Source organism: Brachypodium distachyon, chromosome 4 (genome assembly GCF_000005505.3).
Source record: "Brachypodium distachyon strain Bd21 chromosome 4, Brachypodium_distachyon_v3.0, whole genome shotgun sequence".
In the NCBI taxonomy this organism is placed as follows: domain Eukaryota; kingdom Viridiplantae; phylum Streptophyta; class Magnoliopsida; order Poales; family Poaceae; genus Brachypodium; species Brachypodium distachyon.
Window position 1 is genome coordinate 41,050,712 of NC_016134.3, and position 67,576 is coordinate 41,118,287.

General features: G+C 45.0%; 11 protein-coding genes across 16 annotated transcripts; 7 read left to right on the forward strand and 4 right to left on the reverse strand.

The window, feature by feature from the left end:
• Positions 1–1,963: 1,963 nt before the first annotated feature.
• LOC100844419 lies at positions 1,964–4,773 on the reverse strand. Its single transcript, XM_003578432.4, has 2 exons — positions 4,463–4,773; positions 1,964–3,049 (listed from the first exon to the last, which is right to left on the reverse strand). The coding sequence occupies exons 1-2, from the start codon at positions 4,554–4,556 to the stop codon at positions 2,337–2,339; spliced, it is 807 nt and encodes a 268-aa protein (XP_003578480.1). The 5' UTR covers positions 4,557–4,773; the 3' UTR covers positions 1,964–2,336.
• Positions 4,774–6,120: 1,347 nt separating this feature from the next.
• On the reverse strand, positions 6,121–9,931 carry LOC104584709 (rhodanese-like domain-containing protein 14, chloroplastic). The gene is made up of 6 exons (XM_010240105.3): positions 9,611–9,931; positions 9,465–9,511; positions 9,139–9,231; positions 8,192–8,330; positions 8,014–8,116; positions 6,121–6,442 (listed from the first exon to the last, which is right to left on the reverse strand). The coding sequence occupies exons 1-6, from the start codon at positions 9,798–9,800 to the stop codon at positions 6,325–6,327; spliced, it is 690 nt and encodes a 229-aa protein (XP_010238407.1). The 5' UTR covers positions 9,801–9,931; the 3' UTR covers positions 6,121–6,324.
• A 256-nt stretch (positions 9,932–10,187) lies between these two features.
• On the reverse strand, positions 10,188–11,583 carry LOC100844725 (2-keto-3-deoxy-L-rhamnonate aldolase). Its single transcript, XM_003578433.4, has one exon. The coding sequence runs from the start codon at positions 11,440–11,442 to the stop codon at positions 10,414–10,416; it is 1,029 nt and encodes a 342-aa protein (XP_003578481.1). The 5' UTR covers positions 11,443–11,583; the 3' UTR covers positions 10,188–10,413.
• A 1,236-nt stretch (positions 11,584–12,819) lies between these two features.
• LOC100834536 (vacuolar protein sorting-associated protein 22 homolog 1) lies at positions 12,820–16,882 on the forward strand. Its single transcript, XM_010240106.3, has 7 exons — positions 12,820–13,212; positions 13,303–13,413; positions 15,196–15,331; positions 15,419–15,573; positions 15,744–15,851; positions 16,068–16,157; positions 16,503–16,882. The coding sequence occupies exons 1-7, from the start codon at positions 13,162–13,164 to the stop codon at positions 16,608–16,610; spliced, it is 759 nt and encodes a 252-aa protein (XP_010238408.1). The 5' UTR covers positions 12,820–13,161; the 3' UTR covers positions 16,611–16,882.
• A 629-nt stretch (positions 16,883–17,511) lies between these two features.
• On the forward strand, positions 17,512–23,223 carry LOC104584710. Of its 2 annotated transcripts, none has more exons than XM_024463224.1 (2): positions 17,512–18,746; positions 23,089–23,223. In XM_024463224.1, the coding sequence occupies exon 1, from the start codon at positions 17,582–17,584 to the stop codon at positions 18,689–18,691; it is 1,110 nt and encodes a 369-aa protein (XP_024318992.1). In that variant the 5' UTR covers positions 17,512–17,581; the 3' UTR covers positions 18,692–18,746; positions 23,089–23,223. The 2 variants fall into 2 exon arrangements, with proteins under 2 accessions (XP_024318992.1, XP_010238409.1); XM_010240107.3 differs by lacking the exon at positions 23,089–23,223 and adding an exon at positions 21,216–21,573.
• Positions 21,723–23,830, forward strand: LOC100846153. Its single transcript, XM_003578438.4, has 3 exons — positions 21,723–22,172; positions 23,089–23,449; positions 23,534–23,830. Exons 1-3 carry the CDS (start codon positions 21,819–21,821, stop codon positions 23,713–23,715), a joined length of 897 nt encoding a protein of 298 aa, XP_003578486.1. The 5' UTR covers positions 21,723–21,818; the 3' UTR covers positions 23,716–23,830.
• A 150-nt stretch (positions 23,831–23,980) lies between these two features.
• Positions 23,981–29,197, forward strand: LOC100845851. Of its 5 annotated transcripts, none has more exons than XM_014903049.2 (6): positions 23,981–24,226; positions 24,377–24,675; positions 26,329–26,395; positions 26,492–27,123; positions 27,559–27,679; positions 28,855–29,130. In XM_014903049.2, exons 2-5 carry the CDS (start codon positions 24,499–24,501, stop codon positions 27,640–27,642), a joined length of 960 nt encoding a protein of 319 aa, XP_014758535.1. In that variant the 5' UTR covers positions 23,981–24,226; positions 24,377–24,498; the 3' UTR covers positions 27,643–27,679; positions 28,855–29,130. The 5 variants fall into 5 exon arrangements, with proteins under 5 accessions (XP_014758535.1, XP_014758536.1, XP_010238410.1 ...); XM_014903050.2 differs by having other exon boundaries at positions 24,465–24,675; XM_010240108.3 differs by having other exon boundaries at positions 23,981–24,675.
• A 2,065-nt stretch (positions 29,198–31,262) lies between these two features.
• LOC100845033 (probable 6-phosphogluconolactonase 4, chloroplastic) lies at positions 31,263–35,116 on the forward strand. The gene is made up of 3 exons (XM_003578434.4): positions 31,263–31,658; positions 31,749–31,884; positions 34,438–35,116. Exons 1-3 carry the CDS (start codon positions 31,288–31,290, stop codon positions 34,915–34,917), a joined length of 987 nt encoding a protein of 328 aa, XP_003578482.1. The 5' UTR covers positions 31,263–31,287; the 3' UTR covers positions 34,918–35,116.
• Positions 35,117–37,586: 2,470 nt separating this feature from the next.
• Positions 37,587–45,010, forward strand: LOC100845343. The gene is made up of 5 exons (XM_003578435.4): positions 37,587–38,081; positions 40,879–41,014; positions 41,172–41,221; positions 43,060–43,113; positions 43,420–45,010. Exons 1-5 carry the CDS (start codon positions 37,834–37,836, stop codon positions 44,663–44,665), a joined length of 1,734 nt encoding a protein of 577 aa, XP_003578483.1. The 5' UTR covers positions 37,587–37,833; the 3' UTR covers positions 44,666–45,010.
• An 8,777-nt stretch (positions 45,011–53,787) lies between these two features.
• Positions 53,788–56,196, reverse strand: LOC100846654 (cytochrome P450 78A9). Its single transcript, XM_003578439.4, has 2 exons — positions 54,905–56,196; positions 53,788–54,786 (listed from the first exon to the last, which is right to left on the reverse strand). Exons 1-2 carry the CDS (start codon positions 55,883–55,885, stop codon positions 54,157–54,159), a joined length of 1,611 nt encoding a protein of 536 aa, XP_003578487.1. The 5' UTR covers positions 55,886–56,196; the 3' UTR covers positions 53,788–54,156.
• Positions 56,197–64,057: 7,861 nt separating this feature from the next.
• On the forward strand, positions 64,058–66,840 carry LOC100820848 (mediator of RNA polymerase II transcription subunit 10b). Its single transcript, XM_010240112.3, is given in 6 exon segments — positions 64,058–64,374; positions 64,502–64,582; positions 64,676–64,778; positions 66,033–66,122; positions 66,561–66,590; positions 66,592–66,840. Coding segments are annotated over 6 exon segments (564 nt in total). The 5' UTR covers positions 64,058–64,141; the 3' UTR covers positions 66,619–66,840.
• The last annotated feature ends 736 nt before the right edge of the window (positions 66,841–67,576 follow it).

Sequence of the window (67,576 nt, forward strand, 5' to 3'; positions counted from 1 at the left end):
GTTATACTCCCTCCGGCCAACAAAGGATGTCGCATATTTGACAAATTTGAATGCATCTATGCATTAAGTTATTTCTAGATACATTCAAATTTTGACAAAATTAAGACATTTTTCGTTGGACGGAGGAAGTATATGATTCATGATATACCATACAGTATTTTCTTAGCCTACCGAGTTGTCTTTTCTTGATAGCAAAAGCAATCTTTTGTTTAAAGGAATATTCCCTCTTTTTTCAACATCTATATATTTGGGATTGTTCTAGGTCAATGTCAACTTTGACCACAACACTACACAAATGTAATATGAGAACATAGTACTCCCTGTGATCCTAAATTCTTGTTTCAAATTTGCTCAAATATGAATGTATCTACTCTTAAAAGACGTCTAGATACATGTAGTATTTCGACAACAATTTAGAATTGGAGAGAGTATTTGATAGTAGTCATAATAATACTGCGCTGGTGTTGGCGTGCTGCATATGTTGGTCTATCTATAAACCTGGTCAAAATGAAAACAATAATCATTATATCAGCAAATGATCGGCAGTTTAGGTAACTCATCGGCCACACAATTGGTGTCCCTGCAAGGCTGCAACAATATTTTTTACATATATAAATTCAAGTCATTTATTTCTGGACAGAGGAAATATGTAAGTCGCATCCTCGTTCATCTAATATAATTTTAAATATGTAAGTCGCATCCTCGTTCATTTATTTCCGGACGGAGGGACCATAAAATTGAATGGCCCCGTGGACTAGCAGTTGTGAAATTGGTCCGAACCTCCGATGTTCAACAGGCCTCGGTGACCCTCCAGGTATTTGCAGGGCCTTAAGCAGAAAACTGGCACGAACACGGCCCAACACGCTGGAAGATATGTGGCATGACAGCAGAGGATCGTGTTCGCAAGAAAGGAAAAGATGATTAGATGGCCTAAAAAAAGATGATTAGAAGGCCACGGAGCATCACTGTCCTTTGCTATCGCCTCCATGTTTCGAAACATCAAAAGAAATGGACCGTCTTGTACTATGGAGCCAGTAACAGATCGTCTAATCTGGCGAGTTTCCCATGTCTCGAATCAAAGTTTACAAGTTCCTACTGGTTCGCAGCTCGTACATTTCAGTCTGAAATTCTATCAAAGTTCAAAACTATCTTATCCAAAAGAAAAGTTCGAAACTGATGTCTGAATCGGATGCGCAGGAAAAGAAAAAATAGTGGCAGCATCAATTTACCTGCAATTTTTTTTTGCCGATCACGTGCATGCTCCACCATAAAATATCCTCCTCACCTGCTCATCACATGCGATAAGGTACAAGTCAACCAGATCCACTACTGACAGAGGCAGGGAAAATACTCTAAATGCCTTGTGCTGTACAAGTACATCAACACTGGACATGGAAGCTGAGCGATAACATTTCCTCAGATCAAACAGTCCGTGACAGACTGACAGTGGTCCAAGCCCAGATCTGAACGACTCAACGCACAACCTGGCATCCAGCCTTTAGATCCAGGCCACGACAGAATCGGATCACAGCCGAGGACAGAAGAGAAAATGGCTCGAGGGGTCAGCTGCAGCTGCCAGATCAATGATTAAAGGTAGAACACAAAGAGAAAGGTGAAGAAGGCAGGGGGTATGCTACGCAATTAGAGTAGCTTCTCCTTTTTCTTCGAGACGATGAAGCAGAGTAATTTCCAAGGAAACAAAGCAGCGGCAACTTTGCCCCGGATCTTCTTCCACGTGTAGAAAGACAGTGAAGTTTCCTCTCTGGCTGCATCCGGTGGAATCCGTCGATGTTGTCATTGTACTAATCATCTAGCCTGTACGAAATATGCACTGATACAGCGATGAAAAGTTGAAATACGCACTGTCGACAGTTTGCCATCTTGAGGGACTCATAAATGGGGGTTTCTGACCGACAACACTGGGCTTCAGCCTCCATTAGTGCACGAACTGAAGTTCATCATAGAAAGAATCCAATGCAACTTACTCCTGAAAACCTCCCGAGAATATTAACTGTTGATTCGTAGAGAATGAAAAGAACAGACAGTGGAACACCTAAACTGCGAGCTATCGTACTAATAGACCAAACAGTAAGAGTATTGCTGGCTTCAGTGACCAAACTGCAGAATTTCCATCATATATCCAGTTTTGGAGAGTTGTTCAATGGATCATGTGCAGTGTGCACTCAACCAAATCAGCGCACACTTCACAGTTACATATCTATATATATATTAATCGAGCTTATTGTAGTGAAGCATAGATTTGGTATTATCCACAGTTCTGCACCAGTTATCGACGAAAGGCAGAGAAGGTTATACTCCCAACTGTGCCACCGAAGTCACCTCTCACGTTTTCTCTTCATCGGGAGCAAGTTCTTCACTTTATCCGAGCTCTTGTTCACCGACTCTGCATCTTCAATGCGGCGGAAACCAAGGTGCGACGATAAGTTCTCCACTTCAACTTTTGTGACATCCTTTCTTACTCCTATGTCAGTGATGTATCTACCAGCACAGTACATCCCAGCCGTGACAGTGGCCATTCCAAGTGGACCGGCAGCGAAAAGCTTGAACGGAGTGGACAGAAGAGCTGCTAATGGCACGCCAATAGCGGAAGATGCTTGCCCACTCGCCCCAATGCCAGGTTCATCCATGGGTAGAAGCCCAGTCTTGCAGTAGAGTGCAAAGTCTTCGCAATTCTTCTCGAACATGTCATAGTTACCAAACCCATTTTGGAGCAAGTGCATGGCTCTCCGGACCACAACCTCCGATGGGTCTGATTGGGCAATGGTGCAGGTCCCTCCACGGAGTTTGGCAAGGAAAATTGCAGATGGCACTCCGTACTCGAAGCAGTACAGTGAGCCATTGCGAAGGAAGCAATCCAAGCAGGTGAGGACAACACCACTATCTGGCAGCTGAAAACCACAGTCTGGGAATGTTGGGCACTCTGATGAAGCCTCTGATATCAGGCTTGAGATGGAGTTGGATGAATCTGAAGATTCAACTTCCTTCTTTCGTGTAAAATGGACCACTTTGCTTCCTCCAACATAAATACCTGAACATTCAATTAGTGGTAACTGCATAAGAAGATGACCAACAACTGGAACAATTTTTCAAGAGACAACATCCACAAAAAGTGAAAAGATACATGAAAATGAAGACAGATTGGTGAGTGAGTAGGTGGATGCAGCCTGCGGGGTGATGTGATATGACAATTTTGACAAATAATGCAGCTTTTCCATGCAGGTAGCCATGGCATCATGTGCAAAACCTAGAGGATGTCCTCCCTACATATGGCCCAGTGCACAAAAAGGACCACCACAATATAAAGAACACTGCATCGGCCAATAAAAAGCACTGATCATTTTGACACCCCGCCCATGCAGCACAGTGAATTGCCGTACATAAGGATGAAGGTGAGGATCAATGATAGAAGGAGGTAACTCTGATAAAAAGGTATCAACAAAACAAAGTAAAACTAGATGGTAACTTTGGTGATATTAGTTTACATTTTTGCTACGAAACAGATTATTAATTTACATCAATCATAATATGGGCCAACCTTGTGTCGTCAAAAACAAAAATAAAAATGGGACAACCTTCTAGTGCTTCTCTCTTGAGAGTTGAGAGCGACCTGGAGTTAAATAATGAGAAGGCTACTCCACAAAGACAACAAAGAACAGATAAGGACAGAAAAGTTGGTTAGCAGTAGGTGAGCAGCAACAAGTGTCATTTGTTCTACATGTAAACCACGAGACACATCATGTGGCGTCACAGGCTCACAGCCATCTGGAAGGATTTTGGGTAAGAGTTCGGGAGCTTCAGTTGAACTTGAACCCACTCCAATTCAACGCCTAACTGACTGAGATTATGTGAGTAGAAACATGTATGGCATGCCCTTTAACATGTATGCCCCCAATTTTTTTGGGGTTTTGCAGTGATGTTTCAGCCAAAACTAGTGCTGTAACAATAAAGAGAGTACAGATTGTACAGTAATCGGGGTGCTACAGCTGAGCAGTTCTGAGTTTCTTATCAGGTGAGGTAACTTAGACTTGCAGGCTAAACAACCAAGAAGGAGACTTGATGGTCGTCGCACATTTCTTACCAATCAAGCGATCGCTGCTTCAAGTCTCTACAAAGAAATCCCAAATTACCCCAGCTGAGACGAAACATGCAGACGCACCCTAACCACCAGCAAAAACGACGCAAAAGTGGCTGAACTCCCGCGGCGCCAAATGCCCCAGTGTCACTAGGCATGGGCCAGAATTCCCGGCCAAGTAAGCAGTTTTCAACCCCATACACTCGCAAGCAACAATTCGCAGCCGCCGGCAGAAGCAATCGGGTAACAACAACATTCCTAAGCGTGCCACAATTGGCGAAAATTCAGAGATGAGGACGCCGAGGAACGGCGCACCTACAATCGGAGGAAGGGGGTAAGAGGTGGCCGGAGACCCGGGTCGTGACGTACCGTGGTGGGAGTAGGCGTAGACGGCCCTCCAGGTGTAGATGTGGTCGCCGGGCCTGATCTCCGACCGCTCCACCCGGTTCGACAGCAGCCCCATCGCCGCCGCCCAGCCCCAGCAAGGTGTCGGTGCTTCGCAGTTCGCGCCGTCGCTGCTGCCCGGTCCGCGTGAATGGAGTGAGCTCTGCTCTATATAAGGAGGGGGCGGGGCGAGGTAATAATGCGAGGGCGGGGAACGGGGGCGGAGGCGAGGTATATTCGCGGCGACGAGGCCGTGGGGTTTGGGGCCTGGGGCACGGACGGGTAGGGGGCGAGGCGAAGAATGTCGCTGTCACCCGGCGCCACCAACCAACCATGTTGCGCTTGCCCGCCCCCGACCCGAGTCCCCGAGTCGGTCTCCCTCGGTCGCTGGGCTTCTTCCGATTCCGGCCTCGAGGAAACGGACCGGGGAAAGAAAATACTCGGTCACATGCCAGCGTCGCGTACACTACCCCGGTGGGGTGGGGATCGGGATCGGGATCGGGATCGGCACGTCGCTGTGGTTCGTGGTGTTAAAAAGTGAGCCTCCCCTGGGATCGGATCGTGTGCCTGGGTTTCGACCGCGCCGCTTCTGATTCTTCGCATCGCCGCTTCGTGCCGCGGCAGGAATTTTGTAGCGAGGGCATAGGACTATAGGAGAGTACTGGGGTCTGGGGAGGTAGGTTACCGAGTACCGACGAGGTGAGGGGCAGAGGCACCAACTCCGGCCGCGCACCTACGCAACCCTCCCGTGCCAGGTGCCACCGTAGGCGAGCAAGCCCCGCTCTGCGAGAACAGAATATCTAATGTTTGAAAATACACGTCTCGGTTCTAAAACTTTGATCAATTGCTTCATGTCTAATCGGGTGAGGTGGTTATTTGACCAACGTCACGTCTGGCCCATTCGTCGGGCACGCATTTGAATTGTAAACTTGTAATGTATCCTCTACTTTTTTTTTCTTCCTCACCCACGATCCCTACCTCCCTCCCTCTCCCTCCCTCTGCTAGTTAGAGTTTAGATGATAGAAACGCATATGGAGCACATACATGTGCACATCTTATTTTTGTTATGTTTCATCTTCACTAAACTTACATCTCTTTTTATGTATCACGCATTTTTGCTTACACCAGTTCGTTATGTTATATCTCACATTTTTTTTGTACAAAGATATTTCACGGGCTATTTTTCTCACATAAAACTAGTCCTTACAAATAAGGACAACAGTTACTACACGCGAGATTTACTAGCAAAATCATTTGATCTGTACTCATACGCATTGGACTACAGCCGTCGGGTAATTAATCCTAATAAACATAGACGTGTTTGTATCCAGCCCAAAAAAATAATACAAACATGCCGATTTAGACTATACCAAAAGTAACTTAAAATCATTTGGCATATGTATGTCTCTTACATAAGAGTATTTAAGTTTACTTGTTTGTCTTTTGACTTATTCCATTGTTTGTTTGGACTTTTTCATGTTCTTGCTGAGTTAGATTTTAGATGATAGAAACACATATGGAACACATCCATGTGCACATCTTATTTGTGTTATGTTTCATCCCCACTAAACTTAATTGTCTTTTTATGCATCACACATTTTTGCTTACACTAGTTTGTTTAACATCTGTCGGATAGATCTAAGTATCTAACCCAAGTGTATTGCACATTTGAAAGCTCACAAGAAGTCTGGCACCCATTCATATCGGCAAGATAAGGAAAGGAGATTAAGATTCTCAAAGCTAGTGCACGCAAAGCGCATAATTATAACTCGTCCGAAACTCCAATGCACGAACAAAAAACAACAACAGTGTCGTAGAAGCTATAACAAGTCACGGGCCATTCCTGCTTACTCTTCCCCTTCAACAGCTGGTAAATCTGCCTTGAACCATTCGTAGAGTCCTCCATCCAGATGGAACACATTCTTGTAACCGTTCAGGACCAACAGGTATGCTGCTATCAGAGACCTGCCAAAGTCAAAGCATGACCATTGAACTAAACTCTGTGATGAGAAGTGGATAGTTTCCTACATAGAATAATTTTGAATTCTTAAGGAATCAACTCAAAGATTTTGCAGGAGTTCATATACTGTAATTGCAGAACTAGAAACTGATCTGAGGATGTCTTTTCAAGAACTTTTTTTTCCCCAGACGATCCATAGGATCAGATTCCACTATCAGAAGATAACGGAACAACAGCAAACCCCAGTTCACGCCCCACACGTAGTTTTTAGAGACCTTCAGCGGCTAACTCCGCAAAGGAACACACTCCAGTCTCCAGGTCTAGGCCTCATCGACAGCAAAACAAAACAGAGTGCAGGAGGTGCAAGTTAAACGAAACTTTAGTTACAGATAGCTCACAGGGCTACCAAAAGACGTCAGGCTCAAAAGACACTATTCAGCAGCAAAACGAAGCATCCACATTAGATCTTCCCTTCACCCAGCTCCCAGCAACCATATCTTAGTAATCGATTAGTTAACATGGTGGTTAACCGTATTATGAAAGACGTTAAAAAATCATTGGCTTATCAAATTCTCTATCTAGCCGTGAAAAAGATTCAACAAAAGACAGAAACAAATCCACTATTGGTTTTACGTCAAGCAATACGTAGAGTAACTCCCAATACAGAAGTAAAAACAAGACGTAATAAAAAATGATCGACGCGGAAAGTTCCGATTGAAATAGGATCTAAACAAGGAAGAGCACTTGCCATTCGTTGGTTATTAGAAGCATCCCAAAAGCAGACACTTTTCAAGAACTCGAAGCCGCATGTCAACTCTCAAGCATGGTTGCTCCAAAAAAACTCACCGAGCGCCACAATGAATTTAAATGAACCATTCTAAGTTTCTAGCTCATACCTTTGCAGACGCAAGAAATGGGGAAAGAGAGATGCACTAGCAACTTAGATTCACTACCATTCCAAAAGTACTAGCCTCTTCAACTTTGCTGCATATGGATGTGCAATATGGTAGGGATTAGAATTGTGTCTGGTCTTCAGCTGACTGAGTATGCTCACCGTAAGCACACTGGCAGTATTGAGCTTGATCCACTTATACTATAGTCTATACACATACACAAAGAATTTATAGAAGTAGAGTGAGAAAGACTGCTGTTAACATCCACCAATAAATAGTATTTTTCTCCAACTGTTGATCTCTTAAAGGACCATCTAATGTTGTTGAAGGATAATATTCTACTATTGAAAATCATTTATGACAACCACATGATAGCACTAGGACATGTCAAGCCTACAAACCTGACACTCAAGAAGAAGTTTGAGACAAAACTCACAATAGAAGAAAATTTCAAATTGTGAAATAAATTCTCACCAATACAGACAGGATCCTGAAACAAGTTAGAATATCAAAGTAGTAGCAAAATAGGCCCATTTCTTATTTCAGGAAAATTGAAAGAAGGTTCTCTTAAGCCAACAATATTGATAAACTGTATCAGCGGTTCCATGTCAACTAGAACAGGACCAATCTGTACAAAAAGAACCAAGTATAGGGATAAATAATACATGGCCAGTGTATCATACCTAGATTGCTTCCCATCAGGTAGATTCTGTGTTGGCTTCATTGTTCCTCCGGCTGAACATGCCACAATTATCTTTTCATCCTTACCGAGTTTTTCTTCAACACCTGCACAGAGATAATATAGTTCATATACAAGTAACGAGCAATCAGGAAACAGAAGTGTCGAACTTTCTGTCAGACTTTTTATGAAGTCAGGATTCTCTTCTGTTCCAGCAAATATCCCAAAGAATGCAAATGCTGCCCTTCTTGTAATATCCCATGCTGTCCATTCCTTTATTAATCGGTATATTTGTACATTAACAGCACCAGGTGGATGAGCCTGCATAAGAATAATAACCATAATTTATGAAGCGTATATCAAATGAAACCTTGAGAGCTTTTAGATGTTGGAAAGGATTTGATTAGCCTTTTAGGCACTCCCAGACTGAAAGAATTAACTTATGTTTATTCATTACAAACTTTGTTCTACCTTCTGTTACTATAGAACAATTTTTAACTGCATTCAATTCGTACTGTTGATTCAGTATAGGACTGATGAATTGAATGCATAGTTTTAAATAGCAGGCTAAGCCATTTAGCGGCAGCCTATTCCAGAAGCTATATGTGCTATAGCGATGCTATACCGGCGCTAAGACATTTAGCGGATTTTGAAAAAATCATACAAAAGTATCAATAAACGAGGCATCATATGATAAAAAAAATCTTCCCCTTGACCCTAGTAATGCCAACAGTGCATATATTGGGACAATATATGCATTTAATATGATGTTTTTGCTCAAATCTAAAAAACTACAATGAGCTGAGGCAATGCTTGAGATGCGATGGAATTTTAGGACGCACTTATACCAAAAGCCCCAAAATTAATTATCATAGGGTTAGCTTAGCGCGCTAACAATCCCAAAATATAGCGCTATAGCGTGATTAGCGGAGCTAATAGCGTTTTTCTCAGGTTAGCGCTAAAACTGCATAGCTTTAGCGGGAGCCCTCTCCAAACGCTATAGCGATGCTATATCGCGCTATTTAAATCTATGATTGAATGGCACAAAAATATTATAAACAGGTGGCACTGTAAACATAAGTTTTTCCCTTAAACACAAGAGCTTGAGACAGCAACTACCCTCATATACCTCTTTAAAGTCTGCTTCTGGTCTAACATCAAGAATCACAAAGTTATTTTCCTTTTGAAGGCGCAGTGCTTCCTTCACGTCAACACTGCGTACCTGCAAAAAAAAACTGATGTAAATGACAATTGTTAAGCATAGAATGCTTGCCCTGAGTCAAAAGTGAACAGGAGTAACATAGGGATCAACAGAAGTAGGGCATATGTTAAAACATGGCATATTTCACACAAAATCTATAATTTAAGGTCATAAAACTTAAGGCTAAGAATTGCACAGCAAACTTCATAATATTTGATGGAAAAATAGTTAACAGTCAGCCTGATGGTTATTACCCGCTTCTCTAGTAGGACTTGCCGCTTGGTCTTCCATTCTTCTTCAGCTGCAAAGGAAAAAAGCAATATACCAAAATGATATCATGGACAACAGAATAACTAACGGCTCCATAGCAAGAAGAAAGAAGCAGCATATTTTACAGTACCTGGAGATTTTGCAGGCTTAGTAGCAGCACAAGCTATCCGCAGCGAGCGCACACCATTCATCCGATGGTGTTTTGCAGCCTCTAATGGACGCCAAGAATGACCAGATGTGAAGTCTGAGCAGGAGGATATCCTTGACGAGCAAGGAAGGTTGGTGTTCACTATGGAGCTAGCTGCGATCATTGTGGTCATGAGATAAAGAGCAGCACAATCTTTGGAGAGAATTAGAAGAGGGCTTAGGTCCTAGTAACTCCTAACGCTGCATCCTGTTACTGGGAGGAGAATTTTTTTATTTTTTTGCATATGGAAGTGTCCAAAGGACCTAAATGGTTTTGGATGGGATATGCCAGAATATCTGAACTAGTGGCTGAGATTGAGCAAGTGTTGAGATTGACAATCCGGATTCTGGAGTCTGGCTATTCAGCTTGCCCTGACCCCACAACACCGAGGCACCAACAGACTCTTATTTAAAAGAAATAGCACTGCATTCTCTCCAATGAAGTAATTTCTGTTTGACTTATATATATTTCTAACTTTTCTGAATTTGCAAATAGAACAAAAGAAAAGGACGCAAGAGAATTTCAGTAATCCAACACTTTATTCGTACTCACCAGTAACCTACAAACGGGAATACTAAGGTGCCCAAACAGATTGCTTCCTGAAAACCAGATCGAATAACTAAACAAGAGTACACCAAAAGGCAGAACTGGAGCCCATATGACGCTGGAAGTTTCAATTCAGAACACAAACAAGAAAGTACCCCCAGTTCACCGATCAGCTTCAGCTGAGCCCAGCTCAGTGCTGCTCACTCACTCCAATACCCATCGTCCTTCTCATCCTCCTCCTCGCCCTCCTCTTCCCCGATTTCCATTACCGCCTCCTTGAACCACTTGACATCCTCCAATGCTGCCTTCCGGAACAACCCAATGTCCACAGCACCGGCCACCATATGGTACCCCCTCATCTTGAGCTGCTCAGGTGGGTCATTCGGCATGGCAAATCCACCCAAGTAAGCTGCATTACCCGCCGAAGCTGTAACCTTCTTCTTCCTGGCCTCCAACACCTTCCTCTCGGCTTCCCTCAGCGCTGCTCGCACCTTCCTGTTACCGGGATCCCATAGGTACCCCATGCTCGCCGACAGGTCGAGCGGGCCCATCTGGACGACGTCGACACCGTCGACAGCGGCGATGGCGTCGACCTCTGCAACACCTGCGGCGGTCTCGACCTGGCAGATGATGAGGGTGTCGTCCTCACAGCGGGAGACGTAGGAGTCGTCGAGGCCATAAGCGGATGCGCGGACGATCGGGTAGGCGGCGCCACGGACGCCCCGGGGCGGGTACCGGCAGTGCGATACGGCCTCGGCGGCGGCGGCCGGGGACTCGATGGCTGGGAGCATGAGGCCTGCAGGACCGAGGTCGAGCGCCTTCTTCGCCCAGACGGGGCAGGCCTCTGGGAGGCGGAGAACGGCGGGGGTGCGGGCGGCGTCGAGGGCGCGGAGGCAGGCAAGGGCCTCCGTGATGCTACCGGGCCCGTGCTCCATGTCGACGACCACGTAGTCGTAGCCAGCGAGCGCGGCGATCTCGGCGAGGGTGGGGGAGAAGGAGAGGAGGAAGAGGCCGTAGAGGGTGTCGCCGGCTGCCAGGCGGGACTTGAGGGAGGGGACCGGGGAGAGGAAGTCGGAGGCCGCGGCCGCGGCGGCAAATATGGCACTGGTGGCGGCGCGGGAGGGCTTGCGGTTGCTGGGCAGGAGGGAGAGGCGAGGCGGGGTTCTGGGTTTGGGTTTCGGCGCGGGGAGGAGGTGGGAGAGGGAAGTGGCGGTGGCGGAGACTGCCATGTGGGAGGAGCCGAAGCTGGGGAGCGAGGCCGATCGGCGGCGGTGGCTCGCTGATAGGATCCGCGCCTGACGGGGCTGCGGACGGGGCGGCGGCGAGAGTGTGCAAGTGAGGAGTGCGGTGTGACGAACCCAGGACTCACGTGTCGCGTGGATCTGACTGACTATGGCCAACGGGTCGGCGTAGGCCCTAGGCTGGGCACGGCCCGGCCCATTATTTCGCGGAGTTAGCCCGAGGTCTTTGTGCCCGTTTATAAACAGACAGGGCCACCACAGCGGAATCCAAGCCCAGGAGAGACAAGCATGGCACACCAGCCGTCTCCAACTAAACACAGATATTATATTATCTTATAGCCTGCTTTCTCTTCACTCCCCTCCAACTAAGTACAAATATTATATTTAAATTTTTATAGCCAGCTTACAGTCCATTGTTAATCTTGCTCTCAGGTCCATTTAGCCCGGCGGGTCCATGAAAAATACAAAGCAAAGTGTAAAAAGGAATATACTAAACAGGCCGGAACGGCTCACGAGGCCGAGGCCCATGCTAGGTCGCGGGACGACGTGGCCCATTTAGCCGCATGGGGCTTTTTGAAAGGGACCAGCCTAGGTGGCCAGAAATAGATATATAAATATCATCGCTAAAAAAGAAGAAAGATATATAAATATCGTATTGTTTTGTTTTATTGGAGAAGAGAGAAGATGAGATAGAACATGAGAACCTTATTATGATACTGTGATGAGATATACTAGTTACTGGACATATTATAGACGGCATGGCAACATGATACAACCAACCATTGGTCAAGTCACTACCCTTGCTCTAAGTGAGGGCACATTTCAAACCTTGTATTGATGTGTGGTGTGGAACTAAGACCATCCGATTTGAATCCACTTCTCTTGAGATGGCGACCAAGACAACAACAATGGCCAACATGGCCGCACAGGTGAAACGCATTTTGGAAGAGGGATTGACTCTTCCTTCCAAGTTATGACAGTGGTTCGATGTCGGTGATGGCAGAAGCATGGAGACAAAAAAGAATGGAAATTTAACCGACTTATGGCAGAGGATAAAGTATGTCCTTCGTGCCTATTGACCGGCACGGGAGATCCAATTCAACCATGGACTGGCTGCGAGGTTTTAGAATGAATTTTAGCAAAAGAAAAGAGCGAACGGGTAAAACCGAATGGATCGAAAGAGAGCTAGTTGGACTTTCGACTAGACGAAGGATTTTGGAGTAATTGATTTCAGGTTTCGGTTTATTTCAATGTCAAAAACCGAACTCAAACCCTGAACTAAACCAAAACATGGACCAAACCGGAACCCCGAAAACATGGATTAGTTCGTGTTGGTCTTCGGGTTGAAACTTGAAAGTGCCCACCCCTGCATCTCACATTCTCACACCTGACTACCTGATCCCAAACTTTGCTTCGTTCCCCCGGTTCTCCCCCTTCTCCTCTCTCTTCCTCGCTCGCCGTACTCGCCAGTCCGGCCCGGCCCGTTTTTCTCTGACCCCCTCGCCGTCGGCCGGCCTCCCGTCGCCGCCATCCGCGCTTCGCTGCTCGCCCCTCCACAGTCACCTATCTTCTCTTCCCCATCGCCGGCTTCGCCACACGCCCGTGCCCCTTTTATCCCACCCCGCGAACACCACCATCCAACCTCCCATCCTCAGCAGCCGCGTGCCTCCGGGACAGGGTGGAAGAGCGAGCGCACCAGGAAGAAGCATGAGGAGGCGACCCGGGATCGCTGGCTTGCAGAACGCTGCGGCCACTCGCGTACGTGCTGTTCTTCTGTTTTTCTTAGAAGACGTGTTTTTCCCCCTCTCATTTGGATCCTGAGACGCGACTGTGCTTGGGAACTTTCAGGACAAATTCCGTCAGGTCGGGGAGAATGTGGCCAAGGTCAGGACGGATGTCATGCAGGAGCAGCTCGCCACTTTCAGGTCTCAGCTCGAAGAATTTGCTCGCAAGCATAAGGTGATTCGGTGCTCCTGCATTTTAGTTGCTTGCGGGAAGTGGGGGATACGGCACTTGCACTAAACTGACACGATGATAACTAAATTTCGGATCTACAATGATATCGTTCTTGGGTTTAGGTGGTATCAGCTGCGCTTGTATTTACAATCCACTGGATTCTTATGGTTATTTTTGGCAAACCTGAAAACAGTGTAGTTTCTACTTCCAGCTGAATTAAAGTTGTCAATCAAACTTTGAAGAAGGGAATCTAACTAGCTTTTAAGTGCATGGACATGGCTTAGCATATACCAATAACTGAAAAAAGTTCATCTGATCTGGAAATGAAGTAAACTTAATATGTTACCATGGACAGTTTTTATATATGCAGAGTAACTCAGAAATACTCCAATGTGATCACCTATTATTGGGAAAGATATCAAAAGAAAGCCAGCTGATTTGTGTCGCCCCCCCCTGAAAAAGCATCCAGAATTATAATTGCGTTATGGTTTATGCAAATTTTGATGTGATGTGAGCAGCCTCATTGGTCGTTTATTACCATTTTCGTGGCAGATATTACCCCTGAGTTTGGCTAGTTGATCGGTAATCAGTAAATTACTTATCAATCCAAGTAAAGACTAGTTTTTTATGCTCAGTTAGCTGTCTAGATACTGCACTTAATTTATTAATTGAGTGAATTCCATTTTTTACGCTCACTTTTCATTCTTGTGACACAATCTACCCCATTTAAGAGAATTTCTACAAATCTACCCCATTTAAGCAAACTTGTGCCACTAATTACCCACTCTTATATTTTTTCCCCAAATCTCACAATTTCTGAGAGACTGGGCCTACTTTTCAGACCGATCTGGACTTTGGGCACGCACAGGCTGGGTACAACGACGCCCTCCCGTAGTCCCGTCGACCTTTTTGGCCTTGCCGCTCCTCTCCTGTGCCGCCAGTATAAGACGCCACGTAGACTTTTTTCACAGATCTAAGAAGAAAAGTAGCCATGGATGATGGATGGAAGAAGCAAGCTGAGAGGATGCACGCATGGGAAGGAGAAAATCAAACAGAGAGGCCGGTCAGCTACACAACAACCAGCCAACCAAACTGGCAACCCTCGTCTGGCCGGCCAATGATGTCGATCGACGGCGAATACACCTTGATTTCCGTTCCAGCCTTACGATTACAACTCACACGCAGCCACACATCGATCCCTCTCCTCCTGTAGAGTCCACTCAATGGTCATCGTCTGCCGTACACTCATCGCGAACCTGCTCTCGCGCCCGCGGAATGGCCGGCCAGAGCGGCGGCATCCGCCAGTCCGCTGCACTCACGGCCGCCGTTCATCGTGTTGGAAGCCGTCGATGTGGTCCGACTGCGACTCGTGCAGTGCATGGCAGAAAAACCATCACCTGCTACTTCACTTCGTCTCTCAGAAATTGTGTGATTTGGGGAATAATACAAGAGGGGGTAATTACCGGCACAAGTTTTCTTAAATGGGGTACATTTGTAGAAATTCTCTTAAATGGGGTAGATTGTGTCAAAACAATAGAAAGAGGGGGTATAAAATGGAATTCCCTCTTATTACTTAAGTGACGATTGATTGCTATTGTGATAACTGATACTTCTATATTGCACCTATTTCATGGCATCTAATTCTATTGTACTGACTATTGAGTAGCAGTATTTGCAATATTGTTCTCATGTGCTACAACAGATTATAAGAATTTCAAATATTGAAGCATTTTTCAAATTTCCAATACCCTCCTTTAATTTTATGTATACATTGTGCTAGTGCAGAGTGATATCCGTAAAAATTCAGTATTTAGACAGCAGTTTCATGAAATGTGTTCAAAAGTTGGAGTAGATCCTTTGGCATCTAATAAAGGAGTCTGGGCAGAGCTTCTAGGGATTGGTGACTTCTACTATGAATTAGGTTGGTATATTTTAAGCCATCTTTGATGTTCTTTGGAGTTTGGATCCTGCAAGTTCCTCTTATACCTTCTAAGTGTCTATCGTGCAGGTGTTCAGATTGTGGACATATGCATAGCTACCAGATCGCATAATGGTGGTTTGATTGATTTGCTAGAACTCCGCAAACTTCTTTGCCAGAAGAGAAAAACTGATCTTGGATCATTATCGTCAGATGACTGTTTACGTGCTATAAGCAAGCTGAAGGCAAGTAACTAAGTATTGTAAGCTCATAGTTGAATCACATTTTGTTTTGGAATTTTAGAATTGCATTGACATCATTTTACAAGTTTGCACTTTAATTAATGGTTAATCCTGCCTTAGTATATCGTTGCTTGGTTTCTGGCTTGTCTAATCCTTCATTTTTGAACTTACAGGTCCTCGGTAGTGGTTTTGAAGTAATTTCTGTGGGGAAGAAAAAGCTTGTGCGATCGGTTCCTACTGAATTGAATAAGGATCACAATGGGATACTTGAGCTAGCCCAGGTTTGTACTTTTGACATGGTGTTACAACACACACATATCGGTTGGCATATGTTGGAAGTCACAAATCCCCATACAATACCTCGCAAAACTCTTTTGTCGAAGCTTATTTCAGTTAGGAGCCAGACAAGCAAGACTAGTTGCTTTCAATTTGCAAATCTACATAAACTGTAACATATACCATATTGCTCCAGTTATAACATCAACCACCTCATGCAGGCTAAAGGCTATGTCACAGTAGAAGAAGTTGTGAAGGAATTCTCATGGTCAACTGGTCGCGCAATTGATGCCCTTGAAACTTTGCTGAAGGTAAACACCGCCTCTGGAGTTTATCTATGTGATAGAGATATACTCCTCTGTCCGGAAACCGGAAATAAGTGACTTGGATTTGTATAAGATTCAAATCCAAGTCACTTATTTCCAGACGGAGGGAGTATATGGTTCATTCTCATGCCAAAAGTAAAAAAACTGTTTTGTTTGATCTTTGATGCAATGATATGTTGGGACACTGATATTTTCACACATCATGATGAGACTAATTTCGCTATTTGATGGGGACCTTCATGACCAGATCATATCTGGGCGTAAACTCATCCTTCTCTATCTAGATGACACCAACGATTTCTAATCTACGAAACTGTGTTGCACAATCAGGAGGGACTTGCTATGATTGACGATGGGCACAGGGATGGCAAGCGTAGATATTGGTTCCCGTGCGTCACCCTCACATCCGATGCAACTGGTGCTGAATTGAAGTCATAACCATGTTCTGTAACAGTTCCATCACACCGTTGTCCCCGTTCCCTCGTTTGTTTATGAGGACTGGAACCATCAGGAGCACTGACGGATTACATTTCCGGATCTGCCGCCTGCACAACACATTCCTGTGTAAGAAGTATGGATGGAACAACAATACGCTTCTAGTACCTGCAAACGTAAATTGTGCTATTCTTGCTTCAGAATTCTGTTTTTACTGAATATTGTGAATTTTGGTGGTGAATTTAGCAATTCATTTGGAGTGCTAGCCTTCTTTTTGTGTGTGTGACGAGCTATTCGTGTTTCCTCGTTTCCATTTTTTTGACAGCAATATTGGCCATGTCATGGGCTGTCAGTATACCTGGCCAATGGGCCGGGCTTTTTCAAAAAGCCCGTGAGCCCGGTGTGCTTGGCCCGGAACGGAGTTAAACGGGCCGTGCCGGCCCGCAACCCGCCTTGGGCCGTGCCTGGGCCTCATCCTCTAGCCCACGGGCTGGCATGACACGGCCCGTCAGCCACACCTAGTGGCCCGTCAGCCCGCGTGCCAGCAGTCGGCCCGATGGCCCGTTAAGCTAAAAAACAGCCTGGTGGCCCGGCCTGGCAGAGGGGAGCGGGGGCTTGGCAACGGGCGGGAAATTCGGTTTTTCAGTCCGTTCTCCATCAGTGTGCCGGGCCGTTCTTTCGGCCCACCGTACTAAACGGGCCTGGGCCGGCCCGATTGGGCTACCGTGCCTGGGCTGGGTTTCGCCGGCACGGCACCGCCCATTTATAGGTGGACCTCACGGGCCTGGGCCGTGCTGGCCCGGTTAACTCGTGGGCCGACGGCCCGTTGGCCAGGTATAGCTGTGAGTCCACGGCCCATGGCCCAAGTTACTGACGGTGTGGGAGTCTTCGCTATTTTCTACCGGTCTCCTTTGGACAGGAAAAATGAAGAAAAAGAAAAGCGAAGAAGAAAACAAAAATACAAGACAGGAGAAATGGCGACGGAGAAGCGTCGGCGCCACCACTCACCGCCGGTTATCACCTCCGGCGACTCCTCTTCGTCGATCCCGACCACGTCCGTCCACTCGGCGTCCCCTCCGCTGGATCTCCTCCCGGATATCGCCCGTCGGCTTACCTCCCTAGAGGACTTCTTCTCCCTCCGCGCCTCGTGCACCGCCTACCGCGCCCTTCTCCCGGCGTCCCGTGACCTCTTCGCCTCGCAAGCCCCACTCCTCCTCGTCTCCCTTTTCCCTTCCTTCTCCGAGGCGCTCTTCCACCCCCGTCTCCGCCGCGTCCACCGCTTCCGCCTTCCCTGGGGCCATCACCTGCCCCCTTCCCGCCACACCCTCTTCTACGCCCACGGCTTCCTCGTCACTGCCACCACCGCGGCCACCCAGTACCCCCCGAGGCTCCTCCTCCTCCACCTCTTCACCGGTGAACAGCAACGACTCCCCAAGGTCCCCACCCCTTTCTCCCGCGTCATCCTCTCTGACGACCTCCTCGCCGTGCTCTTCTTGCCTGGCAGACCGACCATCCAGCACTGCCACCCCGGTGATGCGCTCTGGCGTGTGGCCGCCGCTGATACGCCCCACGTCTTTGACGATTTGATCTTCGTCGACAGCACCCTCTACGCCCTGGTTGGCCTCCGTCTTGCCATACTCGAGCTGTCAGAAAGTTCGCTGGAGCTGTCGTTTCTTGGAGGAGAGTATGATGAGGAGACTAGGCCAGTGGGAGAGCGATTCATGCTCGGGGAGTGCGAGGGTGAGGTGTTGCTCATCAGCGAGGAGCATGGGGAGACAGTTGTGTACCGTGTTTTCCGATGGGTGTCTGGGGAGGGGAAGTGGGCGATGATCACAAGCTTGGGTGGACGAACTCTGTTTTTGGGCTTCAACGGATTCGCGGCTTGCGTTGGTCCAGGTTTACCTGAAATTCGAGGTGATTGCATATATGCAGCTGGGCGACGCTTGGGCGAGTGGTATGAATATTCCTTGGTTAATGGAACTTGTGATGTTTGCTACGCTGAGTATGTGGGTGCGCCACCCCTGAACAACAATTCACCTATCAGGCCTCTGGTTTGGGTCTTTCCGAGCTTGATGCAAGCATGAGAAAGGTTACCCAGAACATTGAAGAACTTCTTATGCTGATATGAAGTAAAGAAAGGCAAGTTTGATCCCTGAGCTTGCTCTTGCTGAAATTTACCGTTTTGTTTCAGTATAGAAGATACTCATATATTATGTGTTTGTTAACTGCTACTCTTTTCATGATAGAGTTAAGTGCATTGGAGGTCCTAAAAATATGAAAATGCACATCTAGGTCCGAAGAGTACTTTAAGTTAGTCACGGTCGGTCTTAAGCTCGCCGGAGCAGTTCAATGGAGCACCCTCGCCACCGGCGTGCTCAACCTGATCTTCCCTATGCCTGTTGCTGGGTCCTTGGCGTCCTCTCATGTCACTCCGGCTCGCTGATGACTCACTTAAAGTACCTTTAGGATTTGGATGTGCATTTTCATAGAATTAGAACTACTGGGCACCCCTTGAATATTTTTAGGACCACCAGTGCCTTTAACTCTTAATAATACTAGATGATGCCCCACACGTTGTCGCGGAAATTTTTAGTTAACATACGTGAGCCCACGTTGTTGAAGGAAATTCTTAGTTAACATAAATGAGTAAAAAGTAGCAACAAAAGAGTATCCATTGAAAACATATAATGTAATTGTATGATAGATTATACATTCTTCACTTAATGGAAATAGCTTGATGGAAAGTAACATGCATGCATGTGCAAAAAATATGAGTTTCCCACTGGATAGATGTGTGAACAAATTAATGGTGTGATGATGTGGCATGCTTGCATGTTGAGATAAATCAAGTAGTGGGTTTCCCCTACTTAGATATAGAAGATAAGGCATATGAGAGTTTGTTAAGGCAAGGCTTTGACCAAGAATTATGTTGTTAATATGTGTTTTATATGACATAAAATTGGTATCAATAGGTTCGTCTTCGAAAGTACTTGCTGATAATTGTGGTTTCATATTATATAAATCACATGTTAATGTAGTAATTCTTGGTCAAAGCTTGTCTCAACGAAACCTAATATGCCCTGTATTATGGAAGGAGGGGTTATTTTGCTTGAGGTAGTCTGGTAGAGAACACACTTGTTGAACTGGGCCACGGGAATCAACTTTTTATTTCCTGTTGGTAGATGCAGCAGCATTTATTTAGTGTTATGCAATCCGTTGCAGTCTCTCTGAAGCTTATTTTGCCTTATTGCTTGGAGAATGCTGCAATAGTGAGTAAAGACACAATTCATATCAAATAAATGTGTGAGCTTGTTTTATCAGTTCCAAATATCCCAGGGAGTTCTGGGAAAATGGGGTAACACAATTTTCTAGCAGTGGATGATTATACTCTTCATCATATATAAATATGCCATGCAGAATGTGGAATATGTTTTATCAAATTCCAAATATCCCATGGAATTCTGGGCAAATGGTAACACGATTTTCTAGCAGCGTATGGTTATAGTCTTCATCATATATAAATATGCCATCCCCTGTAGAAGTATGCAGAATGTGGAATATTGCATAATCATTGGCGATACTCAGAGAAGTATCATCTTCCAGGAGTTTAGTCATAAATGTTGGCCAATGAATAATTCCTTGTTTTCAGGTTGACTAGTGACTTTTTTACTTCTTTTTTTGGTGATGTATATAATACTGTAAAACTTGTAGAGTTGTTACTGTTAGTTTTGTGGCAGCAAGAATAAGGCAGTAACAACCACGTGGCAAAAGACACAAATGACTACTGTTTTTATATGTATTATTTTTTTGACCGGGGAAAGCAGCAGGAGAGGCTCCTACTGCATTTTGTATTAAAAGGAATAAAGTTACAACTTTACATATGTACAGGAAAGCGGCTAAAAAGAAAAGGGGTATGAAACCCCAAAGAAGAAGAAAATTACAAGGCAGCTAAGATTCAAGCTAGTTTTGTTTTCTGTGAAACTTTTGAAAGTCAAAAGTTGAGTAGCTCTAGGTCAGCCTCGAGTCTTCTCTTCCAGGATTTATATGTATTATCTGCACTCCCAAGTCCTAAACTAGGAGCAATATTTGTGACATAAACATATGCGAACTCTGACTAGCCTCAACTTTCCAAACCAGTCTAGGACTAAAAATCTCATTGGTTAGAGGGATTCAAACAAGTTCAAGTTTAATCGGATGATTAACTACTCTTACTCATAGTATCATACTCTCATTGATGGAGTACCAGGGATTCAAGCAAGTCCAAATTTACTTGCATGGTTCACTACAGATATGCACCTGAAGTTTATTATTGTGCAAAGTTGCCTGGCATTCCTTTTTGCTAGCATTGACAAACACCAATTTGAAGTCTGACTACTTGGTACTCATAATGTTTAACTACATTCATCTTATTGCATAGAGTTCAAGTTCCAGAATGTCCAAACACTTGTATTAGCTGTGTGTGTCGGTATTTGCATTTCCAACAATGACATCTGTTCGCAAAAATGCATGCCATGATCTTCAAGAAATTTTGGCAATTTTGGACGCAAATCGAGCGAGCTTGTTCATACATTCTACAACCTAACCCCTGTTTGTATCATTGACTCCCAGGCCGTTGATCCTACCAGCTGCATCGCCTGCATGCAAATGGATCGGCGGACGCCAACTGTGTATGCTGTTACTGAAGGTCTTGCAGAATACTGATAAACCTGACGGTTGTCCTGTTTTGCCCCGCGCTTCCTATTTTTTCTTGGTGTTGATGTCTGGTGTTATATATAGAGAACAAAAGTGTATTAAGAGAAAAACCTGGAAACACGTTGTATCTTCCCTACCAATTCCTGTAACAGTTCTTGTGTGTTCACGTTGTATGTCTACTGTCCAAGTTGTAATGCGAGAACTTTCTTTCCCTGATTCTTGTTGAAACTGAGCTCTGAAATTCTTTTCCAAACAAGACCAAGTAATGCTGTAAGCCAATTAGTCTGTTATGTTTTCCGTACAGTACGCCCGGAGGAGGGAGTACATATCTTTGAACTCGTTTTGAAACTGCTGCCTTTGCCCGGTGCAACTTCCGTTTTCTCCCGAGTTTTCCTTGGTCCCGCATGCAGTGAGCCACTGAGCCGCAAACTCCTCACCGTCGCTGTCCTCTTCCAATCCAAACCGTAGACGTAGCTGCCGCCGCGAACACATCCAGTCGTCCCCTCTCGTCCCCGGACAATGCAACACCTCGCGCTCCTCTGCCCCCTCGTCCAGTCCCCTCTCCTCCCGGCGAGCCCCCTCGCTGCGCGATGCCGCCGCCGCGTCCGCGGCCTTGGAATCCGCGGAAGATACGCCCCAGGTGAGGGAGCGGGCGACGGCGTCTCCAGCGCGGAGTGGCTGAGCTCGGCGGTGGGGGAGAAGGTGGACGAGCTGCTGCAGCGCGAGGAGAACCGAGCACTGCTCGAAGGGGTCGAGGCCGCCGAGCGCCGCGTGGAGCTCGCGCGCGCCGCGCTCCAGGACATCGAGCGCCAGGAGGCCGCCGCCCGACTCGCCCGCGAGGAGGTCCGCCGCCTCGAGAAGCGCCGGGACGAGGTAGGCAACGTCAGCACGACATGGTGCTTCATGTAAACTGTTTGATAATTTGCCCGCTTGGCTCTACAAATGATGCTGCCGGGCTGCGGCGTGGGTCACTCACGGGAGAGCGACCTAGCCTGACCTGCCTGTACTGTGCGTACCCTCCAGCTCCACTCTGCAAGTACTTGGTGGCCAACTGGCCGAGACGTAGCACGAACTTGAGGAATGATGAATGATGCGCTCTAATTTGCCAATCAATAGAAACACGCATGTGCGCGCACAAACAGCGAGACTATGATAGACTAGCGGCAGAGATTGTGAGAAGCCATAGTTAACTATATTAGGCCAAATCTTGCTATTGCCTGAGTTTTATGTGCTCACAGGCGATAGAAATTGTATTTTGGGAACTCGTTAAATCGAGAATTTAAAGCCAACGAGATAGGTATCACATTGTCTTCTACCTCTACCTGGAGCGACTGTTCCACTCCTTTTGGGTTCAAGTCTTCAAGATACTCTTAGAGTGCTTCTTTGGATAAAAGTGCCAAGCACGTGATGCATACTGTTGGTAAATTTGAATTTGCATCTACCTTATTCATCATGATGAGTTATGCATATCCAGCTTGAGATGCATTGTAAACATTAGTATATGTAGGTCAATATGATAAGTGTGTTGATAGTTTGGTAAACTGAGAAAACAAGATGGTTCCATATCTTTAGAGCAAACATAAAGTACTGGTAGCATGTGCCATGTTCATGGTTCCATGACAATGGAGGCAGAGTGATTGTTAGATACTTTATGTGATGATACAGTTCTGTAATCATCCAAACATCTCTTCAATAGACATGGGGATGAAATTGAGTTATTTGTAGCTTGGTGCTTTGTGTGGGTTATTTCTTCTTAATAATGTGCTCACAATGCTGTATCGCAAACCAGATTCAAGAGTCCCAGCGGGAATTGCTACTGGCAAGAGAAATGATTACTGAAGCACAGCGTACCTTGTCCTCTAGTCTTGAGGATCAAAGCTTTGGAGATGTGTCAAGTGGAGATATCGATGAAGATAGTGAGAGACTTGAATCTGTAAAAGCTGCAGCACTTTCCTCTATAGTCGGTGTTCTGGCTAGTTTGCCCATATCTTTCTATGAGGTCGACAGTTTTCCCCGACTATTTGTTCGATCATTGATTGTTTTCATTAGTAGTGCATTGTTTGGAGTCACATTCCGGTATGCCATTAGAAGAGATGTGGATAATATCCAACTTAAAACGGGTGTTGCCGCCGCATTTGCTTTTGTTAGAGGTAAAGCCACATGATATCATTGCCAAAAAATTCTCAGTAATTCCTGAATACAGTTATTATTTTTTGAAACTTAATTGTTTGCAGGTCTTGCTATGCTGGAATCTGGAAGGCCCTTTGAGCTGAGCAGCGAGGCCGTAATATCACTTGCTCTTGATGGTGCATTTAGTGTGGCCGAGAGCATTTTTATATTTCTGCCTGCTGCTATTGCACTGGACTTTTGTTTTAAGATGAGGTTTTTGAGTCCATTCCCTACAAGGAAACTATAACTTCTGTGAATAATCTGTAAGATCAATAATGATATTGGTAACTCCGTCAATCATATGTAATACTGCTGATTTATTGGATTCATAATGGCCAATATTCCCTGTGCAATTATAGTTTCGTCAAATAGTAATTTTTTCTATTAATAACTGGATCTTATCCTGCTTGTGATAGATAACCCAAAACTGCACACTCTCTGCTTGAATTTTGCTTCCTTATTAAGTGTCCATCTCTTCATAAGGACTGGCTGAGATGGAATTATCTGTTTGTGTCTCTCCTGTATATGTTCGCCCCCAAGGGAAATCTTAGTGTTCACTTGAATCGATGCTTTGGACCCAGGGGTTGCACATGAGTGTGGGTGCACCACATCTGCTTTACTGTTTCTCAAGGTTTTCATGACATCTGGTGAAATGATGCACAACCTGGTTCGTCTGTGCATCGGTCCTCATCTCTGGATAAGCATCCACTATTTCCAGATACCGATGAAGAAGCAACATTGCATGATATATCTCTTTGGTATGTTGTATCTCCTATTCTGCATTGATTTAATGCTTGCTATACGATGCTGGTCTACTTGTTTTTCCATTCGTTTCACAATTGCTGTGAAGTAGCTAGGTGCTGACTGTGTTGTTAGTTGATACAATATTATTCTGGTCCTTCATAAAGCGCCAAGCCAGATGGAACTGGACGACATATTATCGCATCACAAATATGGGTCCGCAGGAAGGGTCTTACTGTAGACAGATGGATGCAGAACAGGTATTTCTGCTCTTGTGAGATTTGGAGACATGCACCTCAGGCGCTTTTCATTCATCAAGGGTCATGGAGACAGTCAAACTTTTGAAGTTGGAGCTCGCTGGAAGCCAAGAAGACATGTGGGTCTCATCTCCATACTGAATGGTGGTGGGGGGAGGGAGGGGCAGGGGGTACCAGGAAAGCACCTCGTGAACTATCATATGGACAAGGTTACCTTCTCATATCTCTGATCAACATGGTATTATTTTGCACATGGTTAGTTAATGTTGGCTGGGCCTTTAGTTTTGGAGCAAACAGCTCCACAAGGTACGTTGGATGTGGGAACTAAAGATTAGAGAACTGATGAAAACCACTTGTGAGCTGCTATTATAGTTAAATATTTTTCTGTCCCAATGTTGATCGCTGAAATTATCAAACCAGTTTCAGACAGTTATCTTTACCAATTTGTTGCAAATATTTTTCTTGATTTGCTTATTTGTAAAAGAAGGATGCAAGATTGCCTTGATCTGGCAAATGTATTGTGAAAAGGCAACAAAACATCAGTGGAATATAAATTAGTTAATCTAGAGTGAGGGGTAAGGAGTGCCACTTCTTACTCTTGTAAGTAGACTGCAAAATTGATACAACTCAATGAAGTGAGAAATTTGTAATAAAGAAACAGGATCAAATGGCAATATGGCATTGACGTCTGAAAGTTAGATATTAGCAATATGTGACCAAACTCCTTTTTAAGGAAAAACACTGCTTCATTAGGAAAGCAAGTAGGGAACCTCTGCCAGCTAATAGCTGGTTATCAGTTATGCACGTGGAGTCACTACCTGTCTATGCCATCAAATACAATAATAAGTTGCTGTTGAATGCTAACTTGCAGCCTTTGTGCCAGTTACCAGACTTCAATTGCCTGTGCTGTCGCAGCACTTTGTCAGTGGCCACTGCTCTATGAAGTATGAACAATTCATAAGCACAGTGTACACCAAACCAAAACCCAAGTAAAAGCATGTGCAGGTTATTAAGTTACTGTTGAATGATAGACTTAGGGCTGCAATTTGCAATAATCTTGAGAATATGAACAAATTGCATGAAGATGAAAATTGCATCTCTTCGAAAAGTTGGAACAAGTAACATAGTTGTACAGATGTCAAGTATCTGGCTTACTAATGGATTTTAATTTAACTCATACTCTTGTCAGCTATTTAATCTGAACCTTTTCATCTGTTAAGAATAAAGACTGCAGCTCTAGTCCTGTCTGTTAGGAAAACTCACTTATCCAGTCCATGCTATGACCCTGAGATGACTGCTTCATTAGAAGTTTGCACGATATGAGGGGTCAATTAGGTCTGATCAGTTCTGTCAATAGGGACCCAACATGCACATGCAGTGTGCCACAGTTTGGTGGTCGGATTCTCTCTGAATCGTTCACTACCTGTTACGATTAGTGAAATTGACCTTTGTTAGTTTGTTTAGCATGAGATAGCCACAAGCGTGCATATCTACCTGAGTGAAAGAATTTACTTCAGTTGAGTCAGGCCAAGGCAGTTGCAACCAAAAGTCCATTCTCTTGTCTCCTGGACCATTCAATTATGGGACTAGTATATTTATATAAAACGATGCCCTTGCATTTGAGGATCTGGACTACTGTCTGGCTTTCGCTTCTGACTCCAGATTGTGCTCTAGAGAGATGGCCCTAAAGGTATACGGTTGGCTCGTGCTGATACACCACACCATTTGTCGGTGTATAGTGTATGCTGCAAACTACATGTCTTTGCAGTTTATTGCCTCTTAAATCGCATGTAAGATTCAAGTCGATGCTCTTGTATTTAGTGATATTGCTAATGATCTATGTGTTCTTATGGTACTACCAGGTATTCAATTGGCTGAACCGGAAGATGCATTCTAATGTTGAGTACTGCACCATTGATGAAAACAAAGGTTAGAATGTCAGGAGACCTTACTTCTATGTGATCATACATCTCGTTTTTATATCAACTTTTTTTTCCCTTTCTTCTCTCTTTTTGAATGTAACAGCCATGGAGAAGGAAGACTCTGTGCATGAGAGTTTGGCTGAGCAAGACACTGAAGCCCTGCTGCTCCGTGATGTGCTTCTTAATGGCATACTTGCTATTGGCACACTTGGTCACAACGTAAACACCCTTTGTCCTGAGGCCTGCCACGAACAAGATGAGTTCGTCATCATGGATAGAGAGAAAGTTGAGGAAGAGAAGAAAAGTGAGGAAGAGAAGCAAGGAGAGGAGAAGGGTGGGGCCATCGAAGACACATTGGCTACAACACCCAGTGAACCAGCACCTGCTGTTCAACCTGCCAAGATGCATTCATCATCGATGAAAGAATGCAACTTCATGTGTTCTGTAAGGGAAGAAATCCTTATTTGTAATGTTGAAGTGGAGGATGTAACTAAGATCCAGGAACAACCCCTACTGACGGTAGAGAGGGTGGAGAAAGTAAGAACTACACTTGCTGACCTATTTGCAGCAGAAGCATTCTCATCAAGTGATACAGGGGAGAAGAATTACGCGAAGGTCATCATTGTTGATGGGGCATCCACTTCAAGGCCTACATCGTGCGTGGAAAATATTCATCCAATGAAGCCAACAAAGCCAACACCAAAACAACTGAATGCTACAAGAAAATTAAGTCGAGTATGCTTTCTTCGTCTCTATCTTATATGTGATGCAAGTTTCAACTATACTCATTTTATACAAACATTGACTTGAAAACAATCTGCAGTACTTAAAGTTCAACAGATATAAAAGTGAGAAACCCTTATACGGTAACAGTATGTAGACATCAGTCAGTTCCCAAAGAGTACAGAATCTCATGAGAAGAACTGTGTTGTAGCCTTATAGGTTATGTAATAAGTCCTTGTAACTTCAGTTGGCATGTCTTGTACCATCTCTTAATAGCCTAGAAGTGGTTGAAATTTACCACTCGATTGACAGTGTTCTATATATTACTCGTTTGTTCTTCTGGATAGCTACAATTAAATTAAGTCTTAGGCATCTAACTTATCTGGATAATAATGATCCCTAACCTGTTATCATCTGTTGGTATTGGCCGTCGGTCAAAATAAGTAGGTCATGAGGAAGATGTTGGGGAAGAAGATACACCCAGAGCAGCTCAACGGACATAGCAATGAAGAGAAACCTCTCATTGCATGACCGCCTAGGCCTGCGGACAAGTTTGTTTCTCTATCTGGTAATATACTACCCAGAGTTTTTTTTCATCTATCCTTTGAATTATATAGCAATGATGAACCGTGCTCAAGGGTTATCCAATCAACATGCCTAGCTGTCTTCTGGACGGGTATGGTACCATTTCAAGGTTTCTTGGATTTTATTCCTTGGATCCCTGTATTTGTAATAAAATAAAATTATGCTTTCCGCCACATTTTACGTGCAAAATTGGTCCCCTTGGTCAAACATAGATTTGTTAATGGGTTCAACAAAACCAGCCTTGGACAAGGAATCACATTTGGAGTGAAGAAACTGAGTGTGTTCAGATTTACTCTTATGGGAACATTTTACAGGAATAGAACATGAGAATTTTGTCAGCTTAGGTAAGGTAATTGAAAAGGAAGTGGCAAGTTCATAGAAGTCATTACCATATATCAGGTTGTTCACGGTCAGTAAAAAATAAGCAATAGTGTGAAAAAAGAACTACGGTGAAAACAATCTTATGATGAAACTTTTGTTTAGTACAAAGAATGTCCTTTATAAAATTACTTATTTTATTATCGCGTCTCTGAATCCTGTCATGAAACTGCCTTTGGTGGGAAGAGTGGCACGAGTTGAACACCATATCGAACTCGAGCCACTCTTCCCACGAAAGGCATTTCTGCTGGGGACTAGAAACTAGTAGAAAGCATGGGGTCAGACTAACAGGGATTTCCTGCACCATATTGAAAAGCTTCATTAGAAGCAAAATGAGCACATGGTGTTGTCCGTGCGTAAAGCACTGCGGTTGCAACACGACGGGCATGTGCCGAAAAATGCTAGCAGACAAGCAACTGAAATCTTCTTTTGATGAACCTGTCCTGAAACCATTAATTCCTCAAAATCTCGACAAGTTGATAGATTTGATCCCAACCAAGGGGCCAAGCAAGGTAAGCAAGCTCCTCTCATTCATGTTTGCTATGGGCTGAAACAATGATAGACCAAATTAGCGAAGCAAACTTTTTTACCATATGTAAACTTATCTTTGACTTGTGATCTCTATCTGTTCTCTATCGCAATGTGTGTCATAATATACTAATTGAAGCGGTATAGATTTGATTCTAGGCAACTATATGCTTGATATAGTACTCTCTCCGATCCATATTAATTGTCACTATGCCCCGATGCGGAGCCAACCGAAATGTCTTGCCTTTGCAGGATTCCTGGGATCCCTATGCTCCGGATTCCTTTGCTCGCGAGAAACATCCAACCATGACGCTCCTCGACCATGTTTCAGCCCTTCCGCTGCCTGTCTGCCCTGATACTCATATGTAAAGCTACAGTTGAGGTGCCTTGTATAAGATGTTCTACAGTTGAGTGTGTCCTGTATAAGATGTTCCCGTGATGTCTCGTCGTCCGTGTATCAAAGTCTTAATAAACCTCTGTTTTTATCCACTCAGACGAACCTGCGTGCATGGTACTATCTCCGTTTCATAATTTTTGTCAAAATCTTACATGTATTTAGATATTTTTAAAAATAGATACATCTATTTTCGGTAAATTTGAGACAAGAATTATTATGAAACGGAGTAGTACTAGTGTACGACCGCAGACTGTACGCTCCGCTTGTTTTATCGTCTATACATAACCGGTTCATGTTACACGGCACGTACGTATCCCCGATAACTGTGCACTAGTATTGCTCCCTTGGATCACGCCATGCATGAACATCCGGTTCGAAAAAGAAAAAAAGAAACGCCATGCATGAACATCCACCGCTATTTGAAACCATGCTGCCTTCGCATTCGACGCCCCTCGTGATGTCGGATCTGAAGCCTGCTGGACAGCAACGGCGCAGCGAATTCCCGTTCGGGCCCTTATGATTACGCGTGGGCCTTTTTGCCTTGCCTGGCTAAGCGCGTTCCTCCGTTGGCGCCTTTGACGTGTTGGGTTAGCCGGTTACTCCCACCCGTTTTTTAAAGAATGGCATATTAGATTTCATTAAGACAAATTTTTATCACAAATTAAAATGTTAAAGTTATGACATGAAACCACGAGTATCATGAAGTATTTTTTATTCGTTAGCGATACCATGTCATGTAAACTACACCTTGACATAGTAACTTGTGGTCAAAGGCTTGACTTAGTGAAATCTAATATGCTATTTTTTAAGAAACGGAGGGAGTAGCTGGCTAGGCCCCGGCGTTGGATCCGCGGCGCCGGACGTTTATCGTCTTCGTACGTGGAGCAGTGGCAACCTTTGCTGCACCAGTGCACCTGTAGGCTGTGACTTCACACCGACAAGAAACTGATGGATTATGACGTTCGTTAGTGGTGCTGGGTGCAAATCGCCAAATAGCTAGGCCGGAGAACTAGGGTAGGCGCGCCGAGGGATAGCCGAAAGACCGACCTCTCAAGTCTCAGCAGCAATCGATAGTTTCCACTTTCAGTGGAGACGATTCTTCAACCGGTTAGTTGACTGGGCCAAATCTTAGGTCGTGCGATATTATGAAAACTTTTTTTTTCTCTTCACGGGAATGTCTAGCACCGCATTGCCTTTTCCTCTTTAAAAATAGAGAAAAGTATATGTTTGGTCTTTTTTTGACATCGATATTTTCGGTCCTCAGTTGACAGCAAAACATCACATGAGCCGCCACATCTTACCTAAACAACCTGATCGTGGGATACAACAAAAATTGGAAAGGAATTCAAGGGTCTCAACTTGATCTAAATCTCCACTTTGATCACGTTTTTGTCGGCTCGATCACCACTTGGCCCGGATTCTCCTCCCCCCAACGACGACGACAACGGTGCTTGAGATGGGAACGAGATGAAAGGAAAATATAGGCGATGGAGTCTAGCTAGTTCGGTTCCAGGCTCCAGATTATCACAATATCCTTAGCTATGATCATCTCCATCGAAATATCCTCCCCGGTGATAGCATCGCTCGAGATGGGAGCAAGAAGAAGGGCGAAGAACCCGTTCGATCGGTGGGTGAGACCTGAACAGGGGATACGATATACGGTTTTCCATGTGGATCTGCCGCGCCAATGCCTACTCAACGGTCAAACAAGTCAAAACGACCTGCAGTGTGTCGATTAGGAAGGTAAGACGGTTTGGAGGAGACTTAATCTGGTTTTGACAAGATTAGGATGAAAATTAAGCTAACTTCGAGTTTAGGGTGAAATTGATCAGGTAAATTTGGGGGTGGAGTCTATACTTTTTTCTTTTTCAATTTCATAGTGTAAAAGAAACCAAAAAAGGGAAAAGATGAAAGATGAAAGACCCAAACAGGCCCAGTACTCGTTGGGCTACCATAGGTGAGGAGGCGCAGCGCTGGGGACACGCAAAGGCGGGAAAAGAGGAATAGCGCGGATGCGTGCAGAGCGGGGGACAAGCAAGGCACCCATGGGCCGTAGGCTTTTTTTTGGGGGGTAGGCACCCGGGCCTGGGGCCTCTGCGACGTCAGAATCGGATCCTCTCAAAAAAAGAAAAGAAAAGAAAAGCCCCGCGGGCCGCGTCCGCTGAGCTGCGCCAATTAAGTTGGCGTCCGTCCATCACCTCGATCTGGGCGGCACAGAGCGCGGCACCCCTCGCCATCCACCTGTCACTTCTACCGTCAGCCCCGCACCCATCTTATAACACACACCCATGTCTGTATCCGTCTCCGCCGCCGCTTTTTCCTCCCACCCACCCCTCTCCCGCCGCCGCTCGCCGCCGGCATCTCGCCTCCCGCCCAACAGCCACCGCATCCAGCTCCATTCCGGGCCCAAGCCCCGGCGTCCCCGTCTCCTCTCCTCCGCGCGCGCCCCCATCCTCCCCACCGCCGCGATGGCCACCGACAGCGCCGCCCCCGCCGCCTCCGGGGCCGGGTCCAAGAGGAACCTGCTCATCTTCGACGCAGAGGAGGACCTCGCGGTGTCTCTGGCCAAGTACACGGCAGACCTGTCTGCGAAGTTCGCCGCCGAGAGGGGCGCCTTCACCGTCGTGCTCTCCGGCGGATCCCTCATCGAGGCCCTCAGGTTCGTGCCTCTCCGAAGATCGCGCGTTCCCTCGTTGCTCCGGGGTCCTCGGATCGCGTAACAACCTTCTATTTTTTTTTGGTCGCGCAGGAACCTGGCGGAGCCGCCGTACCTGGAGACAGTCGACTGGAGCAAGTGGCACGTGTTCTGGGTCGACGAGAGGGTGGTGCCCAAGGATCACGAGGATAGCAACTACAAGCTCGCATTGGATGGGTTGCTTGCCAAGGTATTCTCCACGAATCCCTGGATTTATTCTTTTTTCTGGAACTGCCCGCTCCCAGTGATCAGTTACAGCACGTTTGGCAGCAATTGGGTAGGGGAATGGGAGTTTATAGGAGGAGATTTGTGGAGAGATTAATCGTAGGATGTCTCACTTTAGCCCCAATCATCTGTTTGATATCGAATGAGAATTATCTGTACATAAGTTCCATGTGAGAGATGTTTCTTCCCTTGTTTGGTTAGTGGGAATTCATGAGGGATTAGCTTAGGGATGGTAACATAGTTCTCTATAAAGCAATTCCTTCCCAATTCCTACCCCCCCTACCCTGTTATTAAAATGGTGGAAGTTGGACTCTCAACTTTCATGCCTAAACGAGTGACTCTCAACTTTCATGCCTAAATTCCCATTCCTGCCAACCAAAACAAGTGACTTAATATCTCAGGATCCCTTGGTTGGAGGGAATTATAGATAGGGAATGGGAGTTAAGGGGTACGTGATGTTAAATCATTTGTTTGGTTAGAGGAAATGGGAGTTCAGGAGATATTGCGCATGAGATTTGAGAGACCAACTCCCACCATTTTAATAACATGCTTTGAGGTGGGAATTGGCAGGGAATTGTTTTGTAGAGATGATTTTAACCGTTCATCATAACTTATGGTATCCTCTTTAAACTAATTCCATCTGAACTCCCTCCAACCAAACATGGGAATATAATTTCCTCGTTAATTCCCACGTATATTTCTTATCCCATACCAAATAAGAGATTGAGACTAAAAGTCAATTTCCCACGTCTAATCTCCTCTATTCCCCTTTCTCCTTCCCTGATATTGCCAAACATGCTGTAATGGAAATTTGAAGCTAAGAATCCCTGTGTTATCGTTGTGTGCAAACTGCATTGGCAGAATTTTTGTTCCCTTGGATGTTGGGAGTGAATGCATGTTGGTTATTTATTATACACATTTGGTAACATAATATTATATTTTCACAATGGCGTCTTTTGAATATGTGTGTAGATATCTGAGTGGCTTCGTGTCTTGTAAGAAAGCATACAACATGTCTCCTATACTCCCATGAACTAGCCGGGTGACCTGCATGTTTGCGTCGCTAGACTCACTATGGATTTTTTGTCACTGTTTCAACGATGTAGAATTTGATGCTATCTCTATTAAGCTTTCTTATTGGTTTCCTTCCTAAGGTGAAACGGTTATATATATATCTGTGTGTGTGTGTTTTTCTATCTGAATATCTTGTTTTTTAATTTTTTATTTGTTTCTATCTTTAGATCTGAGCCGTTATAATCTGGACCCACAATGATTAACGGTAGAGATTATTTAGTCTATGTGGACAAACGTGGTGGCTTCATGTCCTTCTGATTTAATTATATACTCCCTCTGATCCTAAATTCTTGACTCAAATTTGCCCAAATATGGATGTATCTATTCTTAAAATGCGTCTAAATACATGTAATATTTCGACAACAATTTAGGATCGGAGGAAGTAGTATATACTACTCCAATATTTAATTATATATTATTATTGGGGTATTATAATCATGTGCAACGTATATATGTTCTTTGATAAACTCATCTTATTAATTTGTTGGTGCAAATCACAGTGCTAACCAAAATTACACAGTGCTAAACAAAATCATTTGCTTGCAAGGCATTATGCCACATATTTATGTTTACTGCCGTTTGCCGCCTTTTTGACAGCTGTACAGGATTATAGGTAACATGTGATTGTATGAAAAATGGCGGTTCCATAAGAACTTCACGACTTCTTCAATCTTCAGTATTTTTGTTTTCAAGTGATACGATTTCCTTTTTTGTGCAACTAATTTTGCTACAGTACTTAGATACTCCTACTTTGGACCACGGCACTTGAATCTGTGATACCAATTTTTGAAGACTATATTAAATAGATTCAGATTTTTCAGGCTTATGGAAAGGGCTTGTAAGAAAATTTTCTATCGGTTAACAGTTTACATGAGTCGTTAACAAAAAGAATTTATCATCCCAATTTCCGTAACCTCTACTGTTCTCTTTGGCTTAGTGAAGTACCGGCATAGGATATTTGTGATAGAGAAGCATATGCAGATAGCAATGATGATACATTTTATTCAACACTAAACACACTTAGATGAATTTTCATGCTCAGCTCTTCAAAAGATCTCGATTGTGGTGGTGGTCCGTCACCTTCACAGGCACGTCCGTCACTTGTTGATTTGGACATACTATTGGGACGAGAATCTATATGAATTATTTTAAGACAATAAATAACTGTAAACATTATTTTCCATTTGTAGTGTACTGTTTTAAGTCTGTAGCAACGCATGGGTATTGTGCTAGTACTCCGTACCATAAATGGCATTATCTACTATAGGGTTGTACTGGTGTTTATGACGACAACACAAATAAAGTACATCTAATTGATCCATTCCCATTAGTTTTCAGGTTATGTTTAACTTACTACTATGTATTTTTTTTGCGCATAAACTTACTATGTAGAGTATTGACTATTGAGAAGTACTTAACTGGGTGCTGTCTTTCAACTTTGTAGGTACCAATTCCTCCTGGTCAAGTCTATGCTATCAATGATGCCTTGTCTGCTGAGGGAGCAGCAGATGACTATGAAACTGTATTGAAGCAACTTGTTAAGAATGGTGTTCTAGCAATGTCCACAGCAACTGGGTTTCCCAGGTTTGATGTCATGCTTCTCGGCATGGGCCCTGACGGCCACATTGCCTCTCTCTTCCCGGGTCACCCTCTTGTAAAGGAGAACCAGAAGTGGGTCACCCACATCAAGGATTCTCCGAAGCCGCCACCAGAGAGAATTACATTTACATTTCCAGTGATCAACTCTTCTGCATATGTTGCCATGGTTGTTACTGGGGCTGGGAAAGCTGGTGCTGTGCAGAAAGCGCTTTCAGACAAACAGGCTTCGTCTGATCTACTACCTGTTGAGATGGCTATACTTCAGGATGGAGAATTCACCTGGTTCACTGACAAGGAGGCAGTTTCAATGCTGCAGAACAAGTGAAACCCATGGAGATGTAAGCTTTGAGCTCTTATCTTAAATAAAAAAAATCCTGGAGGCTGCATTGTTGCTTTCCTCCCTCGTGGATGACCTGTAAGAGGAGCTTGAGCAACTCTTTATGTAGTATATTGTTCAGAAAAATGTTTTCAAACAGTTACCAGCTTTTAGTAAATAACATTTACCGATGCATTGCTCAACAGTTGCTCAGATTATCTACCAAACTTTTGCTGTCAGTTGCAAAACGTAATGCTTGTTGGGTTCTGTTGCTGTCATGTTGGAATATGATCTGTGATCAACTCATGTGGCATATGAGGCAAGCAGAGTTCATCCATTGTGTTGCTTTCAAGATGGAGACTTCACTTGGTTCACTGGCAAGTTGCAAGGGCAGCTGTGGTGTCGAACTGTCAATGTTGCAGAACAAGTGAAAGCACTGAGCTTTCTCCTTAAATACATGACCCAGAGGGCATCTGCATTTTTGCATCTGTCCTGCCTCGATTTTTCTAAAGGAGGGCCTGATATCTGAGCAAAGTGTTTCAAACACTTCGATTTAGTGTAGAGAAAAGCAACCGTTTTTTAGGTATGGCACTGCAAAAATCTTGCTCATTGACGTGGTCATGCTTGATTGTGGTCACCTGGAATTTCTCCTTTACTCCAATGCTTTGGCACGAAATAAATCGCTTGACGCTAGCCGTGGCTATATGGTCAATGGATCAATGACTCCTTGGAAAACTTGAGTGGAGTTCCTAGCAAACCGGGTGCGAACAAACAGAGTACATATCCTCTGAAACTCATGTTGCTTCTTGCTTAGGTTGTCCTTTTTCTTCAGCATATCGACTTTATTCGCTTGCTTCTTAGGTCAAATCTGATTTTGAAATCCCGTGGCATGACATGCTGGCACTGTTTTCCAGAAAGAGGGGCAGGCATGTGTCGTGCGTGTAGGTAGAGAGCACACATGATTGCGAGCCAGCGGACATCTGTCACTCTGTCAGGCACAAATTAAGTCGCTCACGATTTGGAAAGTCCAACCAACGCCCAACGGACACATTCAGAAGTGAAATGTGCAGGTAGAACGCGTTTGTGTCTGTGCCACGCGGTGGCCGGCGGCCGATCGTCCACACCGCCCATTTGCCTTTGGACTCATTTCAGGCAGCGGTGGAATGCACTGCTACTATCTGCTGCTGCTGCTGCAGGAATCTCTGAAGGAGGATTGACACATGTTTTTTGTTTAATCATCGCCATCGGGCCGATGCACCGGCAATTCAACGCTTGAAGTAGGCTGGTTAGTCAAACCAAACCGAGCATTGTTATTTCTTCGGCTGCATGAGTGACGCCACCAAAAACTCTGTTAACATTAAAAATCGAACATATTGTTCCACTTCATAGCCGTCGTGCGAATCCTCGTTAGCATAGTAGAGCCATACACATCGAGCCTGTACAAACAAAGAAAGTTCAGAAAAGAGGTCGACCATTGGACGGTAGAGTAGGATAACAGAGATACAGGAGTACAAATTTGTGGAGAGACCAATGCTTTCAAAAGATCTACAATATAGAAGTATAATCTATTCAAAGAATCAACAGTTCTAGGTTCACATGTCTCCTCACATCACATGAGCACGCACCGGAGGACCGAAAGAACGTGGCCTAGAATATGAGGCACTCTCAAATCAAATCTAGCCATGTTGCTTGATGATAAGTGTTGCTCCCTCGCATCATTTTTGCGATGGTGGCCAAGGGAAGGATTCGTTCTTGATATAAAAAGCTTGAGATTTGGAAGCATCGGTCTTGGTCTGGGGGACACGTTGCTCGCCATACGAGGAGGAGCCGTGTCGTTGTGGCTGTTGGGTTCTTTGGCTTCCTGGCAAGTTGGATCCGGAGACTTGCGTGGCCTTTTTGGACTGCGAAATTTTACCTTCAATCCAATGAAGGTTCGAGAAAATTCATGTCAAATTCCTACATTTCAAACGTGCAGTATGTATGCGCTGTAGATTGCACCCCAGCTAATACAGACCACATGAACGTACTGTATGACGTTATCTCAGGTAGCGTTGCTGTCAGGTGCAAACAGAGCAGGAGTAATCAACAACCAGTCAACCACATCATATTATCATGTTTGACCCATTGTCAAAATCGAGATTTTTCACGAGATAAACGTGCCAGCCCGAGAGTCAATTTGTCACAAACTCACAATCGCGCCCATCCCGTTTGGCACAAGAAGTTCACACCGTGACCATGGTCTACCACACGAAAGTATAGCTGGTAGGGGACGTTGTCGCTCGACTGAAATTTATCGATAATTCTTGTTTGTGCTCAAGGTAAGAGTTGACTCAAAACCTGCCCGAATAAAAAGCATGCTATAGTCAAACAAAATTGCAAATCTGTTCAAAGGGAAAACCCATCACAGTCAGATGAACTCCATCACTAGCCCAAGAAGAAGAAAAAGTCTTATATTGTCAAAAAAAAAAGGTCTCGTGCAAATGTTGACCTAAAATCTCCTAAACTTCGAGGGCGTAGTATTAAATGCTGGGCAGTTGAGTGTCCCACAATACATTGTCCCCAGCGGTAGGTCTATCATCCACGCCTCCTTCACTGGAGGGTGGGCCCCACTTGGCAGGTCCGGACCGGACCCGTTTAAACGAGCACGGCACCCACCCACTCTCTCCTCTCCTTGTGTGGCTTTATTGGCGTCACATGCTCTCTCTCTCTCTCTCTGTCCATTTTCCAAAAGCTTAGCGAGAGAGTTAAAGCGGAGGGGAAAATCTAGAAGATTAACCCACACTCTGTGGCCGCGTGGCGACGGCGTACGCCGCCGGCGAGATCCTGGGGCGGCGGGGATGGCGCCGGGGAGGCGGGGGTGGCGCTGGTGCTGGTAGTGACGGGCAGAGGCTGGGTGTGTGTGGAGGGGTAGGTGGGTGAGAGAACATGAAGGCCCTGCGGCGATCCAGCACCTCGACCTCTCCGTCGTCCTCGTCGTCCCCGACGGCAGCATCCTCCCCGCCGTCGTCCTCGTCGTCGTGGATCCACCTCCGGTCGCTCCTCGTCGCGGCCGCGTCGTCGAACTCCTCTTCGGCGGCGGGCGCGGGGAGCTCGGTGGCCGCCCTGGCGTCTGCTTCGACCGCGGCCGCCTCGTCTTCGTCCTCCCCCGCATCGTCCTCGCCGCTCTCGGATCGGTGGGTTTCCCTCCCCTTCGGATTCGTGAAAGCGGGCGTTTTTAGGAGTAAAAATGCGACCCTTTCAGTTCTTACATCGTCTTTCTTTTCGTGCGGAAGCTTTTGATCTGGTGCTCTGGGGCTCTTTTTTGCTATCTTGTGTGATGGAATTGGCCACTTAAGTGCTCAGATTAGGGTTATTAATTATGCGTTTGATCTGGTACAGTTTTAGGTCGCAGTTTAGAGTAGAGTAGATCGTGGAGTGACGGCTTGGCTTGTTGTGCACCCGGTGAATCGATGGTGTGTTCCATCACTTGGCAATGCCACAAATGAATTAGTGATATGCTTAGTTCCAAGGTGCCTAATTTTAAGGTTGTATGTAAGTTATGTACTTATGTTCAAGTGAGCATCTTATCTAGTCTGGTGATAATGTTAGTGTTCAAATTACATCTTTCACAATCGCCTTAAGAGTTAGTTCATGTTGTGTTGTCGATTGGTGACTTGATCGTGGGGCAGCTTGCTGACATAATGTATTAACAAGTGTTTGATGTTGTTTTCGTTGGTTCTTCATGTTAGATGACTTGCTATGTAGGACCTTGGAGGTGACCTTTCCCCTAAGGAAAGCAACTTTGTTTCCTTACAATAACTAGCTAAGTACCCGTGCTTTGCAATGGATAGAATACAGTATAGCCAATCATGAAGCCATTGTTATCAAATCACAACTCTGGCTCGCTCATCCGAGTTTTGTCTAGACTGGCGTAAATCCATGCTTGGCCTGCACGCCGTGCCCTCAGCTCCACACTCCACAGGGCATGTCTAACTGTGCTTCTATCTTCTATGTGACATGTGACATGCTCCATTTTTGTTTTTGAAATTTTAGGAGACAGTTACATTATTTGGTGAAAAGGACTTGATTGTGATCTGTTATTTCGTTTGTTATTTGTGCAAGATCTTTTAGCAAGAGAGGTGAGTGAATATAAAGATACTGAATACTAACTCTTAAGAAAACAGTAATATTTAATATGTTACGCTTCTATCTGTTTTTGGGCTGAAACTTTCTGCTGTGAATGGCTACCTACAAAATTTTCTTACTCACAACGACTTCTGAATCATTGTGATTCATGAGCCTGCTAAGCGACTAAGCCTCTGAGCACCTTGTGGCGACTCTGGCTTCCATACTACAAACATTTAGGTTTTTATTTGTCTTGTTAGTTTTAGCTTAACTAGCTGGTGTCCTGTGCATTTGTGCTGCTAGAATAAGGGGTTCTTACTTTTTTTATTACACAGAGGGATGCCAGATTGAAAACCGGTCCATTGGTAGTCTTAATAACTTGATAGTAATCTACTCATGAGATTTATTGTAGTAGTATTAACATGATCGTGAGCCATTGTGGAACAACTCAATGGCTCCTGTTTTTTGAAAGCATGTGCTATATGTTGGTGCTAACTCCATACGTTAATTGGAGAGTTGTATTCGTATTGGATTTCATACCAACCGTCAATAGATGCTAGGATGCATACATGGGACATGGCATACTACTTTGGTAGGAAATGACACGCCTTGTTCTTTTTCTCAGCATTTACATCGATTATCAATAGATCAAATAATTTAACCTAGATCTTGCCCAGGCTCCAAATATGTGCTGGCTTCGCCTCCATGTCTAGATAAATATTTAGATACATTAAATATTTGATTGTTTTGGAATTCAGTAAATGACTATGAAGTTTAGCATCACGTGTGCTTATAATGGCGGTCGAAACAGGCACTTTGATTGCCTCAGAGAACTACGAAGAAAAAAACATTTTTTTTGTTAATGTGCTGATGTCATGGTGATGTGAGCCCATGTAGATCGCTACGATGACTCAGCCGGATCGGTAATTAGCATATGTATCATGACTGGCTGGCGGTAGTTCTTTTCTGATGCTTCCATTTTTTATTAGCCATAAATTTTTTTTGCCAATTAAATCTTGACCGCTATAATTAGGACCCACAAAAGATCAATGGTGCAGATAATTGAGCCTACGTGGACGAACGTGGTGGCTTTTTGTCCTTCTGTTTTAATTATATAATAGATTTTTTTCACATGTGCGGTGAAATTAAATACTAGTTTGAACTCATTTCATCCAAGCTGACCATGACTGAAAGGAAAGTTTTCTCGTCCTGACAACCTGTGCTCATACAATGGGGCCTAATGTAGCTTTGTAAAGCACCTGCATTACTAATTTCCAAATCTTTGCTTATTCTCAGACAAAGTTATGCTATGCAGACTCTTGGATGTTTGTGAGTTCTAATTGCTACGAGTTTCTTCTTGCAGTGGAACTTATAAGTTTGGAATGAATGGAATGTTTGCTATATATGGTATTTGTTGGGTTTAAATATGGTTGCATTACTAATCTGATCAATATTGGTTGATGCAGTGCATAATAAACCTTCCCTGAGCGTTTCCCAGTTATAGTATAAGAAAATTGTTGAAAACAATAACTGGGAGGAATTTCCATATGAAGCTGATTTGATGAACTGTTCAGTGTTCACCTCAATTTTCTTCATAGTTGTATCTCTTGTATGATTTTATTTATGTCCCATGCATTCCATTTCGAATTCACTACAATGCTTTCGAATAAGGTGTGAAGCACCATTACCTATTTAGATGTTATAGGCTATAGCACATGAACAGTATAAAGCATATACATGCCATGGCACTAGATTGGAATATGCCACCAGTTATAGCCAGTTAGTTTGTTTTGCTTACCTCATTTTTGTTGACGGATGTATCTGCTCATGCCGTTTACTAAAAACACAACAATTGTTTTTTGTCAGAGGTAGCATTAAATCTCCATGGTCCCGAAGGAAAAGAAAACGAGTACTTTCTCGTCAACAGTGGGATGGTCTGTTTTCAGTGAATGGAAAACTTCGTGATGGAGGAAAGAAGGTTCTAAAGAAAGTTCGTAGTGGGGTAAGTATAGTTATTCATTTCCATATATGTCCTGCATATCTTGTCTATCAGTGTGCTTGATTGGAACTATAAACATATCTAGTATAACTGGAAAATGTTCTGCATCTTGTGGCACAATTGAACCTACTGAAAGTTGGCACTTCTTTTATTGTACCAGGGTATCGAACCAGGCATTCGGGCTGAAGTTTGGCCCTTCCTGCTAGGAGTGTGAGTGCTTGCTCTCTTCTATTCTCTAATTGAATGTATAAGAAGTCATATCTTTGACCAAATATGAAGTTTCAGCGCCACACAACAATACCCTAGATTTATAGCTGACTTTATGTTTCATTTTTTCTTAATACTTACTATCCTGGATAATTAATTTCTGCACTAATAACTGTTACCAAACTTATTTTGATGGGTAACTGATGCAACATTGTTGAGTTTTGACCCTACTGATAAACTGATTTTAATATTTAAATTTACTATAAATTTGAAGCTTGTGCTTGTTTGTGTGGTGATTTTATTGTAGAAACCAGTAAAATGTAAAAGAAGTCTTTTAATTTTTTCTAGTTTTCTGTTAGAAAATATAATTCTAAAAAACGTGATTATCTGGTATGTTTACTCAAAGGAAGGAAATTTTCTTTTCAGGATCAGTGCAATTTCTGTTTCAGCAAAATGTGCCCTAGGATCAATGCAATTTCTGTTTTGTTACTTATGTAGACATTCGTCTTTTATGTCATATGTTTTTAATTTGTTTTGTTTACTACTTCCTTTCCATTTTACTTGCCGTATTACATACCAAGGAGCAATTTGAAACGCTAGAAAATAGGATCCGAGTATTAATCGCGTGGCTATAAACGGCCGCTGAGCGGCCCGCTTTTCCTGTGCCTCCTCCGCGCACGCACGCGGCACGCAGCTCTTAACCAATGCATGTAGCCCACTAATTGCTCCTGGCCACTAATTGCCTGCATGCCGCCTCCCTCCAACCAAGTTTCTCGCTGCTCTTCACCGAAGAAGTTAATGAGCACGTAGGCCTGCACTAGTACGACACATAAATTGGGAAAAATACAAAAATCTGATACAACGTTTAATTTGGGAACGAGGGATATGCGCTAATTTGGTAGTGCTGAACCTGAAACATAATTCACAAAGTGTTAGCCTGTATAAAAGTACACGGACATGAGGTTGGGTAGATGGCATTTTAAGTCTTTCATGTATGCCTATGGTAGCTGACTAGCTGCTGCTGTAATCAACCCTCTTGTCTCCATCATTGGAAAACTGGTGGCATTTATCATTGGTGGGGAAAATGGCTGATTACCTAGTCAAAATATGGGATGCGTGATTAACTTACCGTTCTTGTAATGAGCAATGAGGATGATATTGCGGGCTTCTGCTGTAAACTTGAGTGGGTAATCTTATAAGAATGCTATACATGTCATTGATTATAAATGCTATAAACATCAGAGTAGCTTCTCAGCATAGAATGGTGTCATAAAGTGTGTGTAGATTGTGTTAAAAGTTAAAACTTTGTTTGTATGCTTTTCGCCTTTATTTCCATATCACACTCTGCTAGGAAGTGGGGCTGCGGGGAAGGATGGTTTCTCCCTTGTACTCCGTCTGGGAGGAGGTGAGGGTGAGCGCCTTCTAGGCTGCCAGCCTACCGAACTTTGCGCGAAGCTGCCAATCAAAGCCAAGACCCCTTTCTCTCCGGGCTGGAAACAAAAACCAATCAAGCCAATGCCTCTCTCCGAGCTAGAAACAAAAACATAAATGCTTGCATTGCATTAGCTAGGCGTACAAGCTAGAGTAAGGAAGAAACTATGCCAGCTGAAGCTACTAGAACCTACTTAGATGGTCAGGGAAGAGCGACTCAATAGGGGCAAAGCCGGGTTCGAACTGATATGGGTGAATTGGACAAACACTTATCTTACAGCAACAAGGAGTCACTGTGTTTTGCAGTTGACAGGCTGTCTTCCTAATCAGCAGGCTATTTAATATGTGGTCCTTTAATATGCTTTGAGGCTTCAAATCCAGATATTTACATTGTCAGTTCTTGTGTGCAGATATGATTTAAATAGCTCTGAAGAGGAAAGGAATGCAATCAAGATCAAGAAAAGGTACTATGCTTGTTACTCTTAAATGACATTTTATTTAAATTTATCTTTGCTTTATTGGTTTGGTCGAATGCCTCATTTGCAGTAACAAGAAATATTTTGCTCAGTATGCCATGATTCCATATTGCACTGAAAAGATGTAGTAGTTCAGGAGCATGTATTATCTTCTTACTACACTGATTAGTTCAGGCGAAGATGGTAATGTTTGCAACTGTCTAGAGGGGATGACATAATGACACTGATATTCTAGTGCTATTAATATTCTGTGGTCTGTCAAGAACCTTTTTATTGATATAGCTTTTTGTTCAGGAAAGAGTATGAAAAACTGAGGCGACAATGCCAGCAAATCTTGAATGGGCACAGAGGAAGTGGACTGAAGTCAATAAACGAAGCCAGTAACAATGAGGAGTGTTCTGGCCTAGGATCTAGCGCTGAAGAATCTGAATCACCTTGTTTCGAAGATGTCAATGTTGAGAAGGCTTCTGGGTCACTCGAGGAAATGAAATCTGAACATGGTGAAGCCGAGCAACCAGAAAACGCTACATGTGATGATGTTGTAGTATCTATAGAAGAAGACACAAGTGAGTTAATTTATGCGTATCCATGCACAGCAGAGTCAGAATCTTCTGATTCTGAATCATCGGATGAAGATGACTCTGGAAGGATATCTGTCTGTGCCGAGGAGAATTGTGATCCTGATCCTAAATTTGCACGGAGCACTTCATTCAAGGCAGATCTTTTTAGGTCTAGTAGAACGTCAGAGGACTTTACCACATGGCAACGCATTATAAGGCTGGATGCTATCCGGGCAAACGCAGAATGGATTTCGTTCTCTCGTAACCAGGCTGAAGTCTCTAAAGAGAAAGCGTTACAGTCTGCAGCATCTGTTGGGTTGAAAGATTATGACCATTTAGAGCCCCGTATGATTTATCATGCTGCTCGATTGGTTGGACTTCTTGAGGCATATGCATTCTACGACCCTGAAATTGGTTACTGCCAAGGTATGAGTGATCTCTTATCACCAATAATTGCAGTGATGGATGAAGATGATGAAGCATTTTGGTGCTTTGTGGGTTTCATGAAGAAAGCCAGGCACAACTTCAGGCTTGATGAGGTTGGAATAAGGAGGCAGCTGAAGATTGTGTCACAGATTATCAAGCGCAAGGACTCACACCTGTATAGGCACCTTCAGAAGCTGCAGGCTGAGGACTGCTTCTTTGTGTACAGAATGGTGGTGGTTCTCTTCAGGAGGGAGCTCACTTTCGAGCAGACTGTGTGCCTTTGGGAGGTTATGTGGGCTGATCAGGCGGCTATACGAGCCGGGATCGGGAGGTCCACATGGGGAAGAATAAGGCTGCGTGCTCCACCAACCGACGACTTGCTTCTTTATGCCATTGCAGCTTGTGTCCTGCAGAGGAGGAAACTAATAATCGAAAAGTACAGTAGCATGGATGAAATATTGCGAGAGTGCAACAGCATGGCTGGGCAGCTAGATGTCTGGAGGCTACTGGACGATGCACATGACCTGGTAGTTAACCTCCATGACAAAATATGATCTCGTGCAAGTGCTCTCTTGTTCTCGTGGTAGAGCCGTCTTGACAATGTTTTGAGGCATCTTCCTCTGTTATCTGCTGTTCGTTCCCGGCGCATGAACTCGCTTGTAGCTATAGAGAATGTTGTAATCTAGAGCAAGGACTGAGTGTCCTCGCATATGAAGAAAGAGAGGCTGAAATACTGCTTTGGTGCCCTGAGGCACTGAAATACTGCTATTCATTGTTTAACCTGTTATAGGCAACAACAGAGAGACAGAATTTTCAAGGATGTCAGTTCATCTCGAAGCATCTATGATGCTGAAGGTATGGAGTAATAACCAGTTGAGAGTATGTTGAAAGTGTATCCAGCTACTACGTTCATTTCTCTTCTTGGAGGTTCGGTTCGGGTGATTTGGTTGTTGCTAGGTTGCAGCTAAATCCACGGGTGTTGGCATACGATTTCCTGCTCAAACTAGTCGTGATGGATGCGTGGGCCAGGATTTGAACCGTGGAGGACGTACTCCATTCGTCCACAAATAAGCAACATTTAATATCCTAAATTAGAATCATCAGATCCGTTTTGAATGTACTAAATTAGAATCATCAGATCCGTTTTGAAATGTAGTTTTATAATATACCGATTTGATTTTATATGTGTTGCTATTTTTTTTCAACAAAGGTGGTCAAAGTAAAAAAGTTTGACTTAAAGAAGGGTTTAGGGTTAGGGTTAGGGTTTAGTGTGAGTCCTTGCGCTTGATAATCTGCGACACAACCTAAACCCTAAACCCTATTTAAGGGAGACATTTGTGTGTGTTATGATATGGTAAATCGAACCAATACACATCTAAGGGTGAGGTACCAAAAAAGAAAGCTTGTTTTTAGGGAGGACATCATGGTTGGCTTTATTGAAATCGTAACACAGTTCCACCATCAACCACCAAGCTCGGCAAGAAGCTAAGGAGTTCATACTATTCCCTCCGTCCCATATTTACTCTTCAGTGTCATATTAAGTGACGAAATATTACATGTGTCTATATGTCTTTTAGGTATAGATACATCCATATTTTGGCAAATTTGAGTCACTTGATATGGGACGGAGGGAGTACGTCGGAAGAGTCTGGTTCCTCCGGACATCGTTGCATCCCATGAAGCAACTAATTCCAAGCCAAATTTCTAAGATCCTATTTGGATTATGGGTATTATAGAGGAAAAATAGATAACTTTATGTACATGCCACATGGGCCATAGGGTTGCATTAAAGGAATTTCAAAGATACCTCCAAATTTTGGAGGAATACAAATAACAAGTCTAACCTTATAGAAACTTTTCATTAAAAAAGTTCCAATGCATTTTCTTTCTATCTCTCACCTTTCTTACTCCCATTAAGCACCGTCTAATCTTAAAATTTCTGTATTTATAGCATCCAAACACCTCTTTCAAGTAATTTCTATGTTTTTTATTCTGTGGTATTTATCATGACATGTCATTCAATTCTACTTTTTCCTATTCTTATATTTTTGCTTTCCTGTGATCAAAAGACCTTAACTGATACTGCTAATGATAAGACCATGAGTGAATAAAACCCACGAAACTTAGCTAACTAATTGAGTCAGGCCGACCTATCATCTACATGTGCCGTTATTTTTGGAGTTTTTGGCTAAAGTTCGATCAAGCGGGAGTGATTGAGAGACTTGAGCTATTGAGTCGAGCAATCTTAAAATTCTAGAAAAGCTGATTATGCGAAATTTGAGCATAAAATTCAAATATAAAATAAGAAAAATGATTTTCCATAGAAATCATAAATGCCTTCTTGAGTGTACTGCTTAAATTTCGATCTCATTTGGGGCAGCCTTTGAGAAAAAATAAATAAAAAGGACGATTCAACCAAATTTGAACTATTGGGCCTTCGTTTCTCCTTGGTAGTTTCTACACGTGTGTTTTTAAACTTTTTTTAGAACGGTCAGGCTTTATTTCATAAAAGTGTAGTAAATCGATACAATTGAGCAGAACAAAAATAAAAAAGATCCTCCATAAGACTAAAAGCTTCATCACGATTCTTCGAGATAAACACCGCTAGATCCATCCTAGGATATTTTTTAGGTATTCGGTGACGAAATTGCAGAACACCATCCTTGCACAAGCTGGACTAACCTTATAGTTTTTGAGAAGCTGCATGAGTCACCACCTCAAGCAGTGGAAAGTTAAGATCGTTGAACGCACCATGCTCGAGGACACACCCCTTGCAAGGTAAGCCGTGAAACCGCTACTTCGCAGATGAACCGAGAAGAAAACAGATCAAAAACACCAAAAGGTGAGCCTTGGTAACCACTGACTTCATAGAGTAGGCCACAACGCCTACACCAGAACGAGGAAAGAGCCAGGACATCAATCTTTTAGACAATGTCATCTCCACGTCAAGATGCTTCCGCGAAGAACACACAAACCTTATAAGAAAAAATAAGCTAGATGCCAGACATTAATATGTGGTTCCCCCCGTCTCTCGACGCCAGATCGTCTGTCACAGACGAGTGGAACCGCCGGAGATCAAAGCTTTCTTCAGAGATGGCTATGGTTTAGTCTTTTCTTCCTCTGGTCGATCCCTTGCATGCGTTTTTAACTAATATATATACTCTCGTCTCTCGACTGCAAGACTTTTAACGTTTTTCTTTTTGAGAATAACATGTAACTTTATTCAAACACGAGAACCATTACAGGTACAACGCTATGGATCATACATTCTAGAAACTACAAGGTAACTCCTATAATTAAGAATTACAATGAAATCTCTTAAAAGACATTTTCTCCGTGATATCATACTTGGACTGCAAGACTTAACCAAGTAATAGATCCAAGCCCACATATCATCCGCACTGCACGGGCCACTATTTTTCAGCTCAAGTGGGCTTGTGATGGAAGCTTGAGCCCATGAGGCAGGCCACCACCTCTCGAGCATCTCTTCTGATTCTGTCTCTTAAATGGCTAGGCCAAACGAGCTCGGAATTAAATAATCTACTCCAGAAGGTATTTATTATTTTAACAAGAATACAATTTTACTAGAATCGAAGGCGGCACCGAAAAAACCCACCGTTCGCAGCTTTCTCAGTTCCCCTCGACTCTGATAGTTTATTCGGCGTTTGAAGATGAGAGGAACTACAGATCAATGTCTAGCATACTACCATAGTATAGTACCTTCCTTGACGGTGGAGGCGGCAACGCACGGACTGAAAGTCTTTGGGCTCCATTACCCTTTAGTGTGACTATCATGGTCTACTCAGTGGAGTTTTTGATCTCACAACTAGTAATTTCTTGATTTTGTCATCTTCATCATAAGCAGTGTGCCCCTGGCCACATTTCGTTCAATGATATTTAATTCTCACCCGATGGGGTGGGAGACTGGGAGGCTCATGTAGGTTCGTAAAACCAGTTTGTGTTAGTCCATCTTGTGTAGGTTTGGTCTCTACGGTTTATTCACCGGAGATATAGAGAAATATTAAGACATGAATGACGCGACTAAAGAAGTTGGCTTAAAGGGTTTTAGGTGTAACTTTTTGTTTATCTAAAATGTATGTTCCCTTTCATAACTCCCAATTTATAACCGATGTGATATGTGTGTATTGGCTGAACAATCTACTCTTTACTATAACTTGTTTTTTGTTTCGACAACATATGAAAGGGAAATAAGTTGCTTCGTCGTAACTTGTTTTAGCCAATGAAGCAACAAGTTTGTTTTTTGTCTTGACGTTTCTAAGTTAATTTCGGAGGAAGAGAGAACGTGTCTACCCTACCGCACGGTTTTCATCCACTACCAGGCTAGTCTATTATCTATTGAGCATTTGAGCAGCTAGTTGTTTGATGTGCACTTTGGCTATCGGGCTACGGCATGTGTCGAGCAAAAGCAACGCATCAAATCGTACGATGAAAGCAGACCTGGATGGCTGGATGTGATCTTGCCTGCGACACGACACCGCAGGGCAGCCGGCCGGCCGCAAGTTGACGTAGCTTCTACTGTCGGGTTCGCGCGTTCCAATGCCTTCCGGAGGAGAGCATGCACTGATCGAACACGAACACCATTGGTTAGAAAAAAGGGGGCTCGCACTGAACTTTCCTCTAATCTTGTGGAACAAAAAACGGATGATGGATCAGAAATGTCACCCGGACATTCGTGATCAGTAAAACGCCCACTCGATTCGGCGTTTGATCCTTGAAATAAGTAGTGGCACCATTCTGGTGTTGTGCATAGGCAGCTCTTGATCCTCAATTTACCTAACATGGAGGGAGTCATACCGGCTAGAACCGGCCACCCAGCTGGCAGCCGGCGAAGTCAAGAAGGAGTCCCTATTCACCACTTCGGCGACCTACTCGGCGCGTGAGGTCAGCGCATAAAATGCTATTTGAGGGTTTGACGATTTTTTCCGATAAAACCAAACATCTAGAATAACTAGGTTTCCATGAAGTACGAAGTGCAAATTCTCCATTTACCCTAGTAAAAAACTGACATCTATGATTTTTGACCATCCTGACCTAGTGGCCTCACATGTTAGACCTACGTGGCACCTCCACATCAGAGGCATTTGTCCTAAATACGCTTTGGAACAGGGTTTATAATATGCAAGGTCACAGAAACTTCTAAATGTTTGAAATTTCAAATATAATTTTGGTATATCTTGATAAAAAAGGATCATTGGATTTAGAAATTTTTGACCAAACCTCAATTTTAGGATAATTTTTTTGTCCGGATCCTTACAAAGTACTGCCCCACATGTCAGATCTACGTGGTGCCACTCAGCGCGGACGACCACGAGCTGGTGTTGACTAGCCACCTCGAGCGCGGGCTACCCCCTGCCAAGTCGGAAGCAACTTTACAAAATTTTGATGGGTACCGAAATATTGAAGTCAAGCAAAACTTAAATACTAAAATTTAAGATTGGTCAAACAAATCATCTAAAATCAAAGAATTTTGGTTCAAATAATTCCAATTTTTTTTAATTTCCTAAAATTTGGTAACCTTTGAAATTTTAGGATTGTGGAAAATAAATGTTGATCAAAAACGTATTTAGGAGAAAATGTGAAGGCGCCACGTAGACCTGACATGTGAGACCACTCTGTTCGGATTGCCGAAGTTTTAAGAAGGATAAAATTGTGTAAAAAAAATTAAATAGGGTAAGATGAAGGAATTTTCGTTAGAGTTAAAATGCGTAACAAGTTTCTTAGAGAGAGAGAGTAAAAAGTGAAATTCATTCTAAAAAGAACTCCTATTACGTATTCTTTTTTGACAGTTACTGCGAGAGTACGAACATCTTTACATTTCCATGGACCAAAGCTGTCGTCCCGCTCCCATCACAAAAGGTTCGCTACTTCGCTACAAGTTGCAAAGCAGACGACGACACACGGTAGTGAGCTACCAAGCCAGTACGTACCCGATCATATCATCATCATATCTAGCTCTAGGGAAGAGTTTCCACGGACCTCAACTCGGAACTCAACTTGAAGAAAGCAAGGAAGCTATAGCTAGCTAGACGACGACGGCGCGAGATAGCTCATGGCCGACAGGACGCCGTGCATCAGGACAATTTGCAGGTGAAGTGCACACACATGCATGACGGCTGGAGAAGACGCGACGACGCAGCTAGCGTACCAACGTCCCTCTTGAATCTTGATCTGATGGCTGCCTGCTGCCTGGCTTCAGCCTGTAGCGGCGCACTACGTAGTACTAGGATGTACTCCGTACCTGTGATTCGTACATGCGAGTCTGGAACTTTCTGTAAAGGTGCCCACACGCTGGTACGCGTGATGGACGGATGGAGATACAGTGTGTCCACCGGTGGATCCTCTTGTACCATTGTTGCAGGTACTAGTTTAGCTCCCTCGATAAAATTATGTACCTAACTGTTTTCTATCTTCTCCCTGCATTTCGGCGTCAGCCATCGGCCGTTACGTACTCTTGCAACTGTGAGAATGGCGATGTGATCTGAAAAATAAGATGTTGGGGCGGAGACAGACTATGGCAATAAAAATGATCGGATTCAATAGAATTTTGGAATCTAAACTACATGTGAATCTCATGGATCTCATGGTAACAACGGAGTGAACCCAATGCTTGGTTTTTCAGCTCCTGCCCTGTCAGTGTGGTGTCCGATTTTCTAATATTCGAAGTGACGAAAATTCCTCGAGTGTGTGCTTTGCTACACTCGACCAAATGGAGTCGGCAGATGATCCTCTGCGTGTACTGAGCATATGCTGCGCAACCAAATAGGAAATGGGATACGAAATGAAACGTACGTAACATTCCAAGAGAGTTAGTTATTATTTTGCAGTTTCCTATGTTATCCAGTTTATTTTCCAAATCTCTGTAAGCCATATGTGGTGGTATCTTCCTAGTACCTACTACTCCGTACTAAACAAGCTAGTTAGTGCTCCAACATCTCACCGTCAATCGTCTATCACCATCCAAACATATACATGATCCATTTGCAAAAAGTAATGAAGCTCCGATCATAGGTGGGATCAGCGAACTCTCCAGATATATATGATGGAGTTGGTAGGTGATCCTTTTCAAACCGCTGTCATGCATGTCACAGCCCTGCCTCTCCCAGAGACAAGAGAACTGTATGTCTGTATATCGAGAAATAACGGATGCACCACCCGAGAGCACCTGCTGCCGGTTAAAAAAAAATCCGGATGTAAAAAATATTCAAGCAAATTTCATACCTCATGCATTTAGCTAGTTCTTATAAAAATTTGACTTGTGGTCGTAGATTCACTTCATTGAAGCCATTCCCTATGTTATAAATGTTGTTGCACCTATTCAAGATCAGTGGCGTAGACACCTAAAATTTTCAGGGTGGTCCGGTAGTAAAAATATTCATACAAATTCAGTATTTTGATCTTTTAAATGTTTTTATCTATGTTACACAGATGATTGGAAAGTCTCGGGATGGTCCATGGACCACCCAGCCACCCCCTAGCTACGCACTGTAAGGCAAAATTGCATGTAAACAACTTATGCTGAATAATAATAAGGCACGTGAATTTACCTAGTTTTATCAGATTCACCGCCAATTTAAGCATTAGCAACTTACTTTTTTTTTGAAAGATTAGCAACTTACTTTGAGCCTATGTTGTGGATGTACAGGAACTTGCATTAGGGAAATGTGATAGTTGGTGTATGAACCTATATATGCTGACCCGAATCACCAAATGGATAAGGTCGATTCTACAACGCCTTTCTACATCAAGCCGCTAGGTACATGATGTATGCGTATACTCTCGGTGTGTTCATTAGTAGTAGATGAAGTAATCATGGACCAAACTATTGTGCATTATGGTACAAATTAAGCACAACCTGTCGATGCCTCTGCCTGGGATACGCCCAAGACAGCATATCTGGCCATGCGGGGGAGCATTTCCATCGGTGACCTCACGTGACAACTACGTGTGAGAGATTTAAAGTTAAAACCGTGGACATGTGTTGCATCTGGTCGAGACAGTGGCGCATAATAAAATCAGGAAATCGTTGTACAATGACACATTGACATGCAAAATGCATCCCATCATCAGTGTTCTGCTGCTGCTGACTCATGCAAGTGTTCATGATAAGATGGGATTGGTGTGATGCCATGTACGGATTGTAATTAACACTACAATTTGTGGCCTTAGTGGCACTCATGATAATCAGATATCACCTGACACACAACGAAGTACACGGCATTATCGACAACGATGAAACCCAAATGGGAGCAGAGCAAACTATTGAGAACACATTTCTAAGTGAGAGAATTACACTGGACATTGACCTCCAGTTGGGAACTGAGTTGACGCATGGCTCGCAAGTGTATGTACATGCTTGAGAAAGAACCTCGGATCTAACGAAGGCATGCACCGAAATTAGCATCCGAGTGCGTCGAGCCCGGACTGATGTTAGATACCAAGCGAGCCTTTGCCAGTGACTTTAGTCCCATCTCGTTAGTGGGAGGGGGCTACGACCAGCATATAAGGGAGATAGCCACTCTCCCATCAGTCCGGGCTTTTGGAATGAGGAGAGCTTTTTGCTTATATGGTTGTGTCGGATGCGCATGAACGCCTGAACACGACACGAGTGTGTGGAGCAGGGCCTGAGACGCTGACAATTGGTATCAGAGCCAGCATCGCCATGCCTGCCTGGGGGGCTTCCTAGGGGGATGGGATATTAGGTACCAAGCGTTGCCAGTGACTTTAGTCCCACCTCGCTAGTGGGAGGGCTCTTTGCTTATATGGATGGGCCGGATGCGCATGAACGCCTGAACACGACACGAGTGTGTGGAGCTGGGCCTGGGACGCTGACAATTTCAACCTCTCCGACTTGTTGTCCGGGTATGCATGTTGGTGTTGATGCCTGACTTCACACCATCAGTTCGGCTACTTCTCAGGCATCCTTTCTGAGATTTTCCTCTTCTACCGTTCCGTTCTAAAGACTTTTCTTTTTAGAAACACAGTACAGACGCAAGCACTCATAAACACGTACGTTACACTCACCCCTGTGAACGTACGCACGCACACCCTATGAACCTGAGTGGGATAGTTCCACCACAAGGAACCAACCATCTTAACTTAGTTAAACTCAGTTCGCGTTCTAAAGACCTTTTTTTCCTTGTTTCCTTCTGCTTTTTACAATTCTGAAATCTAGCGGATCTGTCTTCAGAGTTACAAACTGGTAAGTACAGTAATAGATTTTTCGCGGCAGCGACAAAGATCATGCGCGCGTCAGATTCACCACGCAGCAATCTTTGAGCTTGGGGGCTTGTAGCGTAGCGCGCAACTTGGGGCAACCGCATCGCGAGGCCTTGGAAGCTTTTTTCTTTCTGGGTGCGCGGCCGTGCGGCCGGGGAATCGTGGATAAGAGAGGCACGCGCTTGGGTAGAAACCGCCGCCGAGTTGTTGTCTGCGCGCTTTCGTAAGTGGCCGCCGAGTTGTTGTCCATGCCATCCTCAGAAAAAAACGAATTCAGGGGGGAAGGCAGCAGCATTTGTAAGTGGCCGCTAGCTTTCATCTGGAGCTGATCAAGTTTCACTGATAAAATCTACTACTCATGTCAAGCACCGTTCTGGATACGATCACATCTCAAGCAATTAACTCTTGAGTTCCATCCAATTGTGTAGACATCATGTCAGATTGCAAAATAAGAAGATGACGGCGACATTGATTCTTACCATAGTAGTAGTGTATGTACATCAGCTAGCTGGGTTTACAGAGCAATTGCCAAAGGAAAAAAAAATATGGTCGCAAAATGACCGGGGGAACAAGAAGGCAAAAAACATCGCTGTCATCAGCTGGCACGTCTCGATATATAAAAGTCCAAACGATTCATTTGCTAGCTCTGGACGAGATAAGCCAGCGTTATGCCCGTACGTGCGTGCGTGGTAGCGAGCCGGCGGCCGACCGGTAGGCGACAACGTCTCAAAAACAAAGCAGCAACAATACTAGGGTTCTAGCTAGCTAGCCAGTGGTGGCGTAGGCATGATACGTCATCAATTCAAATTCAAACCGCCGGGCGTCGACGAGCCCTCGGCGTCAGGGCCAGCGGGGTGGCCATCTCGCACGACAGCCTCAGGGTCTCCGACAGTTGCACGCCACGTGCCGGGTCGGAGGAAGGAAGCAGGTCGAACTCGTGGAGCAGCGTGGCGAGCCAGAACGCCACGGTCGCCATGGCCAGGCTCTTCCCGGGGCAGCTCCTCCGGCCGGCCCCAAACGGCGCCAGCCGGAGATCAGAGCCCATGACGGAGAACTCCTCAGCCCCCGGCCCGACGAACCGCTCGGGCCGGAACTCCATGGGCTCGGCCCAGACGTCGCCGTCGTGGGTGATGGCCCACATGTTCACCATGGCGGTGGTGCCAGCGGGGATGAGGAACCCGTCCACGTGCACGTCCGACGTGGCCAGGCGGGCCCAGGACAGCAGCGGGCCTGGCGGGTGGAGGCGCAGGACCTCCTTGACCACGGCGTGGAGGTAGGCGAGCGAGGCCGCGTCGGACTCGGCCACGGCCCGGTCGCGCCCGACGACGCGGTCCAGCTCCTCGTGCACCCGGGCCTGCACGTCCTGGTGCAGCACGAGCCGGGCCAGCACCCACTCCATCAGCACGGCCACCGTGTCCGTGCCACGGAACACCATCTCCTGCAACAACAAAAAAACACGACCGACCTGCACGTATCAGAGACCAGAAACGAGACGAAACGAAACGTGCATGGTTTGGTTGCGTGAGAGAGTCTGTTTTGGGTTCGGTTGCACACACCCAGAGCACCGCGACCATGTCGGAGTCGGCGAGCCTGTCGCCGCCTTGCAGGCCCAGCAGGACGTCCGTGAAGTCCTTGACGGCGGACGGAGCTTTGACCCGGTGGTCATCGATGATGCCGCCGACGAAGCGGTTCACGCGGGGCACTAGGCTGGCGCACCGGGCCCGGGTGCCCTGCAGGTCGAAGCGGGCGAGCCAGGGGAGGTGGTCGGACCAGTTGAGCTGGCCCAGCAGGTCGTAGCCTTCGTCCACGAGCTGGCCCAGCTCGCGGACCTCCTTGCCAGGGTCCAGCTCCAGGTCGTAGCGGCGGCCGAACACCGACCACATCACGTTGTGCAGCGACGCGCGACGCAGGACGCGCCGGACCTCGGCGCCCCCGGCGAGGGCGGCCACCATCTGGCGCGCGATCACCGCGCGCTGGGCGCCGGACGCGGCGACCTGCCAGGGCGAGAAGAGGTGCGTGGAAGCAACGCGGCGGAGCGCGCGCCAGTAGGCGCCGTGGCGCGCGAAGCCGATGGCGCGGTGGAACATGAGCCCGTAGGCGGACTCCTTGACGGGCCGGTCGGCGAAGGCCGGGCTGGTCAGGATCTCCCGGGCCACGTCGGGATGGCCCGCCACGACCACGCGCGTCTCGCCGAGGGAGAAGGCCATCAGCCGGCGCCCGCCGCCTCGCAGGCGGGCAGCCTCCGCGGCGAGCTTGCGGTGGGCGAGGCCAGTCATGAGCCACATGCTGCCGATCACCGGCAGGCCCCTCGGCCCAGGGACGACGGGCCCGCGGCCCAGGCCCCGCCGCGTCCACCACCAGCGGCCCCACGCCGGCCCGCCGGGGAAGCACCAGTGCAGGAGGCAGGTGACGAGGAAAGCGGCGGCGCAGACGGCAAGGAGCCCGGCCAGGCGGCGCGGGTGGTCGCCGTCGCCGCCGCATTTGGCGGCCAGCGACAGGTACAGCAACCAGCTGCCACAGTCCTCAGGGGTCGCCATGTCTATTCTTCTTTTGCTAGCGCGCACGTACGTGTGGGTTCTGGGGTTGAGGCCGGCTTGGAATGCTTGTGGTGCGGCGCGCTTTTATAGGCGGAGGGAAAGAGCGCGGTGGAGCTACGAAGACGAAGGAGACGCGCGCGCTCGCCAGAATGCAAATAATAGTACTATAACCGATTCGATCCATTATGGCGTGATAAGGTACCGCATTAGTGCCGATAACTGCGAGAGATTTTACGAGCGCCGAGCTAGGCAGCCCGTTTCGTGGCAATTTACTCGCTGGTGATACGTGATCGCGACGCGACCGTGGTCCGCCCGAAGCGATCGAGCGGGACGAGACGATATTTTTGCTCGATCAAAACGGTCAGCCGGTCAGGAGAAAGAAAGAAAGAGAAAAGAAGAAGAAGAAGAAGAACGGTGGGTGCCTGGCACGCGAAACGAAGGGGAGTAACGGAAGCATCGAATTAAGGATGGAAAAAGGCGAGCGAGCTACGTACTACTACGGCTGTTGAGCGGCGTGGCGGCGGCGCGAGGGCGAGGCGTGGGCCGGGCACGTGATGGCCATGCGCTGGCTTGCTTGCGAACTGCGATCCGATGGATGGATGGATGGATGGATGGACTCCGGGTGGGTGCGCCACGAGAAGCTAACGACTAGTGTTAGGGTGTGTTTAGGCTCTAGGCACATCTGTCGTGTGACGGCGGGGGAGGTCGGTTCGGATCGCTGGGTGGGCGCGCGGAATGCGGCGGCACGCCGTCACGCGGGCCTCGTGCGGCGTGCGCCAAGCACAACCGGCGCCGTGGACCGCCCATTTTGGAGAGGGAAGGGAAGTGACGGGACGTACGCGCGCATATGACGCTGCTCACCAACCAATGTACGTACGTGCCACACCTCCATCTATTTCCATACCCCGCCCGGGGTATAGATGCATGCACGGAATCGACCTAAGCTAAGCCTGGGAGTCAAGTGCTACTACGAAAGTAGTGTACGAAACGTGTATTCTGCTCCGCAAACAAATTCGTTCCCGTGCATGGCACCAATTAACCTGCCCTGATTACGGTTCTCTCTCTCTCTCTCTCTTAAAAAAAGGAAGCTGCCCTGATTGCTGGGTTAGGTGCACCGACCGTCACGTCCAAAGGACAGGATCCGGGGGACGATGCGGAATTGGATCATACAGGCTTGATTGGTGATTATTCTATGAGATTAAACGCTGGGATGAGAGATTCAGGTGCGTCAAGATTGTCGGTACAGATCTTCGTGATTACGACTCTAGCAGTGATGATTTGAATCACATGTTGGCACATTCTCATTTTTTTATCTTATTACGCACACATGCATGCATGCACCGTAATACATTCTCCTATGTGGATTCATTTCTGCCCTCCGTATCACAGATCGACTTTTTTATATCAAAGATCGACTTCTTTTTCTAGGAAAGCCATCCGGCATACTTTTGTTCAAAGATCGACTTTTTTTAGGGAAAGCCATCCGGCACACTTTTGTTCAAAGATCGACTTGATTATAGGGTTCAGATTTCGCCTATTTCCGGACGTGCCGTAGTCGGACGCGATGGCTTGGAAGCGGCCGGCAGGCTGCCTCGGGCAATATATCAAGGAAATCGTACTGTTCCCTGTTCGGCTTCCCGGAGTACTTACTCCTAAATAAGAGTCGGCCTTTGCGGATGCCCTAGCCCCTAAGGAGTACCGTTGATCGTTTCATTTTATTTATAGAAATGAAATCTAATTTTTGGTAGAATTTCATTTGTTTGAATTTGAATTGTTTGTTCAAAAATCATGTTTTTCTACCACATGAATTTGTAGAGTGAGAGACAACAACAGAGGAATGATAGCTTTTTAAGAGGAATTGGGTTAGTTATAGTGCAATTCCGTGCCAACCAAACAAATTTGTTATTTTAATATTTTAGTCCCAAATGATGGGTGACAAAATAGTAACAGTACTACTTTTTTGACAACAAAATTGAAGAAAAGAAAAGTAGATCAACTGAGACTCCCACCGTGATCCTTGTCTGATGGTCGATACGGAACTAGTGTTTGTCACTAGTGTTTTTTGTGTTGTTTAGGGTATTATCCACTCCAAATTAAAAAAAACACTAGTGTTTTGGATTTTTGAGAGTTTTGGGTGAATACTTAAACCCTTCGAATATCAAAACACTAGTGACTAAAAAATATATTACTTCATCTGATTCTAAATTCCTGACTCAAATTTGTCCAAATATGAATGTATCTATTGATTAATTCTTGAAAAACGTCTAGATACATGTAATATTTTGACAACAATTTAGGATCGGAGGGAGTAGTACCTAACAAAGCCTTAGGTGTTTACTCGGATCTGTGAGCCATGGAACTATTTCTCGTCAAAATAATAACAGCAATAATAATCGAGACGTGTAGGAGTACTACGTAAAGGTCGCACTCTTGTTTGTGGTTGTGCAGGCCTACGTGTCAGACGGTCAGTAAAAAAGATATACTACGTCATCAGTGCACGCATTGTGCCATAACCAAAATCATAAGTCAAGTGCGCGCGCCTATCATGCACATGTACATGCTGGATGTAATATATGCGTTTCTGCAGTGGTCGCTATCTCGTCCGAGTAGCGAGATTTGAACTTACCTGCTTAAATATTCGCGGTTCCCCGGCGTCGCCGTCGCATGTGTATATTTTGCACTTGAATCGAATCCTCGAGGTCGACGTGTTTGTTGGCACTAGAGCTAAGGGGCTAGCTAAGGTTAATCTCTGGTCGCGTAAGGGTGATGAGGTTGTGAGGTAAGGCGCCAAGGAGAGCTAGAGCTATAGCAAAGGATCGATCCATTACAGCAACTGTACGTACGTTACGTACGTACGAACATTGCTGCGTACGGTTTTGCATTTGCACGCTTAGACGGTGACGTACGCAGCTTCAGGTCAGGTGCAACATGAACAGGAAAAATTAATGGACCCGTGCCCGGCCGCTTCATCAGCAGACTCTGGTTTTCTTTTCCTGATGTGATATGTCGTGGGGTCACAGCTTCCAGGCAACCACACAGAACTTTCCATGGTAGTATTACCAAACAGGCAAACAGCTGGGATTGATTTGGAAGCGTCTTCGCGGAGCTAGCAACATTGCCCTTCATGCTCTGGCATGTCGCTATGTCGAGTACAGTAGGTAAGATGCTTAATTGGCGCGCGCGCGCGCACACACATACCGACTTAATCAGAGATTTTGCCGCGGTACCGACTTAGCTAGTGAGTGGAACCTGTAGGGTAAGGTTTGGCCTGGCTGATCAACGGCGAGTCTCCGTGGTTCTTTCCGTTTTCCTGCGCTGAAAAGTCGGCGATGCCGTGCCGGACCGGGTCAGTCAGGACCAGCGGGAGACTTGAAAGAAAACCGGAAAGGTTGGGAGGCCGACCGGACAAGCGATCACAGCCGTTCGATCCGGCTGGCGACGGCTCGTAGTGAGTTGAAACGGCTTCGACGATTCCACGAATCCTCTACGGAGAGCACGCGAGTAAGAGCAACTCCATAGGATATCCCAAATTTTGCCCCCAAATATTTTTTTTATCATTTGGGAAAGCAAATGGACATGTGTCCGCCCACAGCACCCAACCACATCCCCTAGGTTTCTCTTCCAAATTAGATTTTTCTTCTCTTTATCCATTCTCCTCTCCTTTTCATCTTTTCTTCTTCTTTTTCCATCTTGTCTGGACACCCCAAACCTCTCCCGAATTTGGGGCAAGCTTGAGGGAGTGTCCAGACTTTTATCTATTTAGGGATGCCATTGGGAGATGATTTTAGGAGCAAAATATCCATATCTCCCAAATAGGACATTTGAGATAGCTTTAGGGATGCCATTGGAGATGCTCTAATGCTCTAGCTCAGGCCCCTGTTGCTGTTGTTAAAGAAAAGGAAGAAGTAGAAATGTTGTCACTGTTGGTGCCAATCAGGATCAACAAGTAGAATTTAGGGGAATTCCATATAGATGACGGTGCATTAATTAGAAATTAGAGAATCTGATCTGTCAGCCCCTGTTGCTTTTGTTAATTAGCGTCGTCAGCTACTTTGGACGCCAAAGGCTGCTTATTGGTTGATTAACTAAGGGTTTCTGGCTCTGTATAACTCCCCTTCTCCAAACTCAAACTGCACCATATCCCTTCGTGAGGAGGGTACGATGGTCATTTCGGAAAGAAAATTAGGCGGACTTGATGGAGAATCAGGCAGAGGCTGCCATGACGTTGGAGGGACGGAGGCGGCGGTGGAGGAGGGAGGCAGGCTACCATATCATCAATCTCTTGCGTTGCTCGAACTTACTCCTATGTCGTCACCATCGCTTCATCACGCGCAAGCAGCTGTGCGGATCCCGCGGAGCTTGAACAAGAACACGAGGACATTCAGCTTGTGCGGATCTGGCGAGACCAGGAACGATGCTCCCAAGTACACGATCAGCGCGGCCTCAGCCTTCTTTGCCTGTTCCGCGGCTGCCATGACTTCCTCACCGATGAATCGATCCGGTTGGCACATCATCACAACCTTCGTCGCCGGAGCCATCGGCGTAGGGCACCGACCATCATTAGCCATCGCATTTTTCGTCGGCTCTCCACATTGCCTCGTAGTCTCAGGCAGCGCCAGCGCACTCCTTCTGCGGTCGCTGCGAGGAGGGCAGTGACCGACGAAATTCCACTTTGGCAATGCCCATATTGAGGGGGTTTTTGTTTAGAGAGAGCGACATGCGTGTGCGTTGTTGGCGATTCCATCGACTAACAAGCAAAGGGAGGCAAGGATTTACTCCTCCTGGGTGCCCTTCTTAGTCCTTTATATAGGAGACTAGGTCTCAAGGTACCGAATCCGGGTAGGTTACATTTTGTATTTAAACCCTAAGTCGGTTTTCTTATATGTTTATGTCTTGAGCCGGAAGTTCAGGTACCCAGGCTTCTGGTAATGTAGTGGGCCTCCTAGTACGCTTCATGCTGGGCCGTAGCGGGTATACTAAAGATAAGGACTCAGTGGATCACTCCCACGTCAGCGTCCACACAAGCAACGGGTTCAGGGATGGAGATGAGAAAAAATTTGATTTAATTTTCTGTTTTATTTTTTACCAGCACGAAAAAATTATAATATCCATTTGATTTTGGGAGGAGAGGTCTCTGGAACCCCGAAATCATTAGCTAATTTATTAAGGCCGATATGAAGAAGACTTGCCGCAAGTCAACTTGGTGACTGTACATGTATTGCTTCCGAGCTCACACAATCTGTTATAAAAATCCTTCCATTTCTATTTTGTGATGAAGCAAGCAAACTTGAGCTGTGAGGAAGACAGGCAAAACGATCGAGAACAACAGCTTCCGGTACTTTTATGTATGGATTGAGGGGGAAATTCTATTTTAAGTCCGATAAGTCCGAAGATGGAGTGTGACTAAATGAAGATTCTGCTTTAGATATGTTCTTTCCATTCTTGTAGTTTTGTTCCAGTACGCAATCTAAATTGCTTCTATTGTTGGAGGACGTCACTAGTGCTTTGATAAACAAACCAGGTGCCTAAACAACAGATTGCAATCCATTATTGCACCAATGACAGTAAGTTGTGGGTGGTTAAGCTGCATAGATATATAGAATACGCTTGGTATTAGTTTAGTACTCGTTTGCATTCTACATCAGCGGTAATTAACTTTCAGCATCATCTGATTTCTGGTGGTGGAATGTTCCTCTCTGCTGTTACAGATATACATTTTCTTTTCGGAAGAACTGCCCCAAGCGAAAACGACTCTTGAATTTTCAAAGCATATACAACCAGACTAGATAGGGTTTTAGTTCTTATCGGCCTTGCTAAAGAAAAGAACAATTGAGCATACTGACTTGAGGTGGTCGTTTTCTTTCTGATGTATAACAACGAGTCACTCCACTATTTTACGGACTCAATGATCATCTCTCACTTTATATATGATCCCTCTCACATCTCTTAGCAAAACAGAAAATAGGACGATCGACTATATACCAGAGTTGAGCCCTACGTCATGTCCGTGCAGTATGATGCTGAGTGGTGCAATTAGCGTCCAACATTTCACGAACCAAAGTGGCCAGTAGTGCTTGTGTCACCGTAGGCCGTAAGGAGCGTCACGCCATTGGTCGAGCTGGCCGTGACAGTGGCGCGTGCACAACTTATTAACCGACCGTACTGGGCCCTCCCCCCGCGTCGACTGGGCCGTGACAAACTGTTACGAAGTCCACGGATGGCATCGTTGTTGTTAACTCCGGCGCGTCTGGATCTTATCAGATCCGGGGCAGGGCCCCCCGGGCACGCGACGGACGCGCGCACCGGCCGGACGTCGCTTCCTGGTATCATTTTCCCGTTGCGCCGGCGAGCCAGCACTTGCGAGTTGCGGTTCCCATGCACGGCCGCCATGTCCGGCGCCTGCCGCGCGTCGAAGTAAAGCTGTGACCCTGTCGGCAGTTAAGTTCAGGGCGACTGATGGGGCCACCGTACTACTACATGCCAGGCCAATTGGCAACGTACGAGCGAGCTCTGGCCCCGGCCGGTGATGTAACGTACGCGGGGGCAGCACGTACTGCAGCTAGCACGATGGATCGGGAGAGCCAATCGACGGACCGCTGCACGTACTAGGCTGGGGCGCGAATGGGTGCGCATGGACGCGTCTACTCGTCTACGCGTCTACTCGTCTAGCTAGGCCAGAGACGATTGGGCCGCGGGTCCTTGCCGGAACCGTCGGGTCGCTCGGTGCGTCAGGGCGCTAGCGAGCTAAAGTGGTGGCGCGTGCAAGGTTGACGTCGATCGCCGCTGCGCTCTCGGCCAGAGAAACGGGGTGGTCACTCACGGAGATGCTACGCGCCGACGCGCGGCGGGGCCAAGGAAATTAACGCGATGCACGCACGCACCAGGGGCGTGCTTTTGTTTTGTGCCCAGGATATTCTGCGATCTAGTCTATACTCCCTCCGTTCCTACATGTTGTTGTTTTAGTGCAAGTGACAAGCATTTAGAAACTGAGGGAGTAGTAGTTAGTTTGCGGCCGTTGTTTCCTGGCTGTGGGAAAGAGGCATTGTTCTTTTGCGATGCGTGCATGTGTGTGCGGGTTGCATTTTACTCCGTATCGAGTTGTTGCTCATGGCTGGCAAACTGCTGCTGTTTGCAGCCATGGCTGATCGATACGAGTACAACGAGGTGGTTAGCCGTTCGGTTAAAGGCAAGTTATCTTCCTAGTTTTCTGTCCGTTTCGTGCAAGGTTTCTATCTGATTTGTTTAAGATCCGGAGGATGGGAGGAATATCAAATTTGGTTTTGTTAAGGAAAAATTGTCCATTTTTTAATTAGAGATAAGTCGATTGCTTGTCTGTTGGAGCTTAATCCAACGACAACACGTTGCAGAGGAGGGGGTGGGAATGACACATCTACATCTTAATCCAACGGCTCCGATGCACTTATTGAGATTTAATACTTTTGTTTAAAAATCAGACGTTTGAGATATTATAGCCACACCTTGTCAAATTTGTGTGATTTCTCAAGACTCATTGAATACCAAAGGATAGGAAAAGGCTCTCACTACCAGAAATATGCTAATTCATGACCCTTATTTCCGTCAATATTTTATTTTTATGACGTTCTTATGACAAAAAACTAATCGTCAAAAAGCGACCGTCACTAATGATACTTTATGACCGAAATTTGCGTTAATCAAAATCTAGTTATATGGACACATTGATCGGTGCACTTAAATAAGGGACAATATATAATCAAACAATATCTTAAAAACAAACAAAAAGCTAAAAAAGAGACAAAATTTGTGATCGAAAATAAGGTTTGGTAATTTTCCGTAAATACACATTTTTTAAGTAGTATAAAAAAATATATACCGAATTTTGATTCGAGATTCCAACACCGAATGAAAAGTATCAAATCTATATACGGAGTACCAAATATTGATTCGAGATTCCTTCACGCGACGACGCTATTCTTGGACGTTTGTTTGGAACGAGAGAATGCTAGGGAGAGAAATGTCGGAAAGTAAAATCTGGCCCAGTAGGCGATAGAGCAGCGTCAAACCGTGTAAGCCTTTCCCTTCGTCTTTCTCGGAGAGAAAGAAAAGCCTTCCCGTAGTGAGCCGTGAGCGGCCTGCTAAGAAAGACGGATCCATCATTGTTACTCCATTTGTTAGTCATGCATTTGGGCCGGTCCACCCCAACCAAACGTCAAGCCTTTCTCTTCGTCTTGCTCGGAGAGAAAAAGAAGAGCCTTCGCCTTCCCCTCTCTCTTCGCCATGGACATCGCGGCCGCGAACTCTTCCGCCGCCGCCGCCGCGGCTGCAGCTGCGTCCGCTTCCGGTAACGGCGTACAAGGGAGCGCCGGAGGCGAGCGGCCCGAGGACGCTTCGAAGCAGAACCTGGCGCAGGTGACGGGCTCGATCCAGAAGACCCTAGGGCTCCTCCACCAGCTCAACCTCAACGTCTCCTCCTTCAGCTCTGCGTCTCAGCTCCCCCTCCTCCAGCGTCTGTGAGCTCTCTCCCTCGTTTGCCCACCTACTCACACCCGCCGAAACCTCTCCCACGACCCTACCTCGTCCCGCATTATTTTTCGCGTGCGCGAATCTCTTAGGGTTTCGTCTTCTCTCGCGATGCAGGAACGCACTCGTGGCTGAGCTCGACACTATGCAGAAACTCGCCGATGGGTGCAACATCCAGGTGCCCATGGAGGTCGTCAAGTGAGACCGTTTAGTCTCGTCTCTTACTCCGTTGCTACTTGCTGTTGGCCCTGGCCTGAACTGTCTGTTCCCGATTGGGGCTTGTTTTGTTAGTTTGATCGATGACGGGAAGAATCCCGACGAGTTCACTAGGGACGTGCTCAACAGCTGTATCGCGAAGAACCAGATCACCAAGGGCAAAACCGACGCTTTCAAGGTATGGAATGGATGCCTTAAATTGTTATTAAAATTGATGAAGGGTGACTTAGCATGTGAGAGAGTAGGATCTGTCCGATAGCGTTTGTAACACTTAGGACACAATGAATCAAGATTAGCAAGGAAGCTTGCTGAGGAACTTTTTGATAAAACTGCAACTGCTGCTGTTTGTGTAATCAAGGGAATGTTACTTTTGATATAAGATAATTTTGGTGTATTTTGAAGTGAGTAATTGGGTATGCCCTTTGAAAAGGAACCACCACAAAGCTTTCTTTTGTTCATTGCATATAGTGGCATCGTTCCAAATCACCTATCCAGAAAAAAAATGCTGTCCTTCATGAATTAAGACCAACTTAGAGCGATGTGACCGCACGGTAGTAACTGATTTTTAAGGGAATGAAGTCACACCCCATTTTGAACCACTTAAGTTGATTATGGTATACAGACACGCCAGTGGACAATCAGTTGTTAATGGTGTTTTTCAATTTCAAAGCTTCCCCAGGTTTTACTCCCAGCATTTGCCAGTAATCTGCCCTAATTAATTGTAGCTGAAATGTGGAGCCAGTGTTTGTTGTACTGCCCATGCAGATTCCTGTCTTTGTATAGTTTCTAGCTGTATAAGACCGAATAGATGGCAATTTATATCCAACAGTTCTATAGCATTTATTGAATGGATGTGTACACATCTGTTTAGCATCCGTGGTAATTTATCAGGATTGGGAATAGTGAGTTCAATTTCTGATAAAACCATCTTGGTTGTGATGAGAGTGCATTTTATTTCAACTCTGTGTATTCTCAATCTTTTGGACCTCTGGGTCTCTGACTATAATTTGAGCTGTGGGTTGATTTTTCGGTCCTAGCTTCCATATATCAAGTTGCTTTGTACGCTGATATTTTTTACTAACTGCTGATATAAAATGATAAAAGAGCTCTTCTCAACTGTTTCCTATATGATCAGGATTCTTTTGGTTTGTCTTTTGTAAAAACTTGAAGAGGCGCCAATTCCTACATTATCAAGTTTGCCCTGCCATTTTCCTTGTATTCCGTATAATCTTTCGGTCCTAGCTTCCATATATTAAGTTGCTTTGTACGCTGATATTTGTTTCTAACTGCTGATATAAAATGATAAAAGAGCTTTTCTCAACTGTTTCCTATATCATCAGGATTCTTTTGGTTTGTCTTTGTAAAAACTCGAACAGGTGCTAATTCTTAATTGCAGTAGTGAAATATTGTTGTAAATCTGTTTTTTTCTCAGAGCCTGAGGAAGCATCTTCTTGAGGAGCTTGAACAAGCTTTTCCTGAGGATGTCGAAGCGTACAGGCAGATACGTGCTACTTCTGCTGCTGTAAGTGGAAGCACGCCTTCATTTTTAAGATTTGGCGTTTTCTTGATATATGTATTTATAAAATAATGTGGTTTCTCAATGGACCAGTAGAAATGTAGTGATCATATTTTGGTAATGATATGCAGTTCCTTGTTCCATTTATCACAGTGCTCAATGCATCTTTGACTAAGACTACTATATGCATCTGGTGATTAGGACCTGCCACTTAAAAAGCTGAACTTGGTGACTTGGTGTTAGGACTTAATTTAGCTGAGGCCATAATTTACTTTTGTGTTGGTGATGCATTCTTTGAAATTCTACAGTTAACTTCCTAAGGGCAGAGAGGTTTACATTAGTTTCAACTTACATTTTAACGTTCTGACAGCACTGGCAAAAAAAATCTTCAGTTGTTCATCTGTATTTTACTGTGTAGTTTCTTAACAGCTCTTTTTAATCCAGGATTCAAAACGGTTGGCTCAGTCCCAAAGCTCTTTGCCCAATGGAGATGCCAAAGTGAAAACCGAGCATTGACGGAAGGATCCAACTGAAAGAACAAATTATGTATTTCCTATACTTAGTTTAAGGAAGGCTTTATGAACCGGCAACTGATATATCCTTGTATCACTGTTTCTTCACACAGGTGATCAATACATCTGTACATTATTCTCATATCATTTGCTGTATCATTATTGAACCAGCCCGGTTATTGAAATCAGTTAACCCGTACTCTACTACTGTATCATTGGTCCATCGTGCCTTTGTCTAGGAAACTATCCGCTCAGTTAGCTGCAGAAAGTTTGAAGCATGATCATGATGTGCACGCAAACTAGCTAGATTTGCCCTTTTTTGGTTTCTGTATACAGTACCACCATCCAGAGTTCGAGTTTGGAATGCCACTGTATAAATGGACTATAATGCAACTGCGAGTAGAATAGTAAGTTTATTTATTGGTTTGATAATCATTCCTCGCCCTGGACCTACTGGCTACTGCTTTGTGCTCCATTCAAATACTAATCAGTTGGCTCTTTCCCCTAGATTAATTCTATGATATATTTTATTTCCTATATATAGTACATGGGTAGATTGCCTTTTAGCGATTGCTAGATTGTTCTTTTCCAAATAGTATAGCTTAAAAATTGCTGCCACTAAGGTAGGTGGTGGATGTCCCTGATGAAGTCAGCTAGGTGAGACTCCTTTGTGTGCATGTTGCATCATTTGTGTAGTCATTTTGTATTTATGATTTTACCATCACATGTTCATCACTTACCATCTTTGTTACAACAACATATCTGCAATTCAATTTACCGAAGATAACATAGTTTGATGATTTCTTCAAAACAGAAGTCATGGTAGATGCTGTAATGGTGAGGTGCCATGGATTAACGGAGTTTAATAAATTATTGTATTGCATATTATGAATAACTGTACTTTGTGTTGAAGAAAGCCTTGATTTTGATGTCCGCTGCAAATATGTA

Excerpts from the sequence above, each read along its gene's own strand:
- LOC100845343 (XM_003578435.4), top strand. The coding sequence starts at position 37,834 with ATGAAGGCCCTGCGGCGATCCAGCACCTCGACCTCTCCGTCGTCCTCG. Across the intron at positions 41,015-41,171 it reads TAAAGAAAGTTCGTAGTGGG|GGTATCGAACCAGGCATTCG; the intron begins GTAAGTATAGTT and ends TTATTGTACCAG. Across the intron at positions 41,222-43,059 it reads TGGCCCTTCCTGCTAGGAGT|ATATGATTTAAATAGCTCTG; the intron begins GTGAGTGCTTGC and ends TCTTGTGTGCAG.
- LOC104584710 (XM_024463224.1), top strand. The coding sequence starts at position 17,582 with ATGGCGACGGAGAAGCGTCGGCGCCACCACTCACCGCCGGTTATCACC.
- LOC100834536 (XM_010240106.3), top strand. The coding sequence starts at position 13,162 with ATGAGGAGGCGACCCGGGATCGCTGGCTTGCAGAACGCTGCGGCCACT. Across the intron at positions 15,574-15,743 it reads GTGCTATAAGCAAGCTGAAG|GTCCTCGGTAGTGGTTTTGA; the intron begins GCAAGTAACTAA and ends TTGAACTTACAG. Across the intron at positions 16,158-16,502 it reads CCCTTGAAACTTTGCTGAAG|GAGGGACTTGCTATGATTGA; the intron begins GTAAACACCGCC and ends TTGCACAATCAG.
- LOC104584709 (XM_010240105.3), bottom strand. The coding sequence starts at position 9,800 with ATGACCACAATGATCGCAGCTAGCTCCATAGTGAACACCAACCTTCCT. Across the intron at positions 9,512-9,610 it reads TAAGCCTGCAAAATCTCCAG|CTGAAGAAGAATGGAAGACC; the intron begins GTACTGTAAAAT and ends TTTCCTTTGCAG. Across the intron at positions 8,117-8,191 it reads GAATCCTGACTTCATAAAAA|GTGTTGAAGAAAAACTCGGT; the intron begins GTCTGACAGAAA and ends ATCTCTGTGCAG.
- LOC100845851 (XM_010240108.3), top strand. The coding sequence starts at position 24,499 with ATGCACCTCAGGCGCTTTTCATTCATCAAGGGTCATGGAGACAGTCAA. Across the intron at positions 24,676-26,328 it reads TGAACTATCATATGGACAAG|GTATTCAATTGGCTGAACCG; the intron begins GTTACCTTCTCA and ends TGGTACTACCAG. Across the intron at positions 27,124-27,558 it reads CTACAAGAAAATTAAGTCGA|GTCATGAGGAAGATGTTGGG; the intron begins GTATGCTTTCTT and ends CAAAATAAGTAG.
- LOC100844725 (XM_003578433.4), bottom strand. The coding sequence starts at position 11,442 with ATGGCAGTCTCCGCCACCGCCACTTCCCTCTCCCACCTCCTCCCCGCG.
- LOC100844419 (XM_003578432.4), bottom strand. The coding sequence starts at position 4,556 with ATGGGGCTGCTGTCGAACCGGGTGGAGCGGTCGGAGATCAGGCCCGGC. Across the intron at positions 3,050-4,462 it reads CTACGCCTACTCCCACCACG|GTATTTATGTTGGAGGAAGC; the intron begins GTACGTCACGAC and ends TTGAATGTTCAG.
- LOC100845033 (XM_003578434.4), top strand. The coding sequence starts at position 31,288 with ATGTCTGTATCCGTCTCCGCCGCCGCTTTTTCCTCCCACCCACCCCTC. Across the intron at positions 31,659-31,748 it reads TCCCTCATCGAGGCCCTCAG|GAACCTGGCGGAGCCGCCGT; the intron begins GTTCGTGCCTCT and ends TTGGTCGCGCAG. Across the intron at positions 31,885-34,437 it reads TGGATGGGTTGCTTGCCAAG|GTACCAATTCCTCCTGGTCA; the intron begins GTATTCTCCACG and ends TCAACTTTGTAG.
- LOC100846153 (XM_003578438.4), top strand. The coding sequence starts at position 21,819 with ATGCAACACCTCGCGCTCCTCTGCCCCCTCGTCCAGTCCCCTCTCCTC. Across the intron at positions 22,173-23,088 it reads TCGAGAAGCGCCGGGACGAG|ATTCAAGAGTCCCAGCGGGA; the intron begins GTAGGCAACGTC and ends ATCGCAAACCAG. Across the intron at positions 23,450-23,533 it reads CGCATTTGCTTTTGTTAGAG|GTCTTGCTATGCTGGAATCT; the intron begins GTAAAGCCACAT and ends AATTGTTTGCAG.
- LOC100846654 (XM_003578439.4), bottom strand. The coding sequence starts at position 55,885 with ATGGCGACCCCTGAGGACTGTGGCAGCTGGTTGCTGTACCTGTCGCTG. Across the intron at positions 54,787-54,904 it reads ACATGGTCGCGGTGCTCTGG|GAGATGGTGTTCCGTGGCAC; the intron begins GTGTGTGCAACC and ends TTGTTGTTGCAG.